Source organism: Cibotium barometz, chromosome 34, assembly GCF_041138505.1.
Source record: "Cibotium barometz isolate CiBa-2024 chromosome 34, ASM4113850v1, whole genome shotgun sequence".
NCBI classification, from domain to species: domain Eukaryota; kingdom Viridiplantae; phylum Streptophyta; class Polypodiopsida; order Cyatheales; family Cibotiaceae; genus Cibotium; species Cibotium barometz.
The window spans coordinates 29842533-29907989 of record NC_141079.1 but is presented as its reverse complement, the minus strand read 5'-3'; the positions used below and the strand labels follow the sequence as shown (position 1 = coordinate 29907989).

Genomic DNA, 65457 nt, shown 5'->3' with positions numbered 1-65457 from the left:
GATAGAGTTTGAGATGACGGATCTTGGCCTCTTGCATTATTTTCTTGGCTTTGAGATTTGGCAGACCTCGAAGGGCATTTTCTTCTCTCAACAAGAGTACACTCCGGAGATTCTCGACAGATTTCAGATGACTGGGTGCAAACCAGTATCTTCTCCTATGGATATTGGTGAGAAGCTTTCTTCACTTGATGCTTCTCCAGGGACTGATTAGGGACAGTATCGGGTTCTCGTCGGTTGTTTGGTATGGTTGACCTACTCCCGATTGGACATATGCTTCGCAGTCAGTTTATTGAGTTCCTTCTCATCCAAACCCCGTCAGCAACATTGGCAGTGTGCTCTCAGAGTTCTTCGATACTTGCGTGGCACTCTGGATTTTGGCATCTTTTATGGCCAAGGACGCACTCTTGTTGGATGGTCTGACTCAGACTGGGCTGGAGATCCAGATACACGGCGTTCGACCACCACTGGTTGTGTTTTTTCACTTGGGTCTGGAACCATTTCTTGGGGCAATAAAAAGCAGCCTACTGTGGTGCTTTCCTCTACCAAGGCGAAGTACCGTGCAGTTTGTTATGCTGCATGTGAGGCAATATGGTTGCGGAGATTATTGGAGGAGCTCGGCTGTCCTCCTACCGGATCTACTCTTCTTTGGTGTGACAATCAGAGTTGCATCGCCATCGCCAAGAACCCTGTGTTTCATGCTCGTACGAAACACATTGAGATTCAGTATCACTATGTTCGTGAATGGGTTCTTGCTGGAGATTTGCGTTTGGAGTATTGTCCTTCCGCGGAGAATGCTGCAGATTTGTTCACCAAGCCGGTTTCTCAAGCTTCCTTGGCTCCTCGTCTTCGGATTCTCGGAGTTTGTTCAACATCTGGTGCTGAGAGGGGGTGTTAGCACTTTCATCCCCAGTTTCTGCTCTTTTATAGTGCCCATTTGGTCCCCTTTTGCATGGCCCTTGCTTGTGGGCTGGCCATCCCTTTTTACTATTTTTCTGGGATTTTTCCCCAGCCATTCTCGCATTTTTCCAATCGGCCATGTCCAACAGTCCAACAACTCCAGTCAGCCTGTTTATGAGCTCCAGTCGGCCAGCACTCCCCCACTATAAATAGTGGGTGTTGGCCTCTCATTTCTCATTCAGTCTTGTGCATATTTTGCTCCCTCACTTATGAGACTAACAGTGTCTCTTGCTTGGGACTGTTTTGCTTCAATATATTCAGCATAGTTTGCTCCATATCTCTCTCTCTTGCACTCTCTGTTCAGCACATTCTAGTGCCACTCTGCTTCCGCTCTGTGCACTCTTTCAGATTGTTGCTACATCATCTACTGAGGCTGAGTATAGGTCCTATCTTCTCTCCACGACTGAAGTCCTACCTTCTCTCCTGTCACAATTTTCTCGGATTTCCAAAGTGCTATTGCTTTGGCACAGAACCTGGTGACTCGTGGTTAATCCAAAAATATCAAAGTACATTATCATTTTGTTTGAGACTAGATTGAACTTGGTCTTCTTCCCTTGGTGTATTGTTCTACCAAGGACAACCTTGCAGACCTCGTCACCAAACCGCTCCCTCGTGCTTCTTTGGAGGTCTTACTTCACCGTGCCGGCGTTGGTTTGCCCATTTGGCGCTGAAGAGGAGGTGTTGGAAATATTGTTTATCCCCGGATGGACTCCTTGCATGCTTGTAACTGGCCCATTTACAAGGCTCTGCACTACATATTTATCTCCTATTTTTTTGCACCATTTTTAGGAGCATTTTTTGCTTATTTTATGGACTCTTGTCCAAGTTGGCATGTAGGACTTGGCCGACCAGCTCTTAAGGACCTATATAAATAGGTTCCCCATTCCCACATCATTTCATCTCCGATGTTAGTCCTGACTTGTACATACCAGCACTCATGGGCCTCCCTCGTGTCGTACCTTCATTTGTATTCAAGTTCTTGATCATTTGCAGTCTACTGTCTACACATATATTGTCACCATTTGGTCCATCTTCATTTCTGGAGCCACTTCTATGGGATTGTCACTCCATAGAGCGGCCAGATTTGTGCCATGTTCACATGGGGCCAAGCCAGTGTCCCATGTGAAAGGGCCAGTCTTTTGGTGTCACATGGACGGGAGCCAGATTAGTGCCACCCGTGTGACCAGTGCTGCGTCACATGGACAGGAACCAGTTTCGTGCCACTCATGTTGTATGGATGGGAGCCTATTGGTGCCACCCATGTATGGCCAGGATGGCGTCTTATCTATGGGACTATCACTCCATAGGAAGACGAAGACATATCTTTATATTTCTGTCGTGCCAGTTTTGTGCCCGACAGCAACTTCTTGTATAAGTTTCACGAAAGGGAGATTTCATCCATTATATGTACACGTGCATTTATGCTTGCATGCATAAATTTGTTTTTGCATGACTTGTTTGCGTGTGTCTGCCTCTTATGCCGTGCCAATACACTGGACAGGGACGCCCCCAGTGTACCGTGGAGTGCTATTTGCTGACTTGGTGGTGTGGCGTGTGAACAGGTGGTCTGTATTTTCATTTTGGCCTTTTTCAAAGGTAAAATCTATAAGCGAGGGTAGACCTTAATATTTATAAGGTATTGTGTTCACACCCATTTTAAATAGGGGCTGGACATTTGCTTATGAGGGTGCCCAGAGTAATAAGTTGATTTAAGGTGTTATAACCTTTAAAAAAAAGCCTTGCATGGAACCCTTTTGGAAAATACCCACGTGTGAGGTTGGTGGGTTCCCTTCTCATCATCACCTGTTGGCTAGTTGCGTCTCTTGCTCCATCGCCTCTCTCTCCAAGGAAGTTTTAGATGTTGTACCCGCCTCCTTAGTCCTGCTGTACCCGCCTAAGGAGGAGTTGTACCTGCCCCCTACCTGTCCGTAGTGCGTACTGTTCTGGCTTTGCAGCCTTGCTGTACCCGCCTCCCTGTACCAACTGTACTCGCCCACCTGAATGTGTTGTGCCTGCAAACAGTGTTGATGCCTTCCTGTAATGTGCTAGCTGCCCACGTGTACCTACAAACAGTGTTGCTGCCTTCTTGTACTTGATGTGCTGGCCACCCACATGTACCTACAAAGTGTACTAGCTGCCACATTTGTACCAACTGGTTGCCCTGATTACAACAGCTGATTGCACCCATTTGGAGTACAGCAAAAAGGAAAATGGCCTTCTTTGCTGAGATTTGAATTAAAACCTAGGCCAGGTATTTGTTTCTATATTTTGTTTCAAATTCAAATAACAATTAAAGTTAAATGTTGTTATTTCAAGCTTTGTGTAGGCAAGTTTCTTCTCCAGCTGCATATACCTTAGAAGGCCATTGGATAGTGGTTTTTCCCATGATTGCCCTGTTAAAATATAGTATCTCATGTGGAATTAAGTCGTAACAAAGGAGTCGGCCATTTCACTTGTGAGGGTATATATACCCATGCCCACCCATTGTAAATTCAACTATTCATTGCTAATATCAAAGCTGTTCGTCAACTTTACTCTCTCTCTCTCTGCGTCAACTTCTCTCTCCTTCTCTCTCTACGTGTATTCAAACTTCCGCTGGCTCGATTCTGACATGGTATCAGAGCTGAGTGCTCGTTGATTCTTGGGCACACGGAGGAGTTGGAGAAGGTGGCTGCTGTAGCACTGTGGTGGCAAAGAGAGACAGAGGGCAGCTCGCGTGTCTATGCTACATGCTTCGAAGGTGACACAAGACCTCAAAGGGCGGCAGTGTTTCAGCGTGGCAGAGCACAATAGCGAAGTGGCAGAGCACAATAGCGAAGGTGTTGGCGGCCGGTTGAGGCGAAGGTGTTGGCGGCCGGTTGAGGCGGCTGGATGGTGGTCGGCCGGTGGTGGGATATTCTGGGCAGCAAGTAGTGTTTTTTTTCTTGGCGGGGACTGCAGATGTTGCGTTTTCGAGGACATTACCATACCCAGCGCTGAGCTGGACAACTGCCTCCTGGCTCGATTGTGATCGGAGCACGCCCTGCAACACCTCGATCTGCCCGTCGTTTATCTCCAGCGTTTCATTAAAAAAAAAAACGCTACTGCTCTCTGTGCTTGGCAGACTTTGGAGCAAGCAGACAGGGTCGACTGAGAAGAGGTGGACGAAGTTTTCGAGATGGGACTCCCGTGTTCGAGCAAGGACGACAAATTGAATGGCGACAATTATGCGCATTGGAACTTGATCATGAGGCTATGGTTTAGCAGAAAAGGCTTATGGGACATTGTTGATGGCTCGGAGGAACGTCCCCGAAGGGATAGCAATCGGTTCACACGTCTTCAGGAGGAGTAGTTTCTCAAATCTCTTGTGGATTGGGATGCTCACAATGCGAAGGCGATGTCGGCAAATGCAGAATCTCTCACCAAGGAAATTTCCCCTGCCATTCAGACTTTAAAGACTGCCAAGGAAATGTGGTCAAAGCTTGCAGGAATGTTTGATCGAGACTCAACAATGCGAGCAGTAACCCTTCTCGGCCAATTGTTTTCCATCAAGTTTGAAACCGGGACCTCTATGCAGTCACTTCTAATGAAGGCAAAGGTTATCCATGATCAGTTATCGGCTATGAATAGTGCATTAACTAGTACCCAGTTAGCTGCCTTGGTTCTTACGAAGTTGCCTGAGGAGTATGAGATGGTCTCGAGGGCATTACGCTTACAAGTCACGAAGGAAAAGCTGGAATTTGATGATCTCAGCTCTTTTCTCATTGAGGAGGAAGCAGTGCTCATTTCCCAAGGCAAGATTCGGGTTCCGAAGGATGTAGAATCGGCACATGCTGCATCGGAATCCAATAAGAAGTCTAGGAGCCGTTGTTATAAGTGCGGAAAGCGAGGGCATTTGGCTCGGGATTGCAAATCCAAAGCTAAAGCTCAAGGCTCGACAAATGACAAAGGCAAAGGCAAAGCTGACGCGGATGACAGTGACAGTGAGTCTACTAGAGATGCTACGGCGTCTGCCGGTGTGGCGAGGACTACACTGGCACATGCTCCAGCATTCTAGCTTGGTGGATGGATGCTACCACGTGCTTCAGCCAGAGAGAGGCATGTGAGTGGCAGAGAGAGGCAGTCTGTGCTCCCGTTTTGGTGATTTGGACCCGTGTGTCGGAGTTCAAGGCACATGCATCTGGCATGGAACAGCTTGACAAATCTATGGACGTGATGTGTTCGTAGTTCATTGGTAGCAGACTATGGATGGGATAAGTTCCTAGTTCATTGTCAGAGAATTTTGGGCGTCGTGTGTTGATAGTTCAATGTTCAGGAGATCTTTTGGACGTGTGTGTTCTCAGTTCAACGAATGGGGGATCATGAATGTGGAGTTGTCTGCAATTCATTATTCTATGAGGCAGCTAAAGTTCAAGATGGCATTTTCTTGTGGAGACAGGTTGATTGGTGCATTATCCGAGGTGTACCTAGCAAAGGCCACGCTAGGGTGTCCATGGTTGCATCTGCATCGACTTGGTTTCTTCATCTATGCCCACTATGAGCTACAGAGAGGGTGTTAAAATATAGTATCTCATGTGGAATTAAGTCGTAACAAAGGAGTCGGCCATTTCACTTGTGAGGGTATATATACCCATGCCCACCCATTGTAAATTCAACTATTCATTGCTAATATCAAAGCTGTTCGTCAACTTTACTCTCTCTCTCTCTGCGTCAACTTCTCTCTCCTTCTCTCTCTACGTGTATTCAAACTTCCGCTGGCTCGATTCTGACATGCCCTTACCGCGCCCTCACCTATAGAGGAGCCAGTGAAGGTCATGTGGATATGAGGAAAAACCTGGTACAAAGCTTATCTGGGAGAACCAGGATACGTTCCCTCCGCGGTGTATCACTATTGCCTGCGTTAGTACGGGCGTGCCTGTTTGTGCACGGTCCCGGAAGACCAGTGAAAGGCAAGTGTGCACCTAGTGAAGGTGGGAATGAGCCTGTGATTTGAGGCTACTCCGACCAATACCTCTTCATCGACTTGAACCAGTTATATTTGGTTGTTTTCACACCTTGGTGGAGAAATCTGGCCTATCAAGCCCGTGACACTTGTACAAATATAAATACTCCAAGAAATACAAAAATATTGAGGAGGGGGGGGGGGGGGGGCTTTCCGGCCCCAGTGCTGGTGTCATTTGTATTTTTCAGTATTTCCAGTATTTGTGTTGCTAATGTTGTTCCCTTGTTTAATATCAGTTAAATTAAGTGTTCTAAATATGTGTATCTTGTCTTCCGATCTGTAGGCCTCCTGTAGGGAGCGGTCACATTGGTATCAGGGCCCGATCGTCTCTCTTTCTTAAGAGGAGACACGGAGTTTTGAGATCGGAAGCAAGTATGAACACTCGATTCAATGGACAGCCAGGGCAACCCATTGGAAGTGCCAAATTCGAGGGGCCAATCAAGTGCTTCACGGGATTCCGATGCATTGCATGGAAGGCATAAGCCTCTTGAGAGTGTCTACTCATAAGAGCATAATTCACGGTAAGACCAAAAGAAGCAAGCCGAGAAGATCTCCGAGGTCCAGAAGACGGAGCAGATGCCTTAGAATGCAACTAGCTATCAGAAAGACCAGAGTCCTATAATAATTTCTGGACCCACTAGGATGAACTCCTTTCAAATCTAAAAGAAGAAGGTACTGCTACAGAAATGGATGTATCTAGGACAGCAGTGGATGGAGAAGCAGCAGCCAAATGCGGCGAAGATAATGGAGAGGCTGCAGATACTGATGGAGAAGATGCAGGAGGCAATCCAGCTCTATGTAAGGGGCTGGGCACAGCAGATAGAGGGGCTGAAACAGAGGGTACAGTGGGCTGAATTGGTGCTAAAGACACCAGAGTCACTGCGGGTGTAGAAGCTCACTGTGGTAGAAGAGAAAACTCTCCAATATCGGCTGGAAATGGGTCCAAAATCTGCTCAGAAGAGGTCATGGAAGAAGAATCAAGTCCAAATAATGTCTCATCGAACAAAGCATCTCGAGATATGATAATATCCTCCACATCTGGATCCCAAAACTGGTATCCTTTGGATCTCAAGCTATAGCCTCTAAATATCATCCTCTTGGACTTAGGAGCAAGTGTAGTCCACTTCTTATCAAGGACATGAACAAAAGCAACACAACCAAAGACACGAAGATGTGATACACATAGCTTATGTCCAAAAATGCCTCCTCTGGTATCAGCCCGTCAACCGCCTTCGTGAGTGAGCGGTTTATGAGATAAACACAAGTAGCCATAGCTTCTCCCCAAAACGCAGGGGGAGGCTAGAATGATGCAATAAAGATCTCGCCATCTCCTTCACGGTCCGATTTTTCCTCGCAACTACTCCATTCTGCTAAGGCGTATAAGGAACTGTTGTTTGTCTTTGAATACCTTTAGATGCAAGAAACTCATCAAAGAGTACAAACTCACCACCATTGTCAATGCGCAAGAATGAAACTGCAGTGTGGGATTGATTCTCAACCATGGCTATCCAAGTCCGAAAATTGGCAAAAGCATCAGACTTCCGAGCCAGGAAATACACCCATACTTTCCGAGTATAATCATCCACCAAAAGCATGAAGTACTTAGCCCCTCCAAGGGACTCAACCTCCATAGGTCCAACCAAGTCTGCATGTATAAGCTCGAGCTTTCGTATAGCCCGATGTGTAGCCTCCTCTGGAAAAGCATCTCTATGATGTTTGCCCATCATGCAAGACAAGCAAATATGTGATAGTTGTCAGAGCTTAGGTAAACCAAGAACCAACTGCTGGGAAGAACTTTTCTTCAAAGCAGAAACAGGTACATGACCAAAGCGTGAACGCCACAAAGAAGTCTCATCAATGGAGACTAAGGCATGAGAAGAAGAGAATAATTGATGGATATGAGAGTTGGATGAGCGAATCTCTGAGGAGAAAGTGGTGATTTTGTAGAGGCCTCCATCATGAACTCCATCGGCCACAACCGAGAGTGTCTTTCTGTCAATGATTGGCGAAAGTAAATATGATCTTTGAAGGAATCAAAAGAGGGAGGCAATTTACCATGCAGCTTGTGGATCAGGTTATTAATTGCGCTCCTATATTCTTCAAGTTGCCACTTGATGCGAGTAAAGTCCCCAATCTTATCACTTATCAGTGATATTGTCACATTCACTTATGGAAATCTTCTCGAGATCTGCCTCTAGCTTGGCAATCTTCACGAAAGAAACAGCTCCAAACCTCCTCTGAATCTCAAGCCACATCTGTCGGCATTACTCCTCGTAGAAATAAATTGTGCCTGTATGGCAAGAGTCATGCAATGAATGATGATGAGGCATGCATGAGCATCCAAAACTCCCCGAAAAGCTGGATCCACCAAAGCAGGTGTCATAACCGACGCCCAAACACCAGCACCTTCAAGAAGCAACTGGGTATAAAAGGACCAAGTATGATAATTGGTGGCTGTAAGCTTCACGGAATCACTGATTTGGGGAGAAGCGTAGTATGGAACATGAGAGAAAGAAGGGGTGAGGTTATGTGGAAGAGGAGAAACAAGAGAAGTTGGGGGAACCACCAAAGGGTTGGAGGGAGAGAGTATCAATGAAGTGATCCCAAGTGCGAAATCTGTGCTACTACTGTAAATCTGAAAACAGAGAATAAAACAGCATATACATGTAGACAGTAGACTACAAATGATCAAGAACCTGAATATGAATGAAAGTACAGCACGAGGGAGGCCCGTGAGTGCTGGTATGTACAAGTCAAGGCTGAAATCATAGATGAAATGATGTGGGAATGAGGCACCTATTTATATAGGTCCTCATGAGCTGGTCAGCCAGGTCCTCCAGGACAACTTGGACAAGAGTCAATAAAATAAGCAAAAACTGCTCCTAAAAATGGTGCAAAAAATAGCTTATAAATATGCACTGTAGGGCCTTATAAATGGGCCAGATACAAGCATGCAAGGGGTCCATCTGGGGATGAACAATATTTCCAACACCTACTAGAGTCTAGTGGAAACGATTTGGCTCCAATTTGAAATGGTGGTTCTTGCCACCAAAGTACTTATCATGACTGGAGGATGAGTTTTGAAGTTGTGAAAATTCGCAACCGATGCTCTAGTGCACTAATTCATGACCTTACAATTGCATAAGTCAGATGCCAATAAGTTGGAAGCCTTCTTGTATGGTTTGGATTCCCAACTTCAGCAAGACATCAAATGCTTTAAGCTCAAGGCTTTTGAGCGAACTTTCTAGCTTGCTCAGAGCGCTCAAATGAAATCCAATCAGGGGAATCCTGAGACCATTCAATCCCAACACTCCGCGCCTGAGCCGTAGAATGTGGGCAATAAAGCACATACCTCGGGATCCAAGGTTTCGGAGCCTCCCGCTCCGCACTCACCGAAAGCTCACCCACACTTACTCTTGGCCAGAAAGCCCGTTAGAGTAAGTAAGGGAGTCATTTGTCTCAAGCTGAAAGAGGACAGTATCAGCTGATGGACATTGTTTTTGGTGCCACACTGTAGGAAACATGACTCAAACCTGTAACAAGGAGCTTGCAGCCCTGACCGCAGTTACCACTTTTACGGCCGTAGTTCTTGCTCAGCATAACCTGATAGACCCTCCAGCACTAGACCCAATTATAACTTTCATTCTTGGTAGGGTGCTAGCACTTCGGCAGGAGGAGATTCCGGAAGAACTAGACTACGCAAGAGGAAAGTGTCGCATGGGATGGTGAGTTGCTTATGTATCATGGTTGTCTTAAATATATACCATCATAAGGCCTGATGAATCTAAACTTACAAATAATTTTAAAAGAAAGAAGAGAATCACCAAAAACAAACAGAATAAAAATTTTAAAAAAAACTTAATAGACACCCGAGAAAAAATAATAATAATAATAGTAATAATAACTTGCAAAAATAGACAAATACATAACTAAATCACACACAAACAAATTCTTTATTGAACCACAACAAAAGAATTTCTAACAAACAAATAAATTTTTGATAACTAATTAGCAAAAACCAACTTTAAACGACTAATCACTAAAACAAAACAAGTAACGACAAGAATACAAAAAGTGCGAACTTTACCTCAAAGATTGTCCAATCATGAAGTATAAGATCATCAACTTCATCATGCATAGCATGGACTAGGTGCTACAACATCCCTACTCACGTCATCAGTGCCCCAAAGTAGGTGCAAGTTTACATATATAAAAATTTGTCCCAACCAAGAGAAGACAATTTTTATATAGAGACCAACGAGCTGATTTTCTATCACTTCTCGGTGGTTCTCTTATAGGCTACCCAATCGGAGACTTGCTTAATTGTGGTAGCATAGAGGATGCACATATGGAGGGCTCGCTACCAAAAGCATATTGGAGGTTCCATCACCTTGCCCATGGAGATCATATGCTCCATCTGGACGAATTCCATTCACATGCTCCAAAGGTGCTTGGAGTGTCCTAACTCTATTAGGGGACTTCGACCAAATGCAGCAGTGCTAAGCTACCTTCTTCACACCCCTTCCTCACCCAAGGGGATCTAGCCTAGTTTCGCACCACCACCCCTTGTATGCACACCCTCCTCCCCACCCGTCCCCCCCTCCCTCCCTCCCTCCACCTCATGAGAGTTTAGTTTTGAGTGGCTCATGAGAGTTTAGTTTTGAGTGGACGCTTCTTGTCTACTAATAGAAGGAGCTTTTCTTGTTTCTTTTTTTTGTGCCAGGAGACCCCAGAAGAAGAAAGGGGTGGGGGGGGGAAGGGGGACACAAAATATGTACAGCCATGATCATTGGTCGCAAATTTTTTCAATTACTAGCGTACAAACAATACAGGATCACCACATAACAGCACACATGGACCATTAATCCATGGACCATACACATGACACACAAATAGCACCCATGAATTTCTTTTACAAGTAGAAGCATGCAAACAGTGCAGGTTCACCCACACAAACTAATGCAACAAATATAACACCCAGGAACCAAATGGCACCCATCAACCAAAAGACATGTGACATGACATACACATAAAACCCATACACATAGCATTCAACAGGGGTATACATGATCTGTAGCAAACCTTTGAAAAGGAAAAGGAAATGGAGGCAGAGAAGTACCGAAGTTCCCACGGTCGTTGAGCTTTCCTTGGACAATGACGTTAGTGAAGACGTGAATGGCCTCTTGGCCTTCAACGAAGAGCTGCTGGATGCGTGCAGGGTCGGACACGTGCCGGTTCTCGTCAAAAGAAGACCTGATCTGGCGAGAGGACTCCTGCAGCATCTTCGCATCGCCCGCAAAGCACTTCCTTCGAGCTCGCAGCAGCCCTCTGAATAGAGCAAGGGGTTCTCCTGCTGCCATCTCTAGCATTCAAGGTTCAAGTGAAAGCTTTTAAACTCAGTTAGTGTTCCATTACCACACTAATTTTTTTGGACATTTATATCAACTATTTAAAAACAGCCATACATCACCCCCAAAAAAAACTCAACTATCTACTCCTTAACCTCATTCACGAAATTCCCATTTTCATCCTCACACAAGAAAGTCCACGAGATCTGATACCCAATTAATAAGCAAGCATCCATCATGGCCTCAATAGTGCATCCTCGCACAAGAAACTAGACTGATTCCACGAGATCTGATACCCCAGTAATAAGCGCTTGCCTCCATCATGGCCTCAATAGTGCAGCCCCGGGGAGACTGTTTTTCTAGCATTCCCCCATGCTTTGACCACACCTTAACAGTAGGTCTAGTGCCAACCGGGTTCTCAATAAAAGCCACAAAGGTGTGATCCATCTGTTTTTCCTTGCGGTACCATCTCTGAGTTTTAGGACCAAATCTTGGAGGCCTTTTCTTCTCAATCCAACACCTCACCTGCATCCCACAAACCAGCATTAGGGAGAGAATCCTAGTATGCACGAAGCTTAGCCAAAATCAGGGAAATAATCAAGGCATATTTCTTTGCAAATTCTGAATCAGCAAATCCAACTCCAAAGATCTAATTTTGTTTACATTACATACAGACCAGCACATGCATATACATTTATACATCAAGTGGAAGCTTTTAAACTTATTTTAGTGTTCCATACCAAGGGCTTTTTTATGAAAACACTCATTGAACATGGAGTTGAAGGAGCAATTGATCTTCTTCTTTCCCTAAATGTTTATCTATATTACACTATACTTTTGAGATAATTATGATTAAGTTACAATGAAAGCTTTGAAGAGAAAAATTTCATATAAACGAGTGAAAAAAGAAAATGGATTAATTCATGAAGGAGATGCATTTTTTTCTGAGGTCTTTCCAAGGTTTTTAGGATTAGTTTGGAAGATTATTAAATGTCTCCAACAATGGCCAAAATAGTTGCAACGTCTTTCCGTGCACGATGCAGCACATGTAGTCTTGTGTCTCTCGGCTTGGGCAACCTCTCTCTCTCTCTCTCTCTCTCTCTCTCTCTCTCTCTCTCTCTCTCTCTCTCTCTCTCTCTCTCAACCGGTTTCACAAGCAATCTTGTCTCTCTCGCATCATTCATTTAGCATGTGTCTAGTCGAGAGGCAAGCAAGGAGGCTGAGCAAGGGCGAGTAGAGTTGCAGGCGAAGGGTCTTACAAGTGGCAGGGCCCAAGGGGCACGTGCGGCCAAAGAGGATGAGGTGGGTGGGTGAAGGGGCTAGCATGTCTGTAGGGAGGCACCCACTAGGAGAGATCTAGACAAATGGCAAGACCAACCAAAGAAGATGGTGGTGGTGGTGGTGGTGGTGGTGGTGATGACGATGGCAATGAAGTTGCAAATGCTAGATGGCAAATAGAAATTTCATTCCATAGGGATTTTTCTCGTGTATTTCAAAAAATATGTATGGTGGCAAATCTCTCATCGACTTAGCAGTTTGGGAGTTGTGAAATTCAGGAGATAGTGTAGGCATTAGGCATGAGCCCAATTAGTAACCTATCTAGGAAAACTTTCTACTTGTGTTAAAGAATTATACTTTGTGCACTAGAAATTGATTGACCAATAATTGCAAACTATCAATTTGTTGCGACACACAATTTTTGTTGGTTTAGCTAGAGTATGCTCTCCTAGTTTTGTTTCCACCTGACCTACCAAGTTGGGTGAATTGAGAATGACACATGGCCACTGCAAAGCCTTGTCAATGCAACTAATAAGGCAAACACTCCTCTCAAGCTTCTCATTGATAGAAAAATTGTATACGTCATGCTTAGGAGACTTGATTTAGAACATTCTTTGGATAGGAAAAACTCCATTTGTATCTCCAAATCTAAGAAATTACAATTATAGGTTTTTCACAACATTTGTATCTCCAAATCTAAGAAATTACAATTACACGTTTCACGACCTTGACCATTATCATGGTATTGGAGTGTGTATACATCGCACAACATTGAAAAAACATCATTTGCAAGGTGGATTTGTCACCATGAAAAACTATGGACTTTCATGCCCATGAGAAACCATGTAGTTTTTCACACCGTGAGTTTCCATAGAATTAAGTTTTTTATACAATGTTCTGTGGAAACCACGGAACAGTGAAATTTGGCCTATCTACACCCATTCTCACTCATCACTTAAAACCTTGGGAGTGATTTAATGATGATCTAAGTCCTTGTAGGAGATGAAGGAGCTTCCGTGGTGATGGCTTTTATGGGTGAGAGCTGAAGGAGAGGAGCTAACAACCACAAGGCAAGCTTGGATGGCTTCAAAAGACCTAATCTTGGAGGCAAGGTAAGTCCCCCACCGCGATAGTTGTTACTTGCTTTTGCTCTTTATTGTGAATGAGATAGAGTTCTGAAGAGAGCCAAAATGGGGCATAATAGTGCACTAGTTTGAATAAACTGCTCTCTCCAACTGAAATTAGTAAGGGTCATCCTAGAGTAGGCTATATACAAAAGTCTATTAAAGAATTTATCTCAAGCCCTTTTGAGAGTCATAAAGTGCGGATTGAATCTAGTTCACTTATCCAATTCTACTCAAGGCCATTTACCACACCTTGTTGGGAGCCTTCTAATAATGTATCTCAAAGTCAAACTTTTGCATCAGCTCAAAGTCCCCCTCAATTCATAGGAATTGCATAAGTACTTTAGAGGAGAGTGATCCACATAGAGACCAAAATAGTAGAGCGATACAAATATTGTCTCCCTTTTTTTCAATGTATGGATCATATCATAAAGCTCCTCCTCTTATGTGCAAGGCCACAAAAGTAGAGGCATACAAATAATGTCTTCCTGTCTTTCAATGTATGGATCATAGCATAAAGCTCCTCCTCATGCATAGGCCATTTCAATAACAAGCCAATTGGCTTTTCACTCTTAAAAGCGACTGGCCTACCATCTTGAATAGAGCCTCTCTAATAGCATAATCATTGAAAAATCAACTAAAGAAATATGGGACAACCTCGAAAAAAGTTCCATGAGCCTCTTTGCTCTTAATAAGGTGGTGATAGATTCTTACGAAAGAGCACGAGAGGACTTTATAAAGCTCTAAATGAAAAAAAAATTGAAGTCATAAATAAGTGCATCCATCTTATCAAGTTTCAAGGTCCTTCAATCGTGTGTGTGTGTGTGTGTGTGTGTGTGTGTGTGTGAGAGAGAGAGAGAGAGAGAGAGAGAGAGAGGGGGGGGGGTTCTTTTGTGTTTTGCATTAGGCCCCTTGTGAGCTTACGTGTGAGTGAACAGGAGTAAGAGAATGAATCATCTTGTGAGCTTACTTGTGAGTGAACAGGAGTAAGAGAATGAATCATCTTGTGAGCTTACATGTGAATGAGTGGGCGGGAGTAAGAGAATGAAGATTGTGTGGTGTGAGAGAGATTGTAGTGACACACTAACAAAGAAAACAGAGAGAGTGGAGTAACCAAATGTAAGTGGTTCTTTTGAAGCTTGGCTCAGTGTGGGTAGTAGCAAGTAGATCCCAATGACGATATCACCTTTTCTTGCCTAGGTTGGAGAAGAGAGTAACATCTTTGGTGCCATTTACCACAAGGAAATTATTCAATGGTTGACACATGTCACCTTATCTCTACAAGTTCATTTGATATGTTGTACATATAAAAAATATGGCATACAATTTGATTGTTGATACATTAAAAAAATTCCAATTATTATTTAAATATTATATGTTATATAAAATTGATCATATGGCATACCATTTAGGTCAAAATCACTTCTTAACTTTCATTTGGTACATCACATCATTTTAGGTTGATATCACTTCATACCTTTCATTTGGTATTTCATACTATATTCAACTACACGTTGATCTGGGGTTTTCACATCCACCTTAATTCCGGTCGGAACCCTGGCATGTGTTTGTACATAGTAGCTTATGTCCTTATTTTCTCTTTTTATTACCACACTAGGATGCCCTACACTTATTTCTAATCCTTGTAGGAATGGGTTGTTTGGGTTTCAATTCACTGTCTAGCTCATTGCCTTATTTGGAGTGGACGGGTATTTATTTTTCTCTAATTACTTTTCCCTATAAGCTATGAATATATGGCTAGGAGCATATCTATTTTTCCCCTTCTACTAGATGGCCCACTGACCCTGTACATATGTTTGAGATTCCTACTTTTTCCATATATGTAAATATATACATATACATACATACATACATACATACATACATACATACATATATATATATATATATATATATATATATATATATATATATATATATAGGGTGAGTTATTTCTAGTGATCTTTCACCCTAGGAGGGCTACCCGCACTTGAGTGCTCCTTGACTGATATTATGAACCTTGGCTCACCTCCTGGACCTACTATAATATATATATATATATGTATGTATGTATGGATACTTAGACTTTCTGTCACGTAGGCTGTAACGCCTGTGACCGATGGCAGACCGGATGGCCATATCCGGGGTTCAGTGGGAGAGGACGCCCATGCAGAGTCATGGGCGGCCAGGCTAGTGTGGACGGCAGGCCACACTATATAGCCTGGGGGATGAGGGGCAATCCTCATTCTTCCTCTATGGCTGGGTGGTGAGCCAGAGGCCGTCCCCTCTTGTGGTAACGCCCGTAGTGGCGTTACGCGTATCTAACACTGGTATCAGAGCGTGGTTCGATGGGATCGTTAGAGTCCGCGCGTGAACGGGGGATCGTCAGAGTCCGCGCGTGAACGGGGGACCGGAGCCCACTCGATGGTTTTCAACCATTCATCTTCTCACCCTTATCTCCACAAGGGAGTGTGTGGAGGGAGGCGACCAAATCATTTTTGGAAGGGAAGAACTCTCTCTCTCTCTCTCTCTCTCTCTCTCCCCGTCACACACAGCAAGCAAATTGGAGGTAAGCTTCTCGTTTTTTTTTTCCATTAAGCTTGGCTGCGAAACAATTCGTGTTGGCTGCGAAACAATTCGTGGGTCGTTTGAGGGGGGGGCGAAGAGCCACCCGTAGACTGTGTGTAGAGGTGGGGGGGCGAAGACCAGCCCCACGAAAGACTACTGAAACGCAATAGTGTGCGTGGGGGTGGGGGGGCGAAGACCAACCAGCCCCACGACCAGCGAAACTGCCAAACACCCCTGGCGCAACATATTGCAGCGCCGCTACCTGCGTAGAACACTGGCTGGAAAAATACGTTGGGGGCGACTTGCGCCTAGGCGGCCAGCCCAAGCGGCCAGGCCAGCCAAGCCTAGGCGGCCAGGCGGCGGCAACGACCACCAAGACCGGCGGCCAGCAAAAGGCCAGCCAACTAGCTAGCAGGCGGCCACCAGTGAGACAGCAGAAGAAAAAAAAACATTTATTTTTTTAAATATATATTTTCATTATTCATTTTTAATAAAATTAAAAATGAGAAAATTTCAAACGAATCCTCTCTTGGCTGGGGAGGAGGGATAATCCCGGCAAGGGATAATCCGAGTTTTTCAGGCACAGCTTCCCGAACAAAATTTATTTTTTATGAGTTGCAGGATTTTTTTTTCTCTCGGATCAGAGCGTCCCGGAGAAGCGGCACTGTCTAGGCTTGCAGGAAACACAAATCGACAGGCAATCGTAAAGGGGGGTGACTATTATTCTCTCTCCACCACTGCTCATTTTTATTAGCGTTTTTTTTAGTAATTTCTGAGTTCTCGCATTATTTTTTTGCAAGAATTAAAGATGTCTGCTAGGCATAGTGTGTCCCCACCGCCTTCTACTTCTCTAGGTTTTTCCAGTCTCTTGTTCTCGGTCGCGGTCGGCCCGACCGAATTGTCAGGCCGTACACGCCCGATCGTTGTTCGGTCCGGAGTGCGCTCGTCGATCACGCGTGATCCGCCAGTGCCCTCCTCGTCTATTGACCCCGCCTTAGGACCCAGCGAGCCCGCAGGCGACCGCATTGGCTGATGACCCCTTTCTGGCTGATGAGCCAGAGGACATGAACACTGACGTCGCCGAGGGGACCGAGGAGGACCTCTTGGATTATGACGAGATGACGACTATGACCTATTGGACCCTGCTGATGTCCTAACAGAGACGGAGCTCTCTAGTGGACTGTTTAAATATCTTAATGCCAAACTGAACACTATGGGTAAAGTCCAGGCTGATTTAGTCACGATGCTACAGAGCATCTCCACACGGTTAGATGCACTGACAGCTGCCTCGGCTAGTACTCCGACTCCTCGTGGTAGCCGAGCTCCTGCGGCATGGGTGAGCGTAGCCTCGCCAGTGGTTGCAGGAGTACAGGCCGATGCGCCTACGGGGCCGTCCGTAGCGACAGCTTCGTCGTTATTAAAAGACTTAAAGCCGCCTAGTTTTGGTGGCGAGGAAAAGGAGAGAAACAAGGACTCAGTCAATATGTTTCTAGCGAAGTGGTCAGATTTGCACACGCTGCGACAACAACCTAGCCGGATACAGCCCGTAGAGGCTAGCCTCTCATTAACCGGCAAAGCGTACAAGTGGTGGATGAGTTTGACAACTCGCCCTGCCACTTGGACGGAGTTTGAAATCGAAAAGAATTTTTGCCTGTTAATGAGGCAGAGAGAAGTTGGGAGTTATGGGACAAGTGCTCGATGGAGAACAAATCCCTAACTCAGTACATCTCAAACTACAGGGAGATAGTACTCAAGCTAAAGGGAATCGATGCATTCCAGACATTGCGAGGCTTTAAGAGAGGCCTCAAAGATGATTACCTTGAGCTCACTGAACATGCAGGTGCACAGTTAACCTCATTGAAGATACATTAGATTATTGCCCCTAAAGTATGATAGTTTGTGGACCTCACTTAACACGTGGGTGTGCAACCCACTGAACATGTAGTTTGTGGACCTCACTAAACATGCATGTGTGCAACCCGCCTCTTACATTTGAGGATTTAGTGCAATGTTGGTGGAGGAGGAGATGCATTTTAAAGCTAGAGATGGCAGTGATGCTGCATTCTCTACAAATGCAAAGAAAGGAAAGAGAAAGGGCTCCTGTAACCCTAATGCTTATGAGAAGAAGAATAAATCAAAGGCAAAGTGTTTTTACTAGCGATAAACTCCATCATGTGGTTAAATCATGTAGCCTGAAGGAAGCCGATGTGAGAAGAATGGCACTTTGAAGAGGGATTTCGAGAACAATGCTAAAGTAGAATTGGAGCTATTTACGGCATAGAAGAAATATGTGCAAAGGTAGAACATTCCTTAGTATGCGATGGTTCATGGGTCACTGACAATGGATCATCCCAACATATGACCAATCTCAAAAGGTCTAGTATACCTTCCTTAGGCGGCTTATGGGGAATTACATCCTAGTAGCAGTGAGGAATAATGCCAAATGCCTAGCCATGGGTTCAAGTGCCATTTATTTTGTTTCTAGCAATGGTAATACTAAGAAGTTGTCTAATGTCCTTTGGTATGCTAGTCAAAAGGGTTGGTATACCTTCCTCAAGCTTGTGGGGGAGTCCATCCTAGTAGCAGTCAGAATAATGCCAAATGCCTAGCCATGGGTTTAGGTGCCATTTCTTTTATTTCTAGCAGTGGTAATACTACGAAGTTGTCTGATGCCCTTTGTGTGCTTTGTGTGCTAGACATGAAGAGGAACCTAATGTGAATTGCGACCATAGCTGAATGTGACCTAAAGGTTCTTATCGATAAGGCTGGTGCAATCATCATAGATTCTAGAGAAATCGGGCATAACAACTTATATGAGTTGTCAACTTTTATAGCGAGCCAATGTTAGGATACACAAGCTCTAGCGTATTAAAAGAGATGCAAAGGTCTTGGATTATGGCATATCTACCAGCATAAAGATCTCAAATGTGTGTGAAGCTTGTATGGTAGGAAAGTTGTAGCAGAATGCATTTCCATAAGAAAGCAAGAATCTTACAAAAAGCCTCCTATAGAGCTTGTACATGTAGATCTTTCTAGTAAAATGCCAACCATTGCATTGGGTGGTTCTTCCTCCTACTTCTTTTTACTGATGACTTTAGTAGGAAGACATGGGTGCTATTTCTTCAAGATAAGGCTGGAGCTATTGGACAATTCAAAATATGGTATAGTTTGGTAGAGAATGAGACAGGAAAGAGGTTGAGGAAGTTCTGAATAGATCAAGGAGGAGAATTCACATCAAGTGAGTTTAATGCCTACCAAGGAGCATGGGATTAAGAGGAATTTAATAATTGCTCATACTCCATAATTAAATGGTTTTGCAGAGAACAAGAATTGCACATTTGTGGAGATGGAGTTGAGTATGCTCCAAGGCAAAGAAATGCAAAAGTCTTTTTGGGCCTAGGTAGTTAACACTTATGGAGATGGCACTAAGTATGCTCGAAGGCAAAGGAATGCAGAAGTCCCTACATGCCTTGCCTTGCGGTGGTGGTGGCAAGTGCCCTAGAACAAATCGCCTAAACTACAAAGGAAGCAGTTAGACAAACATTGTAGTGCTTCTATTGTCATGGACCACATAAGGTGATAGATTGCCCTACTTAGAGCACTTCAACACCTACCATTACTTACAACTTATAACCCTTATGTGAACAATGTGCCATCGATCACATGTTCATTGTATGGGAGTAAAGGTAGAGATATCTTTGCATAAATGGAGGCAAGAAGAGGATAGCCTTCATGATGGTCCTCTCTCAATAGACGAGGGTAAGGGGAAGCTCAAGTGAGGGAGGAAGAAGCCTACATTAAGCAAGCAAATCATCAAGCTATGCAAAGATCCATGAGAATATATACAAGCAAGAGAGAAAACAATTATTGATGTGGGACCTCATCTCCAGCTTTATGTGAGTTATTTGGGCCTGTACTACAGAGAAAGAGGGCCCGTGGCTTTGCTTTACGGATTCATGTGCTAAGACCACCTTCATTTTATTAGCAATGATCAATGGGGTGGTGTATAATTGTATGGCGTAGAAAGCTATAATTCCATGATCTTATGGTGGTACTAAAGATTGGGCTGCTTCATTGCATGTTGCACCTTTAGTGGTGAGTTTTTTATTGTGATGGTGAAGGTAGTCAAAGAAGGGGGAAATGGTCTAATGGAGATTGAAAGGAGTTGTTTTTGTGGCAAGGTATGATCTGATGGTGGTACGAGAGATTGGTCTACTTCATTGCATGTGTTCCACCTGTCATTATTAGGTTTTTATTGTGATGGTGAAGGTAGTCAAAGAAGAGGTAGATTGGGATGTTTTATTGCATGTTAACATGTAGTCCAATATGATGGTGTGACAATGCTCATGGAAGATGATGATATGAACTGTTACCCATGGAGGTGTGGAGCTCTTGAGAGTGGTGTGCTTGGGGTCAACTATAGGAAAGATCCCGATGACAGTTATAGATTATGAAGGTAAGATCTTGTGATTGTGTTTCTAAGAGAGACCAAAATAAGCCAAAACATTTTTTAAAAATGTTATGGACTATTTCTACTCTTTCAAGAACTCTCCCATTCTAGCGAACTATGAAATAGACTACAATTGTTGTGGGATTCTTACCTAGCTTCTAGCCTAGGATCTGTTTGACCTCTAAGCACCACACCAGTGGTTGCTAGCTCCAATCTCCCAAATTTCGTTCTTGTTGTCACCACCAAGTAGTTAGCTTCACTTCTTTGTAAGGATTCACCTCTCTCACTCTTGCTTACTCTCACACAACAAGCAACATGCACACTAAGAATCATACACTTTACTCTCAACTCTCTCTCTCTCTTGCATAAGACTAGAGCACAAGTTAGCAAATAGATAAGCTAGACTTAATTGTCAACAAAGGGGGGTTGTATGGTTGCACTATGGGAAGTTAACTTATATACAACTAGCCTTTATTCACACTTGGGCACCCAAACTCAAACCCTAACTTATTAAGCTTGGTCATTTGCTAGCTTTTCTCATAATATGCACAATGTTTATAGCATTGTTACATAACATTTATTGTGCTACTCCCGGGAGTACCTTTGTTGCCCAAAATGGGGTTAACATCCCCCCCTACCCGTCCTTGGAACATCTTCAAAATCCAAAGAGAAAAAATACATAGTTTTTTAATGTTTTCAGCCTTTTTATAGTTACTTTTAAATATATTTTTTGGCCAATCTAGCATAGTAGTGATGCATAACAATGCCAAGATTAACCACTCAGTTTACCTAAAAATAATAAATATAAAAATTAATGTAAGATTAAGCTAGCTTTAGTTTTTAAAAAAAGAAGAGAATGATAATGTACACTAATTACCTAATTAACTTAAGACTAATGCTCATGGTAATTAACTTAACACTAATTAAACTAAGCTTAATTATCATGGTAATTAACTTAACACTAATTAAACTAAGCCTAATGCTCATGGTAATAATGAAAATAACCAAATGGAGAGATAACCTACCTCACTTAGGAGAGCTTGCTCTTCATTCCCAGTCCCTTGAGACAAAGATTGGATCATGCACAAGAAAGAGTTATGGTTAGTAATAAAACCTCTAATCCACTCATATACACTCAAATCACACTCAATTCCCACTCTCTTGAGATAAATAATGGATCATGAGCAATAAAAAGGGTTATTCTTAGTAAGAAAACCTACTCTAATCCACTCATATACACTCAATAAACACTCTAATCCACTCATGAGATAAATAATGGATCATGAGCAATAAAAAGGGTTATTCTTAGTAAGAAAACCTACTCTAATCCACTCATATACACTCAATAAACACTCTAATCCACTCATATACACTCAATAAACACTCTAACCCACTCAATACGATACTCATATTTCCTCAACATTGACCACGTATTTGCATCCAAGGGCATGATTAATTGAGATAATAATGAAAGTCTTTTGATAAGAAGATGATTCTACTTGCTTCCCTCATCCAAGATTAGTCCTTCCTCTAGGGGCACCATTTGTTTGTGTCAAAGAACCTTGTACTCATGCAAAGAATCATAGGATAGTGGAAACCACTTACCTTGGATCATGGAAGTCCAATAGGAGAGGTGAAAAATGCTAAGAGGTTTGCCAATCCCTCTTGTTTGGACCCTACCTCAGCCTTCCTCTATGACAACCCTTTTAATGGAAATGGATAAGCTAGAAAGCCTAAACCACTCTCCAACTCAATCACTCTCTTACTTCCAACTCAATCACTCTCTTACTCAGTGATTTAGTATGCACAATACATCACAAGAACTCACACAAGCATGCAAACCCCCAAACAAGCAAGAGGATAAGAGCACAAGAGAAGAAGAAGAAAGCTTTACTTAAGTGAGAATAGTTGTTCTCCCGTTCATATTATCAAACGTTGTATAATGGCTAGGCATTTGATACATCAGTAAGGCCCATGGCCATAATATGAATCAATAATAAGCTAGAGGTAGGTATTTCAAGTGTATGGAAAGTGTGAACACACGCCCTCTAAATAAACTATATGATCCCTTGTAAAGAACACTTGGATATCTTTCCATAAAGTTTGTTTGCCTCTAAGCTCTCATAATATCTAAGGAAAATGATCCTCAAACATCATCCAAAAATACGAGTACAAAGTCTTCTACCTTTATTTGAATCTAATTATACTTGGATTTTCGTTCAATCTTAGAAAAGATATTAGCTTATGATAGCTAGACTAACCAATAATTTATGATATTGGCTTCTGATAGCTAGACTAACTAATCATTTATGAGTTACAACAATGACAAGGATATTTGTTCCTCATAGTCCATTCTCTTAATCTTCAATCTTAGAGAAGATACTAGCTTATTATAGCTAGACTAACCAATAATTTATGAGTTGTAAGGATATTTATTCCTCTGAATCTTTTATAATTTATGCGTAGATGATTCTATCCTTTTTCTGAAATGAAGAGTGTGGACAAAGGTGAATATGAAAACATTGTAGCAACCTTAAAAGAATGTAGTTTGCTATACCTCCTATGCTAGTAGAGGCTCTCTTCTAGACGATCTGCTTCATACAGAGGATCAGAGATATGCCATCAGATTAACTCTCACATAGAGCTTTTGAGGCGTCCAGGCAGCTCGCACAGAGCGGAGATAGGAGATCATGGTATTCACAGATGATACAGTGGCTCACTCAGCATGGTCTTGACATAGATCACCTGCCACCTTTCCAGTATGATAGACATGCACCACACATCCAGCTCTCTCATAGTGAGAGGAACAAAGTCCTTTGGCAGGATTTATGGCAGTGATACACTCAAGAGACTTGGATTACACCCAGTCAGCCTCTACCGCGCCGAAGATGCTACACTACAGAGATCAGTTTATGCGTATCTCAGCGGATGGATTCATACAGAGACCTGGATACATGGATGTGTACCTGCCTCACAGTGCCCGAGTGGTGATTGGCTAGCTTAGAGTGTCATCAGATGCACAGCATAAAGTGTTATTAGAGAGAGATACACCACCATCTTTAGTGGACATCCCTCACTCCGCCAGATCATGGAGTCCACAGACCAGTGTAGATTTGACCAGTTCTTACTAGAGACACAACGCCACAGAGAGACACTGCTACGGACTCATACCACAGGGAGAGGTGGGCGACAGCTCTAGCTCACTGATTTCTTCCAAAGACTATCCCAGTGCCTATTCTGACATAGGAGGGGGTTACACTTCAGCGCGCCGCGGACCTTTGAGCCAGACGGAGACCGAGAGCACCAGGCTACCAGACTAGAGGGAGATCACAAAGATACGGGCTCGACATCAGCACCATATCCAGGAGCGGCTAGCTCACTTACACTCACACCTAGAGATCATGCTCCGAGGTATTTTTGCCTCGCCATCGCCTATGTATCACATATTACACCCCCATTATGGTACTGGTTGGACAGATCTGCATTGCATTCTTGTATACCCTGTGCATATAGGTTGCATGCTGAGCCTCTAGCAGTAGTGCTCCATCCATCACACCCCCCCACTAGCTCAGTACTTTCATAGTTTACTTCATGTTCATTTTGTCCTTTTTTTTTCTGGACATCCAGAAGACATTGATAGTTGTACATTGATTTGTCTCATAGGTCAAGTTCCTAGTAGACATTAATACAACTTTCTCTCTCTCTCTCTCTCTCTCTCTCTCTCTCTCTCTCTCTCTCTAGAGAGAGAGAGAGAGAGGGGGGGGCTATATTTCTACCTCTAACTCTTCTCCTCTCTTCTTTCTCTCCTATCAGAATGGAGGCCACTATTGCATTTGCGAATACAGAGAGCACAAACCATACATGTACCATTTCATGTAGGGAAAGCCATATTTTCCAAATGGTCTTTGTAGCAAAAGATAGGGCCAAATCAAAGAGTAGCGGGTCTTTGTGCAGTATTGCAAATGATAGATGGGAGTACAAGGACAATGGATTTGCTGCAATACAAGGATATTGAAGATAATGAATATTTTAATTTGGAAGAAGATGTCTCCCATCTCTATAACATGAGCATTGATTCGGCCTATGACATGGTTGAAGATGCTAAAGATGTGGTGAACTTGGAGTTTTCTCCCATTTGAGAGGCATCACTAGTAGGTTACTCATTGCAATCAGCAATTATGGTTGAGTCCCCTATGCATGATGTGCCAATCGACATAGGTTGCTCAAAGGAAGATGCAATTGATGTAGGGTGTACCCTAATACACTCGAATAACGGGAGCATTACTCAAAGTATAGTTCCAAAGATCATGCAACAATGTAAGCAGACTATCCTAATTAAAGTGTTGCAGCGTGTGGGAGCTCCAAAGCAAGTCTTAGAGATTCCAAGGTTCTACAATAGGGATGTTACCTTTGAGTTCCCATCGACATTTGGTCAGGTGCCACCCATGGATACAATGGAAGGATGGTATGATGGTCATTTGTGGACGAAAGCTATAACTACAAATGTGACTTTCAATGGCACCACAAGAATTAGTTATTGTGTCAGGTTCAATTCTTAAGCGATAGTTGTCCACACTTTGTTGGGACAAGGAGGAGAAATGGATCATCCTTCAGAGAGTGACGAGGAGGAAAAGATGTGTCTTGGGCAAATCAGCAGACGAGGATGGGAAACTCAATTGCCATTGTTGCATAGGACCGGGAACATGTGTGGCATCATGTGAGGCCTACATCTATTATGTTATGCCATATGATGTTACATTTACTTGCTTGATGGTTCACCTTGGAACCCACCACCATGAGGTCCAAGCAAGCACATCAAAGGCATTGATAAAAAGGACTCGAGCGATGGTGAACAAGGTGCTAGCAGTGGATAGAAATGTAATGGCCAAGAAGGTTCAAATGTCCATGGCAAAAGAACTGGTGATGAGCTACACGATCATTCCACATAGACTTCCATCCCAAGTGGTTGGCGAGATAGAGCTAACTGCCTACCTTGAGGAACTCTTCCCCCTCGTCGAAAGTAAAGGGTGTGTATGCTACACCACTATTGAAGTAACCTATGCATTTTCTTTTGAGGCTTAGTCATCATACATGATACTATTGATTTTGCATTATTCATCCATCATTTTACTTTACGTGTTGGATTTTACATGTGTAGATTTTGTGCGATGGCTTCTCGAGCTCATGAGGGACCTGGTAGCAAGTCTTTCGGATATGAAGACCTCCTAAAATTGAAGAGAGATAGCACCTATGAATTCTTTCATGGTAGCCTATTTCCCGGATAGGGATTAGATGAAGAGGCATGCTATGTGTTCAAAATGTCAACAAACGGGCATGCCTCTGGTGTGGATCTTGTCAATAGAATGTGGTGCACAAGAGATGGAGACCTTCGTCATTTGTGGGTGCATTTGGCCACACTCATCGGGTCCAAAATTGGGTGACACTAGCTTGCCATGTGTACAACCCTAGGTGTGTAATAGAATGAGCTTTGTAGACTCTACCTTTGCACAAGATAGTTCTCATAACCATTGGTCATTAACGTTGGTGCATGTCATAGCTTGCAAGAGATTGTTACTATTGCCACCTGTGAGATGAAAGTTGAGCATGCAGCAGCGCAAGTGCAATTTTGGGAGTCCCTCAACGAAGTGATGATGAGAAACGAGTTCCCAACAGCTGATTTTCAAGGCTTTATGGCAAACGAGGCCCATGCCAAATGGAAGGTAGTGCGGCGACTAGTGTTCAACAATGGTAAGGAGATGCCGGCCCAAGTCTCAACCACTACACAACCAAGTATGTTGTGAAGAAAGTGCAAGCAATGCACAAGTTAATGTGTGAGGAGTGGAGGAAGGCAACAAGCAAGAAAGCTGCACTCGCCCAAAGTTGAAAGATTCAACAATGGTGGCGGCAAGGAAATGTTCGCCTTGCTGAAATCCCATGCATGGATTCATGGCTTAGCTAGTGGGGAGCTCAATTCAACCATTGGGGTGACATCCCAATGGTAAGGTTTAATTCCAAATCTTGAAGTCTTAGAGTGAAACCGACAATAGGGTTGACGTTGGTTTTTGACTGCAGGAGGGTGATCTCACTGTAGACCAACAACCAATATATTAGAGTGTAAGCATGGTAGTTGGCTTGCTGGAGAAGGATATAAGCACAAGATCTCTCTTTATGATGCATGTGTGGCTGATATGGCTAATGCCCTGCTACAAAGTGCCAAGTAGCTTGCTTTCTTTTAAGGAAAACACATTGGGGAGGGCCCCAGCTTGGAGAACTTGATGAAGAGAGCCGCAATGTGACACACACTCAGACCTTAATAGGTGGTTTGAATAATTCAACATGTAGTGACAGGGACACCTATGCACAGTGCACCAAATATGCTAGAAGGGGACAAGGAGACAAAGAGACGCAAGAGAAGGGCTACCAAACCAGATGTGGTGGAAGATGATGCAAGCTACAATCCGGACTACAATGTAAAGAATGTGGAATGATGCCCAAAGGGAAGACCAAGGAAGCTACTCTTTGGCAACACAACAAAACCCCCTTTGGCAAAGACAATGGAGGATGGGAATGGATAACTAGACCCACTAAATGTGCTAGAGCAATAAATTCACAAGACTCTCTGGGCCATTCGAAGAACTCCAACAAACAGTCATCTGAAGTGTCTAGGGTGAGTCCAAAATGAAGGAAAATGTGGCCACATCATCTCAAATTATGCAAAAGGAGTTCCAGCACCGTGCTTCTACTCTACGTACCCATCAAGGTGGGAGCACATCACAAATGATGTGGTTTTGCAATAATGGCGTGACCCACACTCGAAGACCTGACCGTAACATCACCCCTATCCCAGTCCCTCTGTGGACTATGTGGCCTATAGCCATTGGCATAGACCTTACAATGGATGAGGTGGCATCTCTAAGAAGAGGAGGTTTTGTCATCATCGAGACAAGGAGATTGGAACCGTAAGGAGGAGCATATTATGCATCTATGGAGATATCCCAAAATAGTGTAAGTGAGGGGGCACCACATACATCTCCTGTGGTCCACACAACCATATGCAGGGATGATAAACGTGCAAAGTATCGGCCAGCCATCTCTCTCAGAGGGATGAAGATTGAATCAACAAGGCTCTCTCTTTTGATGCAATGGTGGTGGAGGAAGTTGAGGTGGAACCTTTGTTGTACATCTTTCATGTACAAACCGAAGGATCAAAATCTCAAGGGAAACCATATGTAGTGTGCATATCAGAGAAGCCCTCTTGTGATTGCCCTGATTTCCAAGGTCGTTTGGATCAAGAAAGCTCATTCCTCGCATGCAAGCACATGTACTATGTCTACTTACGCATTATGGGGCTCAACCAAATGAGAACATGTTTATGTATCAACCTATCCTCCTAAAAAGTCAGCTCATGTTTGCACTCTCTAAGGAAAGAACATATCCTTGATCTCCCATATCATTTGTAGTTTCTTAACAATTGATACTATCCATCAATTTTGTAAAATCAAGTTTATGTATTGATTTTGTACTAATGATTTAATAATCCCTCCAAATATTTAATAACAAACGATAATATCATTTTTGTTTCTTTTCAATTATTCCATCTCAAGTTTTTGGCTTCCAATTTTAAAGAATGAATGTGTGGTTTTACTAGTGCTATTGATTATTCTTGGATCAACTATATGCAAATATACTAATGACCTATCTATATGTGGATGTGTTGTCATCTTGCATGATGACCTCTAGATGTATGCCATATCATTTTGACATACCTAGATTGGAAGTTGTGACTTAGAGGGTCATGTTTGGGGCTAGTGTTTCAGCTGACTACTTCAGTTGTCCTCATAGGTCAGCACAGACCTCCAGCACCTTTGACCATCCACTTAAAACCCCTCTTGACTACATCTGACACCCAGCTGACCAAAACAGCTCCTGCTTCCGAAATCCACTTCTAGTCCCTAGGTAGAAATCTATCCTCCAGACCTCCAAGATGTCCTTTAATTATCAGCTGACTTCATATTCTCATCCCCGAGGCCTCTCTGGACACTTTGCCAACTCTCTAACTCTCTTCTGACCTTCTACCTACCCTCACCTATTGAATTCTGCCTCATAATTCTAATGCAGAACGGACTGACTCAGAAGGTTACAGTGAATCAGAATCTTCTCCAAAATATCCTTTGACATCCATAGGCCCTCATGTAACTTTAAACTAGCAAGGATATCATACTACAAGCCCTTTGCTGACTACAGCTACCTCCAAATTGGTTGTCCTCTCAAGGGTGATAAGACCGACTCAGCTGATGCAGATTTTCTCTCCTATGTTTTAGCTAACACCTCTAGATCATCAGAACACTTAAGCCCAACCAGGATCCACCTCAGTTAAACCTTTGCTGATAGCATAGCTAACTCACAACAACTGCCACATAAACACCTTCAGCTCACTAGTCTTTCTGATTGTTGATAGTCCTCAGACTGTCAGACCAAGCTACAAATAGATCATTCTCAACTCGAGCAGGTTAGATCTCTCCCTTTAGACACTCAGTTGTGATAAGATCTAACACTTAACTAACTCAGACTAACTATCCTCTCACTTGGCACTGACTGACTCATAATTTTGACAACAGATAATAGATTTGTCCCCACAGGGGTTCCTCCTCCATCATCTCAATCAAGACAACATGAATATAGCTCCACAACACAAAAACTCAACAAATCAAATAGAGCTCAATCTCAACACACTGTATTCTTTACTGAAACAAATCCAAACTGTCTCAACATCCTTGAGACTTAGGGCTTTAAGGAAAAAAACACAGAAAACCTCTGGGACACCTGCACACACATACATCCCATCTTGACCACACGTAGCCCTTCCTATGCACATACAACCCATCCACTCACATGCAGCCCTTCCTATGCACATACAACCCATCCACTCACATGCAGCCCATCTTGAGGACTTGCAACCTAACTTGAGCACTTCCAGCCATTCCTATGCACATACAACCTATCCTGCAAACACACAATCCATCCCACTCACATGTAGCCCATGTTGAGCATTTATAGACTACCCCCATGAACAAACAACTCATTCCTACATCCATGGAGTGTATCCTCTGTACTTGTAGCCCATCTTGCACACAAACATCCCATCTTGTGCACAACAATCCTCCCATGCACAAACAACCCATCCCACGCACAAATATCCCATCCTGCACAAATACAGGTAACCACTCAATCCCACGCACATATACAACCCATCTTGAGCACATACAACCCTTCCCATGCACATACAACTCATACATACATCATGCTCACATTGAGCCCATGTTGAGCACATACAAATACTCTATCCCACACACACATACAACTCATCTTGAGCATTTGCAACCCTTATCCTACATATACAACCCATCTTGAATACATACAATCCATCCTGGGTGCACACAACCCTTCTCGTCCACATACAACCCATCCTACACACACACACACACAAGAGAAGTCCTTTCCAAACAACCCTTCTCCTACATATATAACCCATCTGGAATACATACAATCCATCTTGGGTGCACACAACCCTTCTCATCCACATACAACCCATCCTACACACACACACACACACACACACATATACCGCTTTTTGAACATACTTTGATGGTCACTTTGAGTGCATTGGTAGGGATGTATGTATTTCCATGTCCATGTATCATGCATTATATGTATGTCCATGGCCATCCATCATGGTATGTATGTCCATGGTACATGCTTGGTTTGTATGTCCATGGCCTATGCATACCATGCTACATGATGACATGGACACATCACGTGCCACATCACCCAAGCAGTCCAGATCAGAAAAAGCCTTAGTGCCAAAGCTCGCAGAAAAAAAAGATCGCCACCAAATGGTTGCCAACAAAATAACCTCTAACAACATCTCTATATTTAGCCTCTATAGGGCTACTACTCGTCGATGCTTCTTTTGATGACCAACTGATTTTAGCACTTCCAAATCTTAAAACAAAGCCTTTATGCCAAATGTCATAGTCATTTTAGAAATAAGATACAATTTGAAGTAATTAGAAAGGACCAATCCCAGTCACGTTCAAGCTCTCTTGTGCTCTTGTGCTCTTGTGTTACATGTATTATCACATCTTCTCCTCTATTTGTATGTGAGTAGGATTAGAGTCTATCTCTTAAGAAAGCTTTCCCATGCTCTTACTCTTAAGAGGGAAGTAGGCATGGTAGGAGGATGGTGGAGTAGAGCTCTCCATAGCTCTATTTCCTCTCTAATTTAACTTATTAGATGAGACCTTAGTGGTGTGACAACATCAAGGGGAGAAATCGAGAGTAAATGGAGCTCTCCACAGCTCCATTTCCTCTTTGCTTTAACTTATTAGGTGAGACATTGGTGGCATGACAACATTGAGGGGAGCAATCAAGCACCTTGTGGTTTAATAAAAATGGATAGTTGCATTCTATGCAGCTACTAATGGTTGGTGAGTCCATAAATGGATAGTTGCATTCTATGTAGCTACTAATGGTGAGTCCATAAATGACCCTTGTACTTTATTCCATGTGGGGTTTAGAGTTCATTTAGGTGAACAACTTTCATAATGTTGTTGGGAATGGCAGCATTAAAAACCTATCACATTCCTTAAGGGTCCTTAAGGGACGTATGTAGATTAGCAAATCCATGTGTCTTTAATGTTGATATCCTAATATTTTGTTTTTCCTTTTAATGGGAGTAATCACTTAGGTACTGGTGCATGATAAATTACGACACTTTAGTTACAATTGGAGTATCACAATGTAGCCACCTTGTGTGATATCTTCATGATGTGCCCCCTCGAACCATTCTACATCCAAGGCACTTACACACATGTACACATGGTTCACACACAAGGAGAGAAGCAGACACATACCCTCCTTCCTATGGACGGGTGCACACATAAATAGGTATATCATGATACACACACTAGCCTCACATTACTATGTGTGAACCATGTGTGTGTACACATGGTTCACACACAAGATGAAAAGTAGGCACATAGCCACCTTCCTATTGATGGGTACACATAAGTAGGTACATCATGATACACACACTAGCCTCACCTTCCTTCTTTAACGTAACATTTAGGCAGTTAACACCTTACCTCTTCCAAGAAACATCCTTCACGGTTATAGGAAATCTTCCAAGAAGAGGGGGTAAGGTGTTAACACTTACAGTTAAAGGCAACCTTACCTCTTCCAAGAAACATCCTTCACGGTTATAGGAAATCTTCCAAGAAGAGGGGGTAAGGTGTTAACACTTACAGTTAAAGGCAACCTTCCAAAAAGAGGTAAGGTGTTAACACTTGCAGTTATAGGTAATCTTCCAAAAAGAGGTAAGGTGTTTACTCTTAATAGTTATAGGCAACCTTCCAAAAAGAGGTAAGGTGTTAACTCTTAATAGTTTTATGCAATCTTCTTAGATGATTCATAGCAGTTACAGGCAACCTTCCAAAAAGAGGTAAGGTGTTAACTCTTAATAGTTTTATGCAATCTTCTTAGATGATTCATAGCAGTTACAAAGGAGGCAGTTAATACCTTACCTTAGGAAATTGGTGAAAACATCAAGAAGCCTCATAAGTGATTGATGAATCCCACATCACTTAAGCATGACTCGTAATAAAAGATTTGGGCAACCTCTTGTCTAAATTTAATCTTGGTAATCACTATTACCTTGATCAAATTTTAACGACGATCAGTTATTTAGGGCGATAAGATCATTAAACTACCATTGATAAAGAGGGTCTTTTGACGTGCCCTCAAAAGTTTAAGCCATTCACTTCTTGTAAGAAATTACATGTGCATTAACACAAATAGCAACACTCCCACACAAAGAACACAAATAGCAACACTCCCACACAAAGAACTTAGAAATATAGATATGGAGAATTGATAATCTTAAAAACTTAGATATATAGATATGGAGGATTGATAATCTTAAAAACTAATAATTTGAATATACTAGAAGGGGCTTATCTATATATAGTACTTAGGGGCGGTTGTAGGATCTACAAGTAGGAGAGGCTAGCAAAGATTGAAATCTCTGATAGACCTAATGCATCAACTTAGAATTTTCTTTGGCATAGGCGTGGGCTCTTCTCAAAAAATTTATTGACTTTTGCATTGGGTATGTTAGCTTTGGGTTGTATTTTTGAAGTGAGTTGTTTACACTATAAAATCCATAGTTGATTGCTCCCATTGGTTTTCATTTATATATATTTGCTTATTTTTTAAGCATATGAACTTGTGGCTAATTGGTATGTAATCGTTGGCTTATGAAATCCATGAAAGTGGCACCACATGAACATGCAAGGCATAATGTTTCCAATTCAGTTTATTTACATACTACCTATACAAGTAAACAACAAAGAATTTAGATGGATATTACCTAAACTTGCTAGCATAGTATCATTTGGTTAAATTTCTTCCATGAAAATCCAAGAATATTATGGAAGTACTTACAAAGTGAACCAACTAATAATTTGGTTAAAAATGTGTACATACCTATGCTTGTAATCAAAGAGAGTACGAGACTTAGAGTGCTAATAAATAAGTTTTCATCGTTTGCTTCTCATGACTTGATAGAACTACCTTTAATAGTGAGCACTTGAAATCCTCTTAGGGTAGAATAAAGCTTTAACACTTATAAGCATGTAAGACTAGCTAAAGGAGTTAGATTAATGGAAATATAGCCAATTCATTCCTCTTAGGGTAGAATGAAGCTTTAACACTTGTAAGCATGTAAGACTAGCTAAAGGAGTTAGATTAATGGAAAAATGAAGTACTAGAAAGTCACACAAGCTCTTGATATAATTGATGGCATGAATTGTTATAGATGAGAGAACACTCAACTTTGAAAAGTCTACTTAGAATTTGCCTATGCACTTTGAAAAGTCTACTCAAACTCTAGGACTCCTCTGGCATGTTCATGATGATATACAACTAGAAGAACTTGTCTTGTATCCTCAAATATATAAAATTGGTAAAGTTTTGATCCATCTAGTTGTTGTCCTGGACTTTTCAAGAAAAGGAAGAAAATGTTAGGGCTTAAAGTAATAATTCTCTTTATCGTGAGGTCAAGCATCTAGTTGGGACATGGTTTAAAATTTAAGGTCATTTACACACACGAGCCTTCTAAATAGGTAAATTAAAGGTTAAGACATCTATTTTCAATAAATAATTAGTTTAAGCACTTGTTTCTTGTGTCCCATGGTTTACACACACGAGCCTTCTAAATAGGTAAATTAAAGGTTAAGACATCTATTTTCAATAAATAATTAGTTGAAGCACTTGTTTCTTGTGTCCCATAGTTTTAAACGTTAGCTAATAAGCATAAATATTTCATTTTCACAAAAAAATCAATATCAAAATTCTTTTAATGACCCCATGGAGTGTTTTTCAATCTTTTCCCAAGAGTGGGTTCATAAGTCACAAACAAACATCACACCAAAAGATGATAGAGATGAAGTTTTTGACCATTAGAGTGGATCCATAAGTCACATGAAGATAGTCTAAAGAGCATCGACTCATAAATTAAATGCAATTAATATTGCAATGAAAATGATGTAAAATGGGTTGAAACTTTGGAAATGAACTTTTAAGCACATAGAATTTGTAAAGATAGCCTCATAATTTGACTTGAATGGCTAACCCTTTAAGCACTTCAATAAAGGGCACATTTTGAAGCCCTTTATTGAAGTGTTCGAAAGGTTGAGTCTTCACATTGTAAAGTAAGAAAGATCTACTCTACACTAAAGTAAGAAAGGTCTTCACATTTTTCAACCTGCTATTGAAGTGTTAGAAAGGTTGAGTCTTCACATTGTATATACACATAAAGTAAATGAAATAATAAAAAGGTACTCCTCTAAGCCTTGGCTTAGAATTTATAACTTTTACCCTACAACTACAAGATTGTGGGTGCACACACGCTTCTCATGTTTAAACATGAACCATGTGGTTGTATGTGTGTACCATCCAAATGAGCTTGAAGTTACGATTTCAATGTTGTGGGTGGTTCCCCCTGTGGAGTCATTATCCACCATGACAACATAGAGATACCATTAGTGTGCAATATAATTCTTCATACCCATCATCTACGCGATTGTCTACTAGAATGGTGTAACAACACAAATGTGCAACCTGACTTTGCATGCTTATCGCCTATGACAAATGGTGCAATGATTAAATTTACATGCAATCTAGGTCCTTAAGTTTCATAATTCTCCTTTAAAAACATGTGAAATCGTAACTAGATGTGTTGCATAGAGCTCTCATCATTTGCAACAATGGTGTGGCAATATCAACATGCATAAACTTGTCTTCTCAAGTTATGTTAGTTTGCCAATAGCTATTTTGGCTACCTTCAAGATATCCAACTCTGTGACTCGACACTTCATTTAGGATATCCCCCATCTACAAAATGGTGTGGCAATGACATCGTGGCTCCAAACTTTATCCACATTTACAGAAGAATGGTGCAACGATGGCATTGTGGCTTTGCATACCCGTCATGTATAACAATGGTGAAACAAAAACATGTATCTAGTTTGGCTACGTTTAGGACGACTTGATGAATTGTATTGTGCACAACATGGTGCAATATGATGTGATAGTCATCATGTATAACCACATCCATGGAAATGGGCATGGTTAATATATACCAGTACTCAACCCGCGCGTTGCTGCGGTATGTAAAAGACATTAAGAAGCGAAATGCAAGAATGGAAGCCGAAATACAACAGGTCAATCGGAATACAACGGGATTTTTTCCTCTTATTTTTTAGAAATCAAATATTTCTTTTTTCTCTCCTCTCCTTGTGCCTTGGTTGTCCATGGTTAATATGTAAATAGCTACTTTTTTTTGTGATCAGTGCTGTATCCCAGCCAGTTATTGTAATTTTGTCTCTCTTAATTAATAGCTACTTAGGCCATCTATAGCTAATTATGATTTTGATGAGTAATTAAGATAAGATGATCAATAATCTTCACGATGGCTTCATTATTTCCAAGAGAGAGAGGAGAAGAGGCAGGCAGAGAGAGCTTGAGTCCATAGCTATGGCGAGCCCGTTCCGAGACCTCGAGCTTCTGATGGATCACAACATAAAGCTGTCTTCCTCCTCTGCTGCCGCAAGCCCCCTTCACGAAACCCTCCATCCATCTTCTTCACCTTCAACAGAACAACAGCAGCAGCAAACCCTGACCCTAAATCTCCATCGCCATAACCAGGAAACTCTAGCTCACCACCATCCCCCTTCTGCATTTGCTTCCCTTTCCCTCGCATTCGGCCCCCTCCTCTCCTCTCCTCTGCATTTCAACCCTAGCCTCTCCAAGCCCCGCATCTCTTCTTCAAATGCTATAGCCTCGTCTGCAGCGAAGCTTCCTTCGCAGAAGAAATGTATCAGCCCTATGCCTGTGATGCCAGCCATTTCTGCAGCAAATGTCGTGGATTTGGCGATGGCAGGAGTGAGCTCTCCTGCCGTGGGGAAGACGAAGAAGTTTTCCTCCGCATTTCCGGACTATCATCGCTTACCTGATAGGTCCAACAGCTTCGGAAACCCTAGCGATGGCGGGGCGATGCGCAGAGCCTCCGTAGTCTGGTTTCGCAGCGACTTACGCTGCCACGACAACGAAGCTCTTTCTACTGCATCGAAAGAGTCCCTCTCTGTGCTGCCTGTGTATGTGTTCGACCCTCGGGACTATGGAAAATCCTCATCCGGCTTCGACAAAACAGGCCCTCAGAGGGCCAGGTTTGTTCTGCAGTGCGTTTCTGATCTGAGAGAAAAGCTCAAGGAGCTCGGCTCAGATCTTGTTGTACGAGTGGGCAAGCCAGAGGAGATTCTCCTAAACCTAGCCAAAGCCATTGGAGCAGATGCACTGTACGCCCACCAGGAGGTGTCACACGAAGAAGTGCAGGTGGAGAAGAAGGTCTGTGCGGCTCTGCAGGAAGAAGGTGTAGATGTGAAGTACTTCTGGGGCAACACATTGTTTCATGTGGATGATCTTCCTTTCAAGTTTGAGGATATGCCTGTCACTTATAGTGCATTTCGTGAGAAGGTGCGGAATGTGAGTGTGCGCGAATCTATCGAGACTCCCAAGCAATTCAAGGGCCTTCCTATCAGAGGAGGAGTTAAACCTGGGGATATGCCATCTCTGGAAGAGCTCGGTGCCAAACCAGTCTCATCTCAACGAAAGGTACTGTTTTAAGTTTCTATGCATACATGGTTGATTATCTGTAGCTGCAAACAATATGCATATGTTCATTCGATACATACCTTCTTGGTGGTCTATAGATGGATTGATGAATATTGCATATATGCATGTGTACGTAAACACACACATATCCATACACCCACACCCACACCCATACACACATACACATATTATACATGCTTACATGCTTACATACATATACACATGCACAAACTTTAACATGCATCTGTGTATGAACATACAGACATACATACGCACATACAAACATGACTTTGCACACATACATACATGTCTTAAAGACAAAACACTGTGAGCATGCTGAACTCTCTCACAAATCAAAACAGTAATGTAGGTTTGGAGCAAGCAAGAATGACAATTTATCCCTATAAATAGCTAAGAAGAGTCTCATTTGAATCATTGGTTCAAGCAAATAAATATTGTATAGCTATTGGGTTTTCAATTCCCTTAGTTGTTATCTTGCAATAGGGGTGCAATGCCATTTGTATGTCATGCAAGTCTCGACTCTCAATGACAGCTGATCCATTGTTATTCCCCTTGGGTTTTTGATTCTTCTTGTCCTCCTTCTCTCTAGAGTAGCATGCTAATGCCACTTTGGTGTATTGACAAGGGGTAGTATGAATCCTCAAAGCTTTTGGCGATTCACAATTGAGCTTAGGGGGGTCTAATAGTTTTCAAAACTTTCTTAACATGTGTACCCTCAAACCCTAAGGCAAAGGAAGCTCATGCCCAAGATCATGTCCAGAATCTTACCCAGAAAGAACCTCTCCAAACATATCTTCCTTCCAAGGAGGATCTTGCCCTGGTTCCACCTCTACAAAACCCCAAAGTGATCAAGGTAGGAGTGGCCCTTTTCCAAGAAGAGTGGAGAAACCAAAAGGAGTGGCTTCTTTTCCAACAAGGTTGGAGAAACCAATAGAACCAATCAAGGAGTATGATCTCGTCAAAGATCTAGATACTTTCTAACCCAACATCACCTTTAGGCCCTCAATATTAATGTCCCCAATCAAAGAGAGCAAGAGTTTCAAGATTTGGTGTTTTACCTTTTTGATAGAACCTAGGAAAAAGAGGAGGATTGAATTCTGGATCTTGTCTTTCGACTTGCTGGACGGTGCACTGAGAAGGAAGATTAATGTTAGCTACTTTGTTTGTATCTGCGATAGCGCTTGGGATCCTCCGTGGTGTTGCACGCTCGCTTAGTCCAAGATTTGTACTGTGGCTTGTGAGTTAGTTAAGGAAGACCCATATTAAAATAAAAAATAAATTATAGGATGTAAACTCAGCCACAAGTTTTACCAAATTGTAGACACGTAATTGGATGACTTTGGATAGTTTTTCTGCAATGAAGTAGGAACTTCATTAGTTAGAATTAGGGATTATGGTCATGGGCTCAAGTGTAAAAGGGGCTCATGGGCCACTATTATATCTTTTGGACATCTTTTGACATTTGATCACTTAGACTCTTGGAGCCTTTTTGCTTGGCTTATGGAAGACTATTTCCATCTTTCCATATCTTAGCTTCTTAATCTTGCGTTAGTGATTCTTGCATCACAATTCACTTTTCCTCTTTGCTTGACACCCAGGTTGGACATCTTTTCATCTCTCTTCCTTCTCTCTCTAGAAGTTTTCACCCTTCTTCATGATCCTCTTTGGCTGTATTTTCTGCACTTTCTCCTTTCCAACTCCATACCCAAGCTTGCTAGTTTGTTTTCCAAGCTTCCAAGAGTGTTTCCAGGTGATATCCACTCTCCTACATACTCCAAATGATTGAAATTCAGAAAAAAAGTCCTTTCTTTTGCTATAATTTCTGGCCTTTTGGCTGAAAATCCTAATTTCAGCATTCCTTTCTTAAGTTGAACCATAGGGGAAGCTTTCCTAGGGTTCCCCTCACCCTCTTGAAGACTTCTGTCGTGAAGGATTGCGACAAATTGAAGATTTCAACACTGTAGACGCGAAGATTTTCATTGTCATCGACTCTACTTGCAATTGGTAAGCTTTAGTGCTTAATTATGGAAGCAAGTAACAGGGCTCCATGTTCACATACCCTGTGTAGTGTTCTCTTGTCCTACGTGCTCTCGTGCAGGTTGTTACTACCATGTGTTGGTGGATCAATAGAGAGCAGATGGTAGGGTAGTGTGAGTTGCATATCTTCATAGACAACCGTATTGCTTGCAATACTGTATTTATATGCATTGGTATGGAAATCTGGTGAGAAATGACCATGACACTATGTACTTGATTCTCCCAAGATTAATATACTTTGTTTGAGGGAGGGACTAGCTCATTGTGCGTCTCTTGTCAATTTAGCAAATTGTATCTTGTATTGAGCTTGTTGTTCGTTAAATCTTGCTGTATTTAAGTGTATTGATTAGCATCGTTTTCAACCAAGCATTCCACACTGACCGGTGGAATTACATTGGTATCAGAGCATACGGTTCTCTTTCACTTCTATTGCGAAAGACGACCATCGCGAATACTAGCTATCTCTACACTTGGAACATTATGGACAGCCGTACAGTGAAAGTTGAAGATGTCAACACAAGAGGTGGGGACAATGAAATGCATGCTCCCAATGCTTTACAGGAAGAGCAAACTCATGTGGTGTATACCAGGGAATAAGAACGTGTGGGACAATTGTCCCGTGGCAAAGAGAGAATGCAGGAAGAAGAGTCCATAGCGTTAAGGGCTGAACTTACTCGTATGCAGGCTCTTCTTTATGCACAACAAGAAGAATTGAAGCTCTACCACCAGGATCCATTGGTACATGATCGTTTGAAGGCCAAGAAAGCTGAATCTTTTATGGATCATGCCATGGCAATGCTGGCCGACTGGATGATATGAGAAGTATAAAAGCCCAGCCAAGAATTCATTGTAGTCATCTCATAATTCACCAAGTGCTCCAAGCAACCAAGCGCCAGGACAGCCAAGAACATTGCTAAAGCAAAGGGGTGAAGGACTGAAGGTCAAGGGCAGGTTTTCCAGCCAAGAAAAGGTCAAGTACTTTCTATTTGTTTTCAGATTTACATCATTCTAATAAAGCAAATACACCATCCGTGGTGGGGGCCCTACAGAGGGTAATTGGGACCCAATACTGTGTCCTCTCCATCTCCCCCTTCTCTCTCTATTTTTCTGCACATCGTCTTTCAGTTTGTGCGTTAATTCCGTCGTGAAAAGAGTGCTGTTTTTCTGAGTTTTGAAGTACCGATCCTTCTCCGAAGCTTCCGCATATTACAGTGGTATCAGAGCTCACTTCAAGGACAAAGATTCAGCAAAGAAAACCAGAAAATTTTTTCGCTCGTGTGGTTGGTTTTTAGACGCCGGTGGACTACCCCTTTCGGAGTGACTCCTGTCCCTCGAAGGACGGTTGGTTTTTAGCCTCCGGAAGCCTCCGGAAGTCTCCCACACAGATAGTGGATGGTCAGATTGCGTTCCGGAAAGGAATTGCATTTTCCCGCTATGGCGAGCTTTGGCGACGAGAGAGAACCAGAACCATGGGACCAGAGTGCACCAGGCAGCCCAGCTAGGGCACCCGGCTTGAGTGTACAAGATATGTTCCAGCAGATGATGCGAGCAATCGCAGACCAGACAACCAAGTTGGATGAGCAGAAGGCGCGGATTCTGGCTCTGGAGGAGCGTTCTCGCTCTCCAGCGTCGCGTTTTCCATCTCCTCCTCCCTCTCCTTCCGTATCCCAGGTACCAGATCCTCGTCACAGGGACCCTCTCGCAGGGTCACAGCCGCAGCCAAGCTCCTTGCTTGAGATGCAGATGCGTGCATTGGAGATTCGACAACGAGAAGACGACGCCATGCGACGAGTGGAACACGAGCGTTACCTCCGAGCTTTGGACGCCAGATTGACACCGGCGGCGCCCTCGAATCATTTTCCCGAGAAAATGAATTTCAGTAAGTATAATGGTAAACTCGATCCCACTACTCTGTATTCATGGTTACATCAATTTGAAGCTTACTTTGCCGCAGTTAGGAAATCAGATATTGACAAAGTGATCTTAGCCAGTAATGTCGAAGGAGGGTCCTCTCAGATTGGGCAAGCCCAATCCGAGATGGAGAGAGGAAGGGGGTGATGGTGGTGTTGGTGAAGGGGGTGGCGAGGGAAAATATGAGGTGAGGGAAAGAGGAGAAGGGTGGAAGGGGAAGAGGTTGGAGAGGGGAAGCTGGTGCTTCAAAGGAGTTTGGCATGGAGGGTGGGTGGTTTGAGGGAGCATTGGTGGGAACCAGTGGTGGGGGGTTGAGAGAGGTGGAGCCAGGGTGAGAGAGGGGTTCAGGGCCAGGAGGAGGTTGTTTGTAGCAAGGTTGTAGGGAAGGGGGGTTCTCCTTAGGTGGGATGATTATATCACCCATTGTCATCACTTTCACTGTCATCACATGGTCTCCCATAGAGGCGGATGGCGAGGGTTTGGAGAAGACAAAGGACTTTGCATCATGTGCCTCATTAAGGGTGAAGTCTTGGGGAAAGGCTATGTGGGAATCATCGAATTGGAGGATGGCGGTGGTGGCGATGACCTCCAATTGGTGATAGATGCGGGTGTAGAGGACAAGGAGACCGTAGGGGGAGTAAGGGGGAGGGCACGGCGTGGAGGGCCTTATAAGATGAGTAGACAGTGATCCTGCCATGTTATTCAGGTAGGCAATGGGAAAAAATGGTTTTGAAGGAGGAATATGGGTACAAATAGAGGCCAGTGGGTATGGGTACAAACAGAGGCCAGTGGGTATGGACAGTTTGATGGAGGCGTGTTCATACCACAGTAGGTTTTACCAATGAAAAGAAGTCAGAATTTTATCTGTTCCAGGTACATTACTTGGGATATATAATCAGTGCCGAAGGCATTCGACTTGATCCGGCTAAAGTGGCCGAGATTGTTAACTGGGAAGTACCTCAGACTGCTTATGACATTAGATCATTTGTGGGTATATGCCAGGCATATTCCACCCACATTGACAAGTTTTCTGATCTCTCGGCAGACCTCACCGATTTGCTAAAGGGAGTGAAAACAAGGAGGCAAAAGATTCGAATGACTCCACGAGCGTTGGAGGCATTCCAGAACCTCAAGGTGGCTTTGTCAGAAGCGCCTTGTTTAGCCCTTGCCTCGTGGGACGAACCATTTCAAGTGATCACCGATGCGAGTAACATCGCAATTGGAGGTGTATTACAACAGAATGGTCATCCAGTAGCTTACATGTCTCGTAAGTTACTGCCCGCCGAAAAGAATTACTCAGTCTACGATCGTGAACTCCTAGCAGTTATACAGGCCTTGAAACATTGGAAACATTTCCTGTATGGCCGTGACTTTGAGGTTCGTACTGACCATCAGGCATTGCGCTGGATTCAGACGATGCCAAGTGCACAGTGGAGTGATCGACAACACCGCTGGAGTCAGATATTCCAGCAGTTCGGTGGCATGATTGAGTACCTTCCAGGAAAGGCCAATCCAGTGGCCGATGCTTTGAGCAGGAAGGGACAAGTATCTGCGATTCAGACCACTAGACTGGACCTTGTTGGTACAGGACTAGAAGCAATGAAGCACATGTATGCGGATTCCGAGAAATTCGGTACGCAGTGGGAACAGGCATTGGATGCCACAGGACCATGCCATTTTCTGATACGCGATGGTTGGCTTTACTACAAAGGCCGACTGTGTGTCATGAAATCATTCCGGGCAGCTCTTCTCCATGATGCCCATGACGCCATTACAGGTGGTCATAGGGGCATGAATTCGACTCTGGAGAAATTAGAACGGCAATACTATTGGCCAAAGATGAGGCGTGATGTGTTTACATATGTACAACGCTGTGACATTTGTCAAAAGGTGAAAGCTTCTCGTGGAAAGAAGATAGGGTTGTTACAGTCTTTGCCAATTCCTGAGGGTCCTTTCCAAGACATTTCGATGGACTTTGTCACAAATCTGCCTCCCAGTCCGAGTAAGCGTAATACACAGTGTTTGACTATTGTTGACAGGTTCAGCAAATTTGTGATGCTTATTCCTTGCAGGGCCAATGTGACCGCCGAGGATGTTGCCCAGCTATTCATTCGGCATTGGTACCCGATTGGTGGGATTCCTAGGACCATAGTGTCAGACCGAGATGCCAAGTTTACCAGTCATTTTTGGAGGGCATTGTTTGATGATTTTGGTACTAAGTTGAATTTTTCCAGTGCATTCCACCCACAGACAGATGGCCAGACAGAGATATACAACCAGTTGGCCTTTGATGTGCTGAAGTGTTATGTCCACGATCAGCAAGGTAAGTGGGAATCGTTTTTGCCTTTAGTTCAAGCTGTTTTGAATGACTCTTTTTCTTCAGCTATTGGCAGGACTCCATATGAGGCAGCGTTTGGAAGGCCTTTCCAGTCGTTGTTAACCAGGATGTCGTCTTCAGTACCGGAGGCGAACAGAGTGACGGAGTCTTACCAGGAGATCCTAGAGTCCGTTAAAGACAGGTTGGCTAAGCGCAAGAGGCCTACACTCGACAGGCCAATAAAGACCGAAGGGACATGAAGTTTTCGGAAGGAGATTGGGTGTATCTTCGGATAATGAAGCAAAGATTGAAGCAGGTGGGCAAGCGATGCCCAAAGTTGTCTTTCAGGAGCTTTGGACCATTTCCCATCCAGAAAAAGATTAATGAGGTGTCTATGCAGTTAAAGCTACCTCCGAGTTGGACTATGCACGATGTATTTCATGTCAGTTGGTTAAAGCCATATGCAGGTCCACCCCCTTCAGAGGTCAAAGACGAAGCGGAACCAGACATCATTGATGAAGCAGAAGTAATGGTTCCAGAACAGATCCTTCTGCACCGTTTCAAGCATGGCTCAGGCCGAAAACTACGACAGTTCCTCACGAAGTTTCAGGACCGAGGAACTCATGAAGCGGTATGGCTCGACAAGGAATTTTTCGAAGACTATCCGGCATTATTGACGGATTATTTGGAGGCTATGCATCTTCCGTCAAGTTGAGCAGAAGGAGATGTCACGTGCATCCCGCACTTGGATGCCACGTAGACATTTCTGTACAGAAGGTGCAGGACCTGGGATGGTGAACTGGTCCCATGTGAGCCCAGTCCGGGACGAGTCAGCCAGGGATCCATCTCAGTCGTCCGAGGTCAGGTGTGCATTGTCCTGCACATGAGTCCAAGGTCAGGTGTGCACTGTCCTGCACATGAAGCAGTGCCAGTCCGCGCTGTGAGTCTCCCTCTGGAATGATAGATGTGCTGTGTATCTGGTTTGCAACTGGATGCCAGGCCTCTGTAGGCATGTAGGTTTGCATGTAGAGATGGGGCCAGCCCATAGGGCTACCCCAGTGCGAAGAACTTGCACTTGCACTTGTAGTATGGGCATGGGGGAGGTGTAGAACCACCCCCAAGGGGCCAGGAGAGCCCAAGATTTGCCCACCAGCCAAGGCATGGGCTGGAGGGGCTCTCGGCCAGTTGTACTGCTGCTGGACAGGCAGCCGACTAAACAGCAGGTGTAGGGGCAGGCCCACACCTCTGCTCAGCATGCCCAGCAGCCAGGATGCTGCCCCAGAAGCATGCGCAGGCTGGACAGCAGGGTATAGAGTGTGAAAACACTTTATTGAAAATATCTAGTCGTGGGGATATTATTAGCTGGCCGACTGGATGATATGAGAAGTATAAAAGCCCAGCCAAGAATTCATTGTAGTCATCTCATAATTCACCAAGTGCTCCAAGCAACCAAGCGCCAGGACAGCCAAGAACATTGCTAAAGCAAAGGGGTGAAGGACTGAAGGTCAAGGGCAGGTTTTCCAGCCAAGAAAAGGTCAAGTACTTTCTATTTGTTTTCAGATTTACATCATTCTAATAAAGCAAATACACCATCCGTGGTGGGGGCCCTACAGAGGGTAATTGGGACCCAATACTGTGTCCTCTCCATCTCCCCCTTCTCTCTCTATTTTTCTGCACATCGTCTTTCAGTTTGTGCGTTAATTCCGTCGCGAAAAGAGTGCTGTTTTTCTGAGTTTTGAAGTACCGATCCTTCTCCGAAGCTTCCGCATATTACAGCAAGTGCAAGAACGGTCTGAATCGTAGTCATCCGTGCTGTCGGTGCAAAGGTATCCTCGTAGTCGATGCCTAGCCGCTGAGCATAACCTTTAGCCACAAGTCTGGCTTTGTGTTTGTCCACCGACCCATCTGATGCATATTTGGTCTTAAAGACCCATTTGACACCAATGACTGACCGTTTCGATGGCCTCGGTACTAACTCCCATGTTTTGTTCTTCTCGATGGCATCAAGTTCCACCTACATGGCTTTCCTCCAAGTATCCTGGGAAAGGGATTCCTAAACGGAAGTGGGCTCCTTGTCCCGCATAATACGAGACATCAAAGCATAGTTTACCTGAAGAAGCTCTGCTGTATTGCTTTTGTTGCGGACTCTGTGTGATCTTCGAGGGCTGTCCTCTATGGTCCACTCGGAGGGTAACTTCGTGACACCTGACTCCCGAAGGGTGTCCAACAACCACCTGGGTACTCGAACAGATCGTGGAGCCTCCTGCCGATGCGGAGACTCTACTTCAGCTGCGGGTTCAACCTCCTGTATTGACTGAGGTTGATCAACTGGAACAATGGTCTGGGAATCATCATCAGACTCTTTTGGATCTCCAAGAAGTGGTGGCTCCTCGACAGTGGATACTGGAACATGCTCATCAAAGACCACATCCCGGTTGACAACAATCTCATTCTTCTCTAGATCATACAACCTGTATTCCTTGGAAAGAGAATTATACCCCACAAATATAAGCTTGCGGGATTTGGAGTCAAGCTTCCTGGAACCGGTCTATGGACACATAAAGCGGTAATTCATTCACAAATAACCTGGACTTACTGAGACACACATTCACAGAATCCTCGCTCCCTCGCTCAACAACACATTGGCCCCGAAGTCCGGCGCCCCTTGCGGTATTTCTTTATTGTTAAAAGGTTGGAAATTACAAAGCACAAGTGCAACAAAGCACTCTACTTGCATTAGCTGAATTTTACAAATTCTAGGAGAAATTTGCCAGCATAACTGCACTAAAACTGTTCCATAACATCTCAGAATGAATCCCAACTGGCAGGCTCACTTCCATAGGCATCAAGCTACCCAATGGAGTCCAAAACATCACAATTCAGCTTGCTGTAATTTTCTGCACAGACCTGTTTTCAGCTCTGTTTTCAGCCCAAAATAACCCTTGTACTGTCCTGGAGGACTTTAGCAAAGTCCTACTGCATTTTGGCATCAACCGGGCAACATAACAGCCCAAAAACAGCACCTAAACATTGCTGAAACAGCATTGTTTTGAAGAGGTTATTACCCTCTTCTGTCCCTGCTTTGGTGTAGGAACCAACTACACCTGTTCCTGTTCAAGGAGGCAACTAGCCTTTGCATATAAGCATGAAATTCACACAATTGTACCTGATTTTATCTGATGAAAGCATTTCCATAGTCTGCAAGAGAGAGAAAGAGAGAGAGAGAGTGTGGGGAGCAAGCTCAACCCTCAATTCATGAGTTGTAGGGCAAGGGAGTGCACCACAATAGCTGGTTTTTCTGCAACAAAACACCACGATGGCTGCAAATTAGCCTCCTTCCCCAAATTCCCACGCTTCCCTCTTCTCTATGAGGAAAATGCACCAAAATTTGACACTTGGCACATTTTTAAGCCTTTTCCACATGCAATCTTCCAGGCTAAAAATCTCCTGACTGGTTCACATTCTCACAACAGTCCTTTGTCAGCTTTTGGTCCCCTTGACATTCCGCACAAACTGACGCGAACACTTTTCAATTCTGACACTGCCAAAAATAGCAGTTCCCTAAATTTTAGGGATGATGTCATCTGCATTCCTTCTGGTCTCCTGACCATCTTTGACCACTATGGTCACTTCAGAATTTGCTTAGAATTCAAGATACATTCACATTTCGGTGGCGGCCACTTACTAATGTAAACTGGCCTATACCCTCATTCAGTGGCCATGTCCTGGACACTGTCCTTCATCTTTCAGTGCCCATGTCCTGGACACTGTCATTCATCTTTCAGTGCCCATGTCCTGGACACTGTCATTCATCTTTCAGTGCCCATGTTCTGGACACTGTCCTTCATTTTTCAATGCCCATGTCCTGGACACTGTCCTTCATCTTTCAATGCCCATGTCCTGGGCACTGTCATTCATCTTTCAATGCAGTTCTCAGGCTTAGCCAACCACTGGTGCAAAGTCCCACTGGCTGACCCATTCTGACATTGCAATGGCCCAAGCCCTTCCAAGAGATCCCGGGGGAAAACAACAGCAACCAAAGAGAAAGAAAAGAAAAATATATATATATATATTTAAAAAGAAATGTAAATAAGGAAATCAACTGCAAAAAGTTTCACCTCCTGGTGACATACCCCCCTCTTGAAAGAAGCAAGCGACCTCGATTGCAAGTCCACATGCAAACGGATGACACAGGACGATCACCAGATTCCCCAGGTGATTAGTGTCATCGCATGTATCTCCTGCCAACGGATGACACGGGGCGATGATAGGAATTCCCCACTACCATTTGTGCCATCGCAGGTTCAAGCCTTTCAAATACATGTTTCCGGATGCAACACAGGGCGATAGCATATATCTTGTACTATTAGTGTCACAACATGTAAATCATTCATTTGAAGCGTAACAGATACAACTTCAAAGCACTGAAAGTTCATTCATTGATTAAGTCATTGACAACAAATGTCAAAACTGTACATTGCCAAACATATAATACAAATGTACAGGTCATTCAGAATTCAGCTTCAAAAAGCATATTAAACCATTACAGGTTCTAACAGGAAGGCTTCCTTGTAAAGTTGCAGCAACTGAGGTGAATCAGCCAGTTCAACCTCATCCATCCATTTAGCATCCATTGGTGAATAATTTCTGAATTTCACCAAGTATCTTCTTGCAACTTGTCCTTTCACTTTTCTGTCTTTATGGGCCAGAATCTGCTCAGGAACCAGAATTTCATCCAATTCCTCCACTTCAGGCTGTTCCTCTGGCACTATATCTTCTGGCACATTGCCAATAAAAGGCCTCAAAAGGCTCACATGAAATGCATTATGTATCTTCCAGGTTTTTGGCAATTTCAGCCTGTATGCTACATCACTTATCTTCTCTGAGACTTGGAAAGGACCATAATATCGCATACTCAGCTTAGGAAACAGACGTTCCTTGCCCTTTCTTTTTCTCAGTCGTGCCTTTTCAAAGCGCAATAAGACCCAGTCATTCTCTTTAAACAAGAGCTCTCGACGATGCATGTCAGCAGCTCTTTTCTGCTTAGCTTGTGACTTTTCCAAGGCATATTTGACCTTCTTATACGCTTCTTGCCATCCCTCAACATACCGATCTGCTTCAAATATCTTATCCTTTGTCTGCAGAATGGGAGGTACTTTCTTGCCACCTTCAACAATTTCAAAAGGCGCCTTGCCAGTAGAGGAATGCACTGTATTGTTATAAGCATACTCTACTAATGGCAAATAATGCTCCCAAGCTGCCTTATGTTCTGACACATAACATTTCAGCAGATCCAAGACAGTAGAGTTAGCCTCTTCAGACTGCCCATCAGTTTGAGGATGAAAAGAAGATGAGAATTTCAAGGTCGTGCCCATATTCTCAAACAATGCTTTCCAAAACAAGCTAGTCATCCTTGGGTCTCTATCACTGACTATAGACTGTGGCATACCATGGTATTTAAAGATATTCTGCATGAAAATCTTAACCATGTGCTCGGGCTTTATCTTCTTTCTAACAGGAATGAAGTGTGCTTGCTTGCTGAATCTACATATTATAGTCCAGATTCCATCATTGCCTGTCGTTGTCCTTGGAAGATCAAAAATAAAGTCCATGGCAATACTTTCCCATGGTCTCTCTGGAATAGGCAGTGGTTGCAATAACCCAGGTGCCTTCTGTCTATCAAACTTGACCTTCTGGCATACTAGGCAAGATCTGACATAAGCATCAAGATCACGTCTCAAAGCTGGCCAATAAAAGAAAGTCTCTACCGCTTTCACTGTAGCATCAATGCCTCGATGTCCAGCATACGGTGGAGCATGACTTTCTAGCATTACTTTCGGCCTTAACTGCTTAGTCACACATAGCTTTCCATGCATCATGAGAAAGCCGTCTTTCAGAACATAGTGATCATGATGTTGATTATTCATTAGCTGCTCATAGATTCTGGAAAAATCTTCATCACTGGCATACTGTTCTTTCATATCATCCAATTCCTGGTGATAAGAAATAGAAACAGCTGACACTTGTGGTTTGCGAGACAATGCATCTGCAACCACATTCTTCTTGCCTTCCACATGCATTATCTGAAAATGGAACATTGACAGAAAATTTGCCCAACGCATGTGTTTTTCTGACAACTTTGCCTGTGTGAGAAAGTATCTGAGCGTCTGATGATCCGTTTGCACAACAAAATCAGCACCAAGCAAATAGTGTTTCCAACTGGTAAGTGCATGGATCACAGCTAACAGCTCTTTCTCATAAATCTGATAGTTCTTCTCAGTGTCAGAGAGTATTCTACTCTCATATGCCACGACTCGGCCATTCTGCATCAAGACAGCACCAATGCTGTTCCCACATGCATCACACTGCACAACAAATGATTTAGACAAATCTGGCAATGTCAACACAGGATCTGTAGTCATTTTCTGTTTCAGGCATCTAAATGCTGATTTCTCTTTATCTGTCCATTGCCATTTAATGGCCTTCTTTTCAAGCGCATGTAACGGTGAAGCAATCTCTGCAAAATGCCTTACAAATCTGCGGTAGTAAGAGCATAGGCCAAGAAAACTGCGAACATCATGCACAGTCTGTAAATCTGGCCATGAAACGATTGCTTCAATCTTAACAGGATCCATTGTGACACCATCCTTTGATACAATGTGCCCAAGGAAATGAATTTCTTTCAGAAAGAATTCACTCTTCTTGCCATTAATGAGCAATCTGTTGTGTTTCAGCTCATTAAAGACTGCTGTCAGATGGTCTCTGTGCTCCTCTTCACTCTTTGAATAGACTATCATGTCATCAAAGAATGTGCCCACAAAGCTTCTGTAAGGACGGAAAATTCTGTCCATCATTCTGTTAAATGTGGCAGGAGCATTTGTCAATCCAAAGGGCATGACTAAGAACTCATAGAGACCAAATGTAGTGCGAAATGCGGTCTTGTGCACATCCTCGGGTCTGATTCTAATCTGATGGTACCCACTCTTCAAATCTATCCTGCTAAATATTTCTGCTCCTTGCAAACGATCAAGAATATCATCTATGCGCGGAATCGGAAATCTATTCTTGATCGTGTTCTTGTTCAAGGCTCTGTAGTCAATACACATTCGCCATGAACCGTCTTTCTTCTGTACTAGTAACACAGGTGAACAAAACGGGGAACTACTAGGCTGAATTAGTCCCTTCTCTAACAGCTCATTAACCTGTGTCATAATCTCTTTCTGCTGGGCTGCACTAACCCTGTATGGTGGCCTATTGGGCGGACTAGACCCTGGAATAAGATCTATGGCATGATCCTCTGGCCTCTCAGGAGGTAACTCTCCTGGTAAAGACTCTGAAAAGCAGTCTTTGAACGTATCCAAGAAAGCTTTTCTATCTTCGTCTAGTGTAGACAAATCAGTTTCAACTTCATTCACTTGCTTTGCAAAAACCAAGTACGCAGAAAGATGATTTTTCATTACTGAAGTTATAGCAGAAGCAGAAATGACTGGGACAGACTCTCCTTTCAGCTTCACATCCAAAACATGGGTCTTGTCCCTATGTACAATTGTGATTTTCTTGTTGAAAGCATCCAACACTGCATGTTTCCTATGACACCATGGAATTCCCAACAAGACATCACATCCTTCCAAGGGCATGATAAGAAACTCCTCTGTGTCCACATAACTCTGTATATGCATGCGAAGTTTGCCAAGTATAGGAGTGACAGGAACTGAATGCCCAGGGCATGCCAAATCAGCCTGTCCAACTGGTCCCATCTCTTCAGCACGAATTCCCAACTTGGCTGCCAATGCCGGTGAAATAAAGTTGGCTCGAGCACCAGGGTCAAAGAAAATCAGCACTGTAGCATCTCTGATTTTACCCCATGCTCTGCACAATTCTGTAGCATTATCACATGGCTGGTCACCAACCATGTCAGGTACCAATCCTGCACTCGGCATTGTCTTCTTCTTGGGTGGCCCTTCTTTATCCTTGGCATCTTTTGCTGGCTGTTGTGGGCATTTTGCAGCCATATGCCCTTTCTGTTCACAGATGAAACATTTCCCAGCTTGCATCAATGCCTTTCTCTCTTCAAATGACTTGCCATAGAGTGGCCTCTTCTGTCCTTTGCCTTGACCAGCACTTTTCTGAGGCTGTGACTGCGAAGTCTTCTTCTCAAATGGCTTCTTTCTATAGAATGGTCTAGGTGGGAAATCCCTCTTCACAAGTGGTTCCTGTTTGCCCTGAGGTTCCTTGTTCACTGTGTTCTTAAAGCCACGTGAACCTCCCTGTAGCAATGCATTAGCCATATTTGCATTCTCAATGAGCTGAGTCATATTAGAAACATTGGTCTTAATGCAATAATCCCTGATTTCTTTGGGCAAACCACAGCAATACTTTTCTATTTGCTCTGACAATGGCACTGTCCTGTAGGAAGTTACTGGCAAGAGTGCATCCCAAAACTTCTTATTATACTCTTCCAAATTTACACAGTTGGCTGCATCAAGTTTGTGCCATTCTGTCATAACATCCACTTCAAAAGTATTTGTAAGCCAGGCAAAAGAGAACTGCTGTTTAAACTGAACCCATGTAGCAGGTGCTTGTCCTTGCATCAACAGTGAGGTCCACCACTGCAATGCATTACCTTTCAAGAAAGTAGCAGCCTTCCGCACCTTAGAAGACTCTGTAAAGTTACCCCCAGTGTATGCTGCATCAAACTGCTGAATGAAAGTCAGCGCTTTCAATTTGTCCTGCATCCCACTGAAAGTCTCAAACTTTACTGCTTGACCTCCTTCTTTGTAATCCTTTTGCACCTTTTCTGCATCAGTCCTTACTGCTCTTTGTCCACTAGGTTGAGAAAATTCAGCCACACTGACAGGCGCTGCAGGCCCCAAAACTGGACTAAAATAAGTTTGAAATCCGGGCTGCATACCTATATTGGCATAAAGAGGGTTCACAGCTTCCATAGGCATCATTCCTGGTGACCCTCTTGACATCAATCCTGGCAAAACTGTGGGCGGTCTAGCCATGGCCTGGAAAACAGACCCACCACCAAAATAGCCGGGCTGGAAAGCAACGAATGGAGGAATGGTCGACATGACCCTTTGCACATTACTTTCCTGGCCATTAAATGCATGTACCTGTGCCTGTGTAACATGCTGCACTGGATCAGCTGCCACTGTTGGTGTCTGCTCTACATGCTGTGGCATCCTTGGCATTTGTTCCTGTGCCCTCTCAACTGCATGCTGAGATGATTCAGCCTGGGAATCCCCTATCCTTGACTGCAAATACCTCTTCATCCTGGGATTCTTCACCAATTGTTCAAAGGTACCAACCATGCTCAGGAGTTGCGCATGAAATAAATCCTCTTGTTCCTGTTCTTCCTCTAACAAGGCTGGCTGTACTACTGGCTCCATCCGAGCAGAGGCTGACACCTGGGCACCTGTCACCTCTATATGCTGTCTGCGAGTAGAAGAGGAACTCTCTTCGGCAGGGAGCTTGCCTTTCCCTTTGTCTGTCATACTGTCAACTGAAGTTTAAGGGAACCTGTATCCAAAGAAAGAGACCGTACTCTTTCTCACCTGTAATCAGTTGTACCTCACTATGTGTGTCTCCTGTTCACCCAATCCAATCCGTGTCCGGGCTCTTGCAGAAAAGAGGACCCTATCCCGGCAATGGAACCATGGAACCGGTCTATGGACACATAAAGCGGTAATTCATTCACAAATAACCTGGACTTACTGAGACACACATTCACAGAATCCTCGCTCCCTCGCTCAACAACACATTGGCCCCGAAGTCCGGCGCCCCTTGCGGTATTTCTTTATTGTTAAAAGGTTGGAAATTACAAAGCACAAGTGCAACAAAGCACTCTACTTGCATTAGCTGAATTTTACAAATTCTAGGAGAAATTTGCCAGCATAACTGCACTAAAACTGTTCCATAACATCTCAGAATGAATCCCAACTGGCAGGCTCACTTCCATAGGCATCAAGCTACCCAATGGAGTCCAAAACATCACAATTCAGCTTGCTGTAATTTTCTGCACAGACCTGTTTTCAGCTCTGTTTTCAGCCCAAAATAACCCTTGTACTGTCCTGGAGGACTTTAGCAAAGTCCTACTGCATTTTGGCATCAACCGGGCAACATAACAGCCCAAAAACAGCACCTAAACATTGCTGAAACAGCATTGTTTTGAAGAGGTTATTACCCTCTTCTGTCCCTGCTTTGGTGTAGGAACCAACTACACCTGTTCCTGTTCAAGGAGGCAACTAGCCTTTGCATATAAGCATGAAATTCACACAATTGTACCTGATTTTATCTGATGAAAGCATTTCCATAGTCTGCAAGAGAGAGAAAGAGAGAGAGAGAGTGTGGGGCAAGCTCAACCCTCAATTCATGAGTTGTAGGGCAAGGGAGTGCACCACAATAGCTGGTTTTTCTGCAACAAAACACCACGATGGCTGCAAATTAGCCTCCTTCCCCAAATTCCCACGCTTCCCTCTTCTCTATGAGGAAAATGCACCAAAATTTGACACTTGGCACATTTTTAAGCCTTTTCCACATGCAATCTTCCAGGCTAAAAATCTCCTGACTGGTTCACATTCTCACAACAGTCCTTTGTCAGCTTTTGGTCCCCTTGACATTCCGCACAAACTGACGCGAACACTTTTCAATTCTGACACTGCCAAAAATAGCAGTTCCCTAAATTTTAGGGATGATGTCATCTGCATTCCTTCTGGTCTCCTGACCATCTTTGACCACTATGGTCACTTCAGAATTTGCTTAGAATTCAAGATACATTCACATTTCGGTGGCGGCCACTTACTAATGTAAACTGGCCTATACCCTCATTCAGTGGCCATGTCCTGGACACTGTCCTTCATCTTTCAGTGCCCATGTCCTGGACACTGTCATTCATCTTTCAGTGCCCATGTCCTGGACACTGTCATTCATCTTTCAGTGCCCATGTTCTGGACACTGTCCTTCATTTTTCAATGCCCATGTCCTGGACACTGTCCTTCATCTTTCAATGCCCATGTCCTGGGCACTGTCATTCATCTTTCAATGCAGTTCTCAGGCTTAGCCAACCACTGGTGCAAAGTCCCACTGGCTGACCCATTCTGACATTGCAATGGCCCAAGCCCTTCCAAGAGATCCCGGGGGAAAACAACAGCAACCAAAGAGAAAGAAAAGAAAAATATATATATATATATTTAAAAAGAAATGTAAATAAGGAAATCAACTGCAAAAAGTTTCACCTCCTGGTGACACTTCCCCCTTTGCTTCTTCGGAATATGTACATACGCATCACTCCCAAAAACACGGAAGTGCGAGACATCAGGTTTCCTGCCAAAGTATGCCTCAAATGGAGTCATATTAGGTAGTGAAGTTGTTGGAGACCGGTTGAGGGTATGGACAGCCGTTGCCATAGCCTCTCCCCAAAGTGGACGAGGAAGATCATGATGCTCTAGCATGGTCCTCGCCATCTCCACCAGAGTCTTGTTTTTGCGTTCAACAACTCCATTCTCTGAAGGTGATCTTGTATTGGCCAGTTTCCTCTTGATGCCATGATCTGCACAAAATCTGAGAAATACATTCGAGGAGAATTCACCCCCTTTGTCAGCCCTGAGAGTCTTTACCTGCAATCCAGACTCTTTTTCCACCATCACGTGCCAATCCTTGAACCGTGCAAAAGTTTGGTCCTTCTGTGAAAGAAAGTAGACCCACGTGAATCTGGTACATTCATCAACAAGCAGCATGAAATAGAGAGATCCTCCCAATGATGGTGTTTGCTGAGGTCCACACAAGTCAGTGTGAATCAACTCCAATGGTGGTGTCTGCTGAGGTCCACACAAGTCAGTGTGAATCAACTCCAATGGTTTTGAAGCCCGCTTGGAAGCCTGCTTCGGAAAGGATTCCCTGTGCTGCTTACCACAAATGCAAGAACTGCAACGTCCTTGCCTGTTGCCAACATCTAGCAAGCCAACCACCATCTGGTCCCGGAAAGCTCGCTGCAATGCATCCACATTTGAGTGGCCAAAACGAAAGTGCCACAGATCTCCGACCTGAGAACCTGTCAATGAGGAGAGTGCAGAGAGCTTGGAGATACCATTCTCCACATCGCCTTCCCAAACAACCTGGCCAGTCTCACGGTTCCATAGAGCAACTGAATGCTCCTCAAATTCCACCCGAAAGCCAGTCTTGCATACTTCATGCACTGACAGAAGATGAAAACCAAGAGCAAGGACGTAAAGAGCACGGGAGGCATGCTTGCCCCCCTTGCCGTCGCTTGTTAATGTGCTCCCGCATCGTCGACGACTTTGCAGGGTTCATAACCCGCATCTGCACTTCCAAGGAAATCCTCTTCATGGGCGATACCCTGTTATAAAGAGAAGCCAAGTGCTGCCATATGCCTCTGGCCAGCATCATATGCTTAACGTGATTGATTACTTGTGGTGTGCAGTTGAGGAAGATAAATGACCGGACCTTGGCGTTGACACGATCCCACATTTGTGTCTGTGCCTCGTGGTCCTTCTTCGCTGACAGTAACTCCCCTTCCTCTGCTTCCGGCCGTGGAACCCCGATAACGATGAAATCAGCGGGTGGGTGGGTGGGGTGGGAAAAAAAAGCTTGAAACCTGCAAGTGGCTGTCTAGCAACTTAGCCCGCCTTCCTATTGCTACTTCTCTTCCCGAACAGTCCCTAACAGTCCACCAATCAGCAACGCAACAATCCCCCTCTTGCTCAGAAAACTCCCAAGATCTTTCAAGAGCCTAGGGCTTTGATACCATGTCAGAATGCGCAGCGGAGATGATAACCAAATCTGAGACCACAAGAGCAAGTAGAGTGCAGAAAATAGACTGCACAAGAGAAGGAGAGAGATAGGCGTGTAACTCTTCTCTATACACAAGATCCTGAATCTGAAAACTGGATACAATGATGTGGAGGCCATGGGGCCATTTTATATGGCCCCATACATGCAGTTGGCCTGTGCAAAAAACAGCCGACTTGGCCTACATGTCCACGACCAGCCCATACGTCCAGTCGGCCAGCTGCACATAGTCGGCCAGTATGCAGGAGAGGTCGGGGACTACACAGGGAAGTCGGCCAGCAACCAGATCATCGGACCAGCAGTCGGCCACCATCTGGATCAGCCGGGGTGCAGAAAACTGCCTCCCACACCATGGGAAAAATAGGGAAAAATGGGGAAAAAATACGGGGAGTGAGGAAAAATGAGAAAACACCTATATAGGGCGGGCACACCCACAACAGAGGCCCTGGTGTCTGATAAAGACAGGAGATGACTTCTAACAGTGTTTTGGTGGTATGGGACGCAGAGCCATGTCTCAGATGCTACTAAGCTCCATGCTCGGGGGTGAGCCTGAATGGCTCTATGCCAGTGTCCATGTGTTTCCATGTTTTGCTTAATCGCAGGTGTCTGGTAGGTAGGGGTCTTACATGATGAGCTTGCCAGCATTCCTTCCAATTAGTCATTACAGTTGTGTTTGTTGCAAGATTGTGCATCATGTGTCGATGGAAGTTTGGAAGTTTTAGAAGAGTAGGCTGAAGTACCCCAAGGCTTGTTATACAATGGAAAACTAAGGGTATTCGGTTGTTTGTTATGCATCTTGTGCTGTTTTTTTCATTAATAATCTGTCACTCATCACTGAATTAATAATTTTGTGAACATATAATCTTCAGGAAGGATCAAGTGTAGCTACACCATTGATTGGAGGGGAGAAGGAAGCTTTGCAAAGGCTGGAGAGACTTGCTGCAGATTATGCAAGACAGGCAAGCAACAAGGCCAGTTCTACGGAAAGTCTCTATGGGTCAAATTTTTCATCCAAGATATCACCTTGGTTGGCTTTGGGCTGCCTCTCACCACGTCGCGTATTCGAAGAGTTAAAGAACAAAGAACAAAATAGGTAAGATGAGTCTGTAATTTTATATTTAGATTCTTCATTTGTTGAACAATGAAATAGGTTCATCTTTGCTTTTGCAAATCATGCTTAGTGTGTTATTTGCTATATTTACAATCATATATATATGAATGAGTTTAGAATACCAGGAGTCTCCATCTTTTCTAGATTTAGCCTGGGAGAGGGCAGTGAGTTGAGAAGCCTTTGGGCCATGTACACAAGAATGGGTACAAGCATGAAGACCGTTGTAGAAGAGCTTCAATGTGTTGTGGCCCTGGTGTTGTTGGGTGGCAAAGAGCTTCAGGTTCACCCTTATCTTTGTTATGGAGACCGTGCCTCACTCTGTAGATTCTCTGACCAAGTCTGACACTTATCTTTTAGTAGCCTCTTTGCTATAACTTTTTCGAACATCTTTCATATGCAATGTAGGTTAATGGAAGTAGAGGGGCTGGTAAAGAGAAACTAAACAAAGGTGGAAGCAATTTAGGCTTGGCTAAGAGCTTATGCAGCAATTTGTGTGAGCTGGGAGGGATTGTGCCCCTCTTACCATAGCTTACAACAGAGGGCACACAGGGGTATCAGCTGGGTGCTTGTGTGGAAGAGCCCTATGGGTGGGAGCTATGAAACAATGAGAGTTAATTCCGTGAAAAATAAAACGATGTGAGACAATTCAATGAAATAATCCATGTAATGCTCTCTCATAGTCGCATGTTCATTTTTACAGACTGACATACATGGACCAAGCACATTGACATGAGAACTTGGAATCTTGAGAGATCCATTTCTTCCTTTTTCTGACAAAGGTAACTCAAAAGAGAGTATCATGGAAGCCCTAAATTGTTCATATGCAGACATTTGCTAGGAGCGCAGGGGTTAAGCTACTGTCTGCATGAAAGAATGGCTGTAAATCAGAAAAACAGCAAATAGATCTTGCAAAGAAACACACGTGCAAAAGAACTGAAGTAGAAAACTTGTTATCTGCTGAAGTAGAGCACGAGGGCTGCTCGTAGGTGCATACAACCAACAGCAATGGCTGAATAATGAAGTGCTAATGATGCAAACCCAAGCCACCTATTTATAGGTTGGACAAGAGCTGGTCAGCCAGCATAAAAACAGTGGGCTGGCCGACTATGCAAAAAATACTAAAATAATGTCTAAAAAATAGACAAAAATAGTAGAAAAATATTTAAAATAAGATGAATGCATGGCCTCATAAATCTGGCCAGATACAGCATGAAATATGCACATATATGCCCAATCTGGAGATGATAATGCCAACACCTCCTCTTTAGCGCCAGATGGGCGGACCAACTTCAGCACGCTGAAGAAAGACCTCCAAAGAAGCTCGAGGGAGCGGTTTGGTGAAGAGGTCAGCAAGATTGTCCTGAGTGGAACAATACTCAAGGCAAAGAAGACCAAGCTCAATCCAATCCCGAACAAAATGATAGTGAACCTTAATGTGTTTGGAGCGGCCACGTATCACAGGATTTTGAGCTAAAGCAATGGCACTCTGAGAATCCAAGAAGATGACAACAGGGGAATCATCCGCACAACATAAATGCTCCAAAATTTGATGTATCCATAATGCCTCGGCTGCGGAGAGAAGATAGGACTTGTACTCCGCCTCGGTAGAAGAAGCAACAACTGTCCTTGGCTTCTGAGATTTCCAAGAGACCAATCCTGTACCAAGCATGAAACAATATCCCGTAGTAGATCTCCGAGTATCAATGCAACCAGCCCAATCAGCATCCGTAAAGCCCACCAAAGAAGAACCACCAGAATAAGTGATGCCATAATCTGATGTGCCATGAAGATACCGAAGCACTCTCAAAGCTGCGTGCCAATGAGATCTCCGAGTTGCTGAAGAGAACTGGCTGAGTACGCTCATAGCATAAGAGAGATCCTGTAAGGTGTTGACAAGATAAAGCAAGGAGCCAACTAACTGCCGGTATTTTGTGGAATCCACCAAAGGTGTATCATCCTCCTTAGACAATTTCGCATTGGGATCCATAGGACAAGAGAGAGGAGAGCAATCTGTCAAACCATAAGTTGCAAGCAACTTCTTCACATACTTCTCCTGGGAAATGAAGATGCAATCATTTCTCTGCCAAACCTCCAGACCAAGAAAATAATGAAGTAAGCCAAGGTCCGTCATCTCAAACGTGAGGGAAAGTTGAGACTGAACCTGAGTGACCAACTCAATCTGTGAGTCTGCAAGAATGAGGTCATCAACATAAAGCACAATGATGCATATATCCCCATCAGAAAGAAGCACATAGAGGTTTGGATCTGCATATGACCTCTCAAAACCAAGAGATAACAAGAAAGCATCAATCTTTTGATACCAAGCACGAGGTGCTTGTTTGAGACCATAAAGAGCTTTCTTCAACAAGTAAACATGGTCCTCATGTCCTTGAATCACAAAACCAGGAGGCTGCTCCACATAAACTTCCTCCTCTAAATCACCGTTCACCGTTCAGAAAGGCAGAATTAACATCCATCTGGAACACAGGCCATCTGAAACGAGCAGCCAGAGCCAAAACAATACGAATGGAAGTAAACCTGGCTGTAGGAGCAAATGTCTCATCAAAGTCTTCGCCGGCCTTTTGAGCATATCCACGAGCTACAAGACGGGCCTTGTACTTATCCAAAGTACCATTTGCATGAAACTTGACTTTGAAGATCCATTTGACACCGATGACTCGTCGATGTAAAGGCCGTGGTACTAAATCCCATGTATGATTCCTCTCAATAGAGGACATCTCGGCTTCCATAGCCTGTCGCCACTGTGGTTGGGCAAGGGCCTCCTCTGGAGATTCGGGCTCATCAATCGTCTGCAAAGTACTCATAAGAGCATAATTCACTGTGGGAGTGGGAACTCGAGAAGATCTCCTCAAACCGGATGAAGAAGTAGAGACTTTGTTATGCAACTGACTGTCAGAAAGGCCAGAATTTCGAAGTAATTGCTGGACCCAACGGGGTGGACCAGCCCTCCTCACAAATGTGGAAGAGGAAGTATCCGCAGCTGTAATGGACGCACCCGGGGCAGCCGGGGATGAAGAAGGGACGTTCGAGCGTGTGGGTGATGATGTAGAGGCTGTCCAGACTGGCTGAGAAGTTCCGGAAGATGGTCCAGCACTCTGTATGGGGCTGAAAACAGCAGAAACGGGGGCTGAAACAGCGGGCTGAATCGCTGCTGAAGTCACCGGAGGCACAGGGGGTGATGAAGTGCCTGATGGGAGCAAAGAAAATTCACCGATATCGGGCGGAAATGGATCAATATCCTCAGAAAACTGCATGGGTGAAGAGAAATCAAATCCAAAGAGGGTCTCATCAAAGCGAGCATCACGAGATATGATGATGTCCTCCAACGCAGGATCCCAAAAGCGGTATCCTTTCGACTTCGAACTATGTCCCATAAAGATCATCCTCTTCGACTCTTGGGAAAGTGTAGTCCTCTTTTGACCTGGCACATGTACAAACGCAACACAACCGAATACTAGTAAGTGTGAGACGGAGGGCTTATGTCCAGAAAACGCCTCCTCTGGTGTCTTCCCATTGACCGCCTTTGTGAGAGAGCGATTGATGAGATAAACTGAGGTAGCCACAGAGGAAGACTCGCATGATGCAAGAGGGATCAAGCCATCTCCTTCACTGTTTGGTTCTTCCACTCCACTACTCCATTTTGCTGAGGAGTATAAGGAACAGTCGTCTGCCGCTGGAATCCTTTAGAAGTAAGAAACTCATCAAAAGGTTCAAACTCACACCATTGTCAGTTCGTAAGAATGAAACTTTGCTTTGAGATTGGTTCTCAACCATTGAAAGCCAAGACCTGAAACTGGCAAATGCATCAGATTTGCGTGCCAAGAAACACACCCATACCTTCCGTGTGAAGTCATCCACCAAGAGCATATAATAACGGGCCCCGCCAAGGGACTCAACCTCCATAGGGCTAGCCAAGTCTGCATGGATCAACTCAAGTCTCCGAGTAGCTCTATGTGTAGCCTCTTCTGGAAAGGACTCCTTGTGATGTTTCCCCATCATGCAAGAGGAACAAATGTGTGGGAGAGCTCTCAACTCTGGAAGTCCACTAACAAGTTGCTTGGAATGAAGCTTTTGTAGAGCGGCAATAGGCACATGACCAAAACGTGAATGCCACAAAGAAGTATCTACAATAGAAACTAAGGCATGGGAGGGAGAGAAAAGCTGATGAAGATGAGATTCCAAGGAAGAAATCTGAGAAGAGAAGTTGGTGATCTTGTAGAGGCCTTCATCATGAACACCATTAGCCACAACCGTAAGAGTCCTCCGATCAATCACCTCAATCACCTCATCATCGGAATAAATGCCAAGTCCCGTCTGAGCAGCCATGTTCATTGAAAACAAATTCTTCAAAATACATGGCACATGTAAAACATCATGTAAAGAAGCAGAGGAACCAAAAGAAATGTTACCAACTCCATGGACAGGTAAGGAGGAGTCATCTCCAATGCGTCCAGAAGAAGAAAGTGGCTTGTAATCCTCCATAATGTGAGAATGTTTGGTCATATGTGCCGAAGTGCCGCTATCACCAATCCACTCAATTTCTCCATGTGTGGCACTCACCTCTGCATCAGAAGTGATCTCTGTGACCACAAGGAAGGAATCCTGTGAAGAAAGAGGAGAATCTGTAACTACCATGTATGCCACTTTGGCATTGCCCTCCTCTGAAACCTTATCCTTGCCTTTGTCCTTGGAATCTTTGTCAGCATCTTTGGAGGTGTCCTTGGCTTTGGCGGCTTTGGAATCATTACGCTTTGCAAAACACCGAGCCTCCGTATGGCCAGGCCTACCACAATAGGCACACTCTTCTTTGGATTCCTTAGAACCTTTGCTTTTGCCCTTCTCGCTTTTGTTGTTGCTGCCTCCTCTTTGAACTTGCCCTTACTTTGGGCAACAAAAGCAGAATCTGTCTTCCCTTTGCCTCTCAATAAACATTTGTCATGTAAGTAAGTCACAACTTCCTCAAAAGAGGGTAGAGGCTCACGGAAGTAGATGTGATCTTTGAAAGAGTCAAAGGATGATGGCAGCTTACCAAGCAGTTTATGGATCGGGTTGTTGATCGAGCTCCCATACTCCTCAAGCTGCCTCTTGATCCTTGTGAATTCCCCAATCTTATCGATGATATTATCTGAGTCACTGATGGTAATCTTCTCAAGATCCGCCTCCAACTTAGCAATCTTCACGAAAGATACTCTCCCGAACCTCCTCTGAATCTCATTCCACATCTGACTGGCATCACTCTGGGAAGATATGAATTGTGCCTGGATAGATGGTGTCATACAATGGATGATGATGAGACGGGCATGTGCATCCAAAACTCCACGAAACGCGGGATCCACCAAGTGAGGAGTGGTGACAGAGGGCCACACACCTGCTCCTTCGAGAAGCAATTGCATATAAAACGACCAAGTATGGTAGTTGGTAGCAGTCAGCTTCATGGAATCACTCACTTGAGGGGGGGAATAGGATGGCACATGGGAAGGGGTTGGGATGAGGGTTTGTGGGAGGGGAGAAAGAGAAGTGGTGGTGGTGGGGAGTATGGAAGGAAAAGAAGTAGGAATCTGGGAATAAGGTAGAGAAACAGGAAGCTGGGAAGAAGATCCCTGTGAATTTGGGGCTTGGGATCGGGGAGAAGAAAAGAGAATCCCCGAGTGAGAAGAATGACTATGACCAGAAGCCATATCTCCGATAACGCAGCAAAATCCTCCTCTTCAACAAAGCTGATCAGAAAATCAGCAAACTCCTCCTCGAAAGATGAGTGCAGCCAAGAGAAAGGAAGGAGAAGAAGGGATGGGAGGGTGGGAAACCAAAAGGAGAGGTAAAAAATGACTCCCTGGGCTAAAACCCTGTTGTAGCACCAAAATACGGGGCTGAGATCTGAAAACGCAGCACCTCTGTGGAAAACGCAGGTCCTCAACAGAAAACGCAGGTCCTCAACAGAAAACGCAGCTCCTTTGTAGATGTAGATGTGGTGGATCTTTGCCTACAGCAGTAGATGTAGAAAACGCGGGTCCCTTTGCAACACTGGGCTCAGATACCATGAAAGAATGGCTGTAAATCAGAAAAACAGCAAATAGATCTGGCAAAGAAACACACGTGCAGAAGAACTGAAGTAGAAAACTTGTTATCTGCTGAAGTAGAGCACGAGGGCTGCCCGTAGGTGCATACAACCAACAGCAATGGCTGAATAATGAAGTGCTAATGATGCAAACCCAAGCCACCTATTTATAGGTTGGACAAGAGCTGGTCGGCCAGCATAAAAACAGTGGGCTGGCCGACTATAGTTACCCTCTAGATGGACGCCGTGGATGCAACAAATGAAGTAGCTGTTTATGCAGATAAATAAAACCCAAGGCCCTACAGAGAAGAACAATGAGAAAGAGACCATGTAAGACTTATGGAGCTAGAGGGGTTGTGGTTAAAAGAGTTGAGGTGCAAAGTTGAGGCTGACCAGGAAGAGCGACGGCACAACGCAGATTGATGTGCCAACGATGAATGCCGCAAGGCTAACAAAGACTGGAGGCAAGTGGAGTTCTTGGCCATCCTGTAGCGAGTCCAAACCATACCCTCAATATGCATACCTCATGTCAGCAGTTCTGAGCGCAGCAGTAGGCACAGCCCACATAGGGGCACCCTGTGAATATTATGCCAGGTATAGGGTACAATAAGTGATGAGATATGGGAGAGCTGAATAAAAACAGTCGATCAACCCTGTATGCTGGGCAGTGGCCATCCAGGATGTCCATCATGGGTTATACAAGAAGGCTAGAGATGTCGATAGTCTGCTGTGCGGATAAGCCCGCTTGACGGCAGGCCAAGATCTCCTGAATCTGGGGCTGATGAGCTGGTGGTGACCAGGGTCCAGAGAGAGAGAGAGAGAGATTATATTAACGTCTACTAGAGACCCAAATGGTCCATGAGAGCAAAAATATGTCGCATGTAATCTCCAGCAGTGGTGCCTCCTGTGGCGTCAAAGATTATCGGATCTGGGCGGGCTGCTGACGCATCTCTGAGAGAGAGAGAGAGAGAGAGAGAGAGAGAGAGAGCATTTTTTAATGCTTAGGTTTTTTCTCAGTGGTGCATTTGCATCTATGGGATCAAATCCAAATGAGAAAGGGCCGAACTGGTTGGTCTTTGAGCTGCTTTGGCGTGATTTCTTCAGGTAGCCTCACTTTTTTTTTTTCCCTCAATTCTTTTTATTTTTTGCTTGGTAGTTGGAAGATGTAAGTGAAATGTTTTTGCTGCCAGGTTCATCACAAAGAAGCAAGCGGCCAGTAGATACGGTACAGAGGCCACAGCAGCCGGTGTTCCTGCTTAAGTTACCTGCTGTTTTGCTTCTGCTATTTGGATGAGGACCTTGATGGCGCTGCCCTTATGTGCTCTAATAATGGAAACTCATGATAGTGAGGCTAGATACTAGTATAGAAGTTCGCTTTTTGGTTGCTGTCTATTTATTGAAAGCTTCAATAGACATGAAAAACCTTGTCCATAGGGTTTTTTAACGTGCCTTGAAAGGGTGCACTGTTGCAGAGGGTGAATAAGTTCTTTCTTATTTGCTTTTGTTATGGAATGCAATAAAAGGTCCTTTACTACTTTTTTGAATGTGGACAAAGAGAAGAATTTGTTGTAACCGTCATTCTTGTTCAAGGGGGCTGTATCTTGTGGCCATCTGGCTAGGAGTTTGAATATTGCTTTTGAGCAGGAGGAGTTTGATTCTTTTTTAACAGATTCCGTTTTGTGTTAAGTTTATAGCTCTGAACATTGGTGTTTATCTGACTGTTGATTTTGGTTCCAATATTTTTTTTTGATTGCGAGTGTGTTCTATGGTTACCAAAAGGTGAGATTGTTATTCGCTCTATATTTTTGCACTGGGCTCATCTTTGTGAGGTTTTGTGGCTTGTATTTGCACCATGTTCCACACTCTTTCTGTGGGCAATGGAACTCTGATCCTAGTGTTTCTAAGGCCCTTCTACCCTGCATGTAGGAAAGTAGACCTGGCTTCTAAAATTATTTTGAGAAAGAATTTATGTTCTCACAAGGGAGACTTTGTTCAATTTGTTGATGTGTATGTACATGTGCGTTATGAGAAATCAAACCATGCATGCTTTTAGACCAGGTTGATTCAGACTGATGGCAAGTTGTAAGCCGAATGGCTCTCTCTCTCTCACATGCGGCAGCTTGCTTGGCAGTTGTCAGTAGAGGGCACGATTTGTATGCATCATCTCTCTTTTTGAATAAGACGAAGATATTTGAAGGGAATGCTGTGGCATAGGGACCTCGACTTGTGACAGGT

At 43.7% G+C, this 65457-nt stretch overlaps 2 protein-coding genes across 2 annotated transcripts in view; one reads left to right on the top strand and one right to left on the bottom strand.

Annotated features, from left to right (window-relative positions):
- LOC147618881 (complex 1 family protein / LVR family protein) overlaps positions 1 to 11361 on the bottom strand; it is an 18108-nt gene extending 6747 nt beyond the window's left edge. The window contains exon 1 of the mRNA XM_086773980.1: positions 11058 to 11361. Coding sequence (XP_086630106.1) covers positions 11058 to 11307 — 250 coding nt within the window. The 5' untranslated portion in view covers positions 11308 to 11361. The remainder of the gene's footprint in view (positions 1 to 11057) is intronic.
- A 24370-nt stretch (positions 11362 to 35731) lies between these two features.
- Positions 35732 to 64766, top strand: LOC147618880 (blue-light photoreceptor PHR2-like). Its single transcript, XM_086773979.1, has 4 exons — positions 35732 to 36936; positions 56905 to 57128; positions 64240 to 64326; positions 64413 to 64766. The coding sequence occupies exons 1-4, from the start codon at positions 35800 to 35802 to the stop codon at positions 64480 to 64482; spliced, it is 1518 nt and encodes a 505-aa protein (XP_086630105.1). The 5' UTR covers positions 35732 to 35799; the 3' UTR covers positions 64483 to 64766.
- Positions 64767 to 65457: the final 691 nt, after the last annotated feature.

Coding starts and splice junctions, on each gene's coding strand:
- LOC147618880 (XM_086773979.1), top strand. CDS start 35,800: ATGGCGAGCCCGTTCCGAGACCTCGAGCTTCTGATGGATCACAACATA. Junction 36,937..56,904: donor CAGTCTCATCTCAACGAAAG/GTACTGTTTTAA, acceptor TATAATCTTCAG/GAAGGATCAAGTGTAGCTAC. Junction 64,327..64,412: donor CTTTGGCGTGATTTCTTCAG/GTAGCCTCACTT, acceptor TTTTGCTGCCAG/GTTCATCACAAAGAAGCAAG.